The sequence below is a fragment of the Ruditapes philippinarum genome, unplaced genomic scaffold (assembly GCF_026571515.1).
Source record: "Ruditapes philippinarum isolate M1 unplaced genomic scaffold, ASM2657151v2 ctg6877_1_1_1_1, whole genome shotgun sequence".
Classification (NCBI taxonomy): Eukaryota; Metazoa; Mollusca; class Bivalvia; order Venerida; family Veneridae; genus Ruditapes; species Ruditapes philippinarum.
In genome coordinates, this window is record NW_026867243.1 from 2,811 (window position 1) to 71,066 (window position 68,256).

The 68,256-nt window shown below is 31.9% G+C and overlaps 4 protein-coding genes across 4 annotated transcripts; 1 reads left to right on the forward strand and 3 right to left on the reverse strand.

Annotated features, from left to right (window-relative positions):
• Positions 1-16,279: 16,279 nt before the first annotated feature.
• On the reverse strand, positions 16,280-22,807 carry LOC132735396 (uncharacterized). The gene is made up of 6 exons (XM_060722337.1): positions 22,719-22,807; positions 22,053-22,286; positions 21,638-21,764; positions 21,071-21,280; positions 19,766-19,941; positions 16,280-19,176 (listed from the first exon to the last, which is right to left on the reverse strand). Exons 1-6 carry the CDS (start codon positions 22,797-22,799, stop codon positions 18,151-18,153), a joined length of 1,854 nt encoding a protein of 617 aa, XP_060578320.1. The 5' UTR covers positions 22,800-22,807; the 3' UTR covers positions 16,280-18,150.
• A 379-nt stretch (positions 22,808-23,186) lies between these two features.
• LOC132735397 (uncharacterized) lies at positions 23,187-26,981 on the reverse strand. Its single transcript, XM_060722338.1, has 4 exons — positions 25,047-26,981; positions 24,108-24,385; positions 23,502-23,677; positions 23,187-23,196 (listed from the first exon to the last, which is right to left on the reverse strand). The coding sequence occupies exons 1-4, from the start codon at positions 25,090-25,092 to the stop codon at positions 23,187-23,189; spliced, it is 510 nt and encodes a 169-aa protein (XP_060578321.1). The 5' UTR covers positions 25,093-26,981.
• A 3,782-nt stretch (positions 26,982-30,763) lies between these two features.
• LOC132735399 (uncharacterized) lies at positions 30,764-45,466 on the forward strand. Its single transcript, XM_060722339.1, has 13 exons — positions 30,764-31,226; positions 34,727-34,897; positions 35,663-35,722; positions 36,157-36,225; positions 36,393-36,482; positions 37,278-37,554; positions 38,375-38,657; positions 39,048-39,284; positions 39,532-39,608; positions 40,662-40,766; positions 42,437-42,648; positions 43,356-43,520; positions 44,151-45,466. The coding sequence occupies exons 1-13, from the start codon at positions 31,021-31,023 to the stop codon at positions 44,401-44,403; spliced, it is 2,205 nt and encodes a 734-aa protein (XP_060578322.1). The 5' UTR covers positions 30,764-31,020; the 3' UTR covers positions 44,404-45,466.
• Positions 45,467-45,696: 230 nt separating this feature from the next.
• LOC132735400 (uncharacterized) lies at positions 45,697-50,730 on the reverse strand. The gene is made up of 4 exons (XM_060722340.1): positions 50,591-50,730; positions 49,449-49,760; positions 48,957-49,202; positions 45,697-48,656 (listed from the first exon to the last, which is right to left on the reverse strand). The coding sequence occupies exons 1-4, from the start codon at positions 50,591-50,593 to the stop codon at positions 48,393-48,395; spliced, it is 825 nt and encodes a 274-aa protein (XP_060578323.1). The 5' UTR covers positions 50,594-50,730; the 3' UTR covers positions 45,697-48,392.
• Positions 50,731-68,256: the final 17,526 nt, after the last annotated feature.

Consider the following 68,256-nt stretch of genomic DNA (forward strand, 5'->3'; position numbering starts at 1 on the left):
CTTCCATTTTGTACCAATATTTCATTCATAAGCATTTTAAAATATTAAATGCAAAATACTTATTATTACAAATTCAAGTATTTTTTTCCTAGTCCAGTAATTTAGACGTTTACAGGCTTGGGTTATAAGTTTTTTGGCGTCAAGCCTGTTGGCTTTGCCCCAAGAAGCAAAAATATCTCCAAAAAGCGACGTCAATATTTATAAGGACTAATTTTTTTTTCCAAAAGTCCCCAACCAAAACCCTATGGTTGCACAGGGCACGAGTATCGGACCGGGGAAGAAAAAATATGACCGCGATAGATAATTAAAACCTGTGTTTCATCTTTAAAAAATCAAAAAACCGAAAAAAATTGTAAATTATACCCCCCTTTAAAAACATACTATAAGTTAAGAGGAAGGCCAGAAAACTCCCAGATTCGAGCCTGCAAGCTAAAGGGATTCACTTCCCGGGCCGTTTGAAAACAATTTTGTCTCAGACAATTAAAAAACTCTCTTACTCCACTTTCATGTTGATTAAAAGCTCCAAATGGACCGACCCCAAGTATAGTTTAGCCCTTCCCGTTCATGAATATCTATCGGCGGGAAACAAACGCATTCGTGCTAAAATCCTTGGTAGACAAATTGCGGCACAACAATTCGGTACGTAAACATAGACTAGCTACATGTTTGCCCAGCCGATTACGGGTCATAATCATATTGACACTTGGCGCAATAACTCCCTTAATGTATATGTATTTTATAAATTAACTTATTAATGTATTTTCATTTTATTGTAAATAGGCCATCAAAAAGGCTGTATGAATCGGATAGTGGCCACTGATGAGAATGAGACAGACACAGAGAGTAGGCCACCCACAAGTTATTGACCAAGCAACAAACGCCCAAAGAGTCACAAAGCCTACTTTTCATCTCCGCCTCGCTTATTCTTGCACAGGCATCTGCGAGAGGCAGCAGTGATGTGCCAAAAGTGCTTCTTCCAATACAAGTGTTGCTTCTGATACACCCTTCCGTGGGCAGAATTATTTGTGGCTCCTCCATTGCCTTTCAGATAAGTATAAACTTTCTCGGAAGCTTATACAATATAATTTTTCTTTACAGTACATACTTATTAAATGTTATATTTCTCAAAACAAGTCAGTAAAATGTTATAACAAGGGCTGGATTGAGTGACTAACAGCCAAAAACTTGGAAAGTTTCACCTTTTGTGACGCCCCTAAGTTAAAAAAAATATTCAAAAGAAATTGATGATTACTTGTTTAGTCTTTATCATGATGTTTAATTTGTGCGCATATTCTTGCCTGACCCCACTACTGTTATTCTCCAAGTTACGGTCCCTGGAAGAGTCAAGAATGTTTATTTTCACAAAATGACTTGCGGTCATTGCCTAGGCTCAAAAATAGTTAAGTCATTCATGATTTCTTATTCATTTTCACATTTTGTGACCTTGCATACTCAACAATCCTTTTGAGATTTTTAGCGTTAATTAAGGAAAAATTTAAAATACTGGATTTTTTTCATTTGAGCCGGGTCATGACAAAAACCAACACATAATGGGTTTGCAGGACCAGCATGGATCCAGACCAGCTTGCGCAGTCGCATCAGGGATCCATGCTGTTTCGCTATCAGTTTTCTCTACTTTTTGTTTTTTAAATAGGGGTTTTGTAAGCGAAACAGCATGGATCCTGATCAGACTGCATGGAGTGCGCAGGCTGGTCTGGATCCATGCTGATCACAAACGCATTATATTTGGTTTTGTCGTGACATGGCTCATTTGTAATTCACAATAGCTCTAAAAGTATAAGGCCCTAGAATTATTATGAATCCTTTTTTTTCAGCTGCTGTTACACAGATTCTCCGAGTCGTTGGAGACAATGCGAGAGAAGAATCGTGGAAATTAAGACGATGGTGCAGGCGAATGCTGGTTAAGGTCAGCAGCAGATGACCAACCGCTGCAACTTCCGAAAGATATCTCATTCCCTATTCGTTATCCTGAGCAGATAGAAGCATTGGATGAGCTTCTGGGAATCAGAAAATGCTCTCATCTGTGGTAAGCATAGTGTTAGTCATGTATGTTGCTCCATAGTAACTGAAAAAAAAAGTATACCTATAAATCCACTGGCCTAAAAGCGAAATAACATAATGGTCTGCTGGTGAGCACTTGATGATAATGTATAATCATTCTGCCTATATTTATGTTGGAAAATATTGCACAGTGGACAAACACTTTGCTGCCATTAATTTTCAGAATTAAAAAACTGGCATGTTTTAATTTTTTGATTCAATATTTACGACAGTTTATGTTATTTATATATGCTATAATAGCCATGAGCACAAGACATGGGCAGTTGGGCCTCGTTTTCAACATTAATTATTAAAATTAGGACAAGACAGTCGATTCATTAATCAAAAATGCTTGGCAGCTTTCAAAATACCAGGAAAATGACTAGTACCCACAAAATCCAGGAATTGAGCTGTTATTATATTAATCAAAATTATTCTGTTGATATTGAATAAACTCTTGTATAAAAAACAAAAAAAAAAACAATCGGCACAGCCACATAATGTGCTCCCCATTAATCGAAACACTCATGTTAATCATACCGTGCTTCATTTTTACTTTCCTCTAAAAAGTCAGGGGGCAAACATAAAGGCACAAGTTCACTAAGGTGTTGTCCTAGGCTGTAAATATATGAGAAAAGATCTTTTAATTGTCAATCCAAAACAGTTTTTCTTGGCAGATCATGTTTTTGAGGTCCAGTTGACAATTATTTGTCATTTGGTGAGTTGCAGCCCATCACTTAGTAGTGTTAAAATAAACATTAAAAAAAGTTTATGTTCTGCTTTATTTAAGGTGCGGTTCCTCTCAATGTTTTGGTATGGCAGATGTACGGGAAACTGTTGACCGCTTGATGAAAGAAAAACCATGTTCAAATGAAACTGGCAAGAATGTACAATATGAAGTGGCTGAAGGGGAAGAAAAAGTTTGTGGGCCTCTAGATACTGAATGTATTGTATAAAGTAAGTGATATTTTACAAATTTGCAAAGTGGGTGTCTTCAAAATAGATATATTATCCAAAGAGGTCTTGTTATTGTGTCTTCGGGTATTGCTTTAATAAGGAAAATGCTTGACTTAGCTTTTATTGGGAAATTAATAAGAGAGAATATTTTACATTTGCTGTGTTGGCTTTTTGATCCCATGCATTGTGTTGTGATGCATAAATATAACAGAAATTCACCTTCCTGTAAAGCAAGTTATTTGCTTACCTTAACATTCTTTACTGATAACCCGATAAGATGAATCTCAGCTTACAACTGACTGCAGCGATATCACAGAAATATTGTTAAAAGCTATGAAAACCAGGAAACAAACATCTATATTTGGTAAAACATACCAGAATTAGTTTATATTCCAATTTATACTGCTCAAAATGCTACAAGGTGGCTTATGACCTTTGAATGGTTTCAATACCTTCATTTCACTTCATTTCATTCTTTAAGGATAAGAATTGCTTGTTTTGTAGAATGTGTCCAAAGGAACTTGCCGACAAAGGCTGCAACGACGGGGGGGAGGAAGGATGTTGAAATAGAGGTTTCAAAGTGGCTTGCTGGGGCGCGGACCGCGATGGGGGAAGGAAAGCAAGAAACAAAGTGTCAGAGACCTTACCTGAAGAAAATGAAGCGAAGTGACTAGACATGTTTTTAATTTAAAAATGCAAATTTATAGAGGATATTTGTTTGTTTGTGTGTAAGATGAAATTTATATCATCAAGAGAGCTTTAAAAACAGTATTTTCATGAGTGGCTATGCGCTCGTGAGAACACTGTTTTTTAAAGTTCCTTCAATGATATAAAATTACATCTTACACAACAAACAATAAAGTGTCTTTTTATTTTATGCTAATGAAATTTCCTCAACGTTAATATTAAATCTGTTTTCCCCACTGTTAACATCAATTTTAGTTGAATTTAAGTCCAATTTCTCATAAATACAGGAAGTCTTGGGCTGAAAAATAAGTTTGACAATCAAACTTTGAATAGCCATGATATTATTTATTGAATTCAAAAAAATTGAATGATGATAAAATCTTTAAAAAAAGTACTCTCCTATCATAGAAAAGTTTGAAATTTTAATCATTTCACTGTGAAATTATCAAATATATTTTCACGGGATACATCAGTAATACACTCAAAAGCATAAAATAAATGACTTTTATTTTACATTTTCAAACCTTTACTTCATCTGCATATAAGTTATTCCACTGATTGAAAGTCAATATGTATCTAGGTATTTTTAAAATGTGATAAGGGTCAGAACTACATTAAGCGGCTCATTTGTTTATCTTGTTATACTTTTTGTTGCTAATTTAAATGTTTGAGGTCATCAGCATAGCATGTCTTTCTTGTAAATGCAAAATTCTTGCTCTAGTCAAATTTTGCCTTCTAGTCAGTATATTCTGCTGCTATGTTATGTTTGTTGTTGACATTTAATATATGCTGTTTTTCTGTTGTCTATATGCTGTTGTTTTTTTTTCCATTAAACATTGTTACTGCACGGAGGAAGGAAGTCTAGTACTGGTGTAACTCTCCAGAAACGATGGTTAGGAAACTACCCGCCTATATGACGTAAAAGGCGTAAAATGAAACAAACAAACAAAAAACATTGTTACTATTTAAATCAAGACATTAAATGCTTGGGGAATGTTTTTGATACTGATCAATACAATTATAACATCTTGTCAAAACTTGACACTAACAGGGAACACATGTATTGATATGGTATTAACCTTTAAAATAAAGTTGAAATACTTTACAATGATGATTCTTGTAATCTTTATTGTTGTTATTGTTGAAACTTTGATAATATTGGAGAAATTACTGAAACCAACTATTTTTACTGACAATTTTTTTTAATGAATTTCTTCACAACAAATTTGATCTTTGTGTAATATCACATTTTAATTATTATTGATTTTTACAAACTTGTACAAACTATTTTTTACTTTTCATCAGCTGCATATTTTGTTACCATGTCTATAAACAGTATTTCAATGTGCCAAGATTTTGTGTATTATATTTGTTACTATTCATTAGCTGCATATTTTGTTTACACGTCTATTAACAGAATTACAACCGTGCCAACCTTTTGTGTATCATATTTGTTACTTTAGCTGCATATTTTGTTAACACGTCTATATAAACAGTATTACAACCGTGCCAACCTTTTTTGTATTACTTTTTTGTTACTTTTCATTAGCTGCATATTTTGTTGACAATTACAACAGTGCCAACCTTTTGTGTATTATATTTGTTACTTTTCAATAGCTGCATATTTTGTCCACACGTCTATAAACAGTATTACAACCGTGCCAAGGTTTTGTTAATTATATTAATTTTTTTTCATCAGCTGCATAATATTTTGTTTACACATCTATGAACAGTATTACAACCGTGCCATGGTTTTGTTAATTATATTAATTTTTTTTCATCAGCTGCATAATATTTTGTTTACAAATCTATGAACAGTATTACAACTGTGACAAGGTTTTGTTTTATTATATTTGTTACTTTTCACGAGCTGCATAACATTTTTTTCTTCAGCACTATCATACCAAAGTGTAATATATGGTTGTAATGAACAACTTTTTATATTAATTGATGTAGATCTATATCATTTGAAAATGAAAGTAATTGGTAGATAGAAATTTGTAATGAATTACAATAAATGTATAATACTTTTTCTATGAATTATGTAGAAAGTTAAAAAGACATTTGGGGTCATACTGTTGATTCATTGAAATTTAAACATTATACACATATATTTCTTGGAGTTCCAAAGACCTTCTGTAAAGTTTTACCAGTGTCTAGCATAAGTTTCATTTTTCCTTATAGTGATCTGTAAGGTATCTAATGTTATAAAACTGCATTTTTAATTATTTTGTTCGTACATGATAAACAGTTTTCCATTACATGTTGCTTATTTAGTGTACCAAAGTAATATTTACTACATAGGACTTTTTGAATAATAATTAATATTTCTGTATTTTTGAATTAAAAACTATGTAGTCAAAATGAAATTCTGTGGATTTACAAATATGTACAGTTTACTCGGATTTTTATATTGTACACTTTTCTAAGTTTATTTACATAAGTAAAGGTTTCTTTGTTGACATCAGGCGTCCACAGAATGTATTGAGAATCTGTATATATATGATATACACTTACCATAAGTGAGATTACTAAATAAAGTTACATTGTTAAAGCATATACATTGTGTATTGTTTTCTTGCATGATCATAAAGGCTTTGTGCCATAATCTGTCTGTTCCAGGAAACAGAATGAGTTAAAACATCACTTGAATATTTAACGCAAGTACAAGAATCCTGCTCTGTAGCAAGCGGTTGCTATCTAAACGTTCAGCAAACTTATAACTGAAGTAATTGAAAATAGATCTACCCCGGAATTCAAAATCTACCTATAATGGAAGTATCTGGGCTGCCCATTTGAAAACCCATATTTAGTACAAGGGCTGCCCATATGGGGCCCATGTGGGGCCCATATTGTGTACATGGGCTGCCCAGATGGGGCCCATGTGAATCCATATTGAGTATAAGGGCTGCCCAATGGACCCATTTGGAAAACCCGGTTGCACTTCCTATATGGGGCCCATATGGGCAGCCCAAATGGGACCCATATAGGTGCCCATATGGGCCCCACATGGGTCCCATATAGAATGCTATCTGGGATTACTTTATCTATCGTTTTTTCCTTCAAATCAATTGTATACTCGTTTCAGAGTTCACCATAAAACTTCAAAATATGATTTTGCATCATTTACTAAAAGTTCATTAAAAAAAGAGATGTTTATTTTCAAAGAAAAATAATGATTTTTACGAAATGATACGACGCAGTTGAAAATAAAAATATGATACGACGCAGTTTTATTTTCATTGCAGGCTGCATATTGGTTCAGCTATTAATTTATATGCTAGGTATGCTAATAACGTCCAAGTTTACAACTTAAGTCAAAAGCAGAGGTCACTCATTGGTTCCACGAAAATCGAAAATGTAATAAAAATTCTATTAAGGCTTCATTTTTCGGTCGCATTTGTAGTTCCTGTCATAAGCAACTACATGTACAAATTCCGAAAAGCTGTATCAAATGCAATATACATTGAATAACGTGATCGCACACCCACATGACAACGTGTTCTAGTGTTGCCTTATCATGCTTATAAACTTGTTCCCGTGAGTTCGAAATTGGGGTGGTTACTTTTTTCATTTACAGAATTTTGATACAAAATTCAATATTCCTGGATAACCTCTCCTGGACCCTGTGTCAATCAGGAATGACCTTTTTTTTGGAAAAAAAAAAGGAATTTCAAATTTTGTAAATGTCTCTTGCTATCTGAAGAGAAGTATGCCTACCTTTGTTACTTATAATTAGCAACAATTTCCGTCAATTCCGTTTATTATTTATGTCTTTTATGTGCCGATTTTATTGTATTCATTTTGTTAATAATCGGTGAAAACAGATGAGCTTTATTATTTGAAACTGAACATTAAATATTTAAAATTATGTTTTAAATGGTTAAGCTATGATATATTTTTTACAGGTAGGTATGCGTTCCGTTCAGTCATTTTATGTTCAGCATCGCGGAACTTTACTGCCACTTTTATCGTATTGCATTTCATTATCGCCGATGAGAACAGGTCTACGGAATGTATTTTCTACTTTTGCACTAAAGTATCATTCTTCTCCATTAAAAAAACTTTAAATTTTCAAAATCGAGTTTTAAATGATAAAACTACAAATTATTTTGTAAGGAAGGTGTCCGTTTTGCAAAATAAACAGACAAGCCACACAAACACGGACATTCAGTAATTATTTATTGCATACGTTTCGGCTATATGCCTTCATCAGTGCAAAACATATTTTTTATCCGTTTTGCAAAGGTATTTCACGCTTTGCACAAAGATGTATGCACGACAGGATGTTTCAATAGTATTGAAGAAGTTTTCACTATATTGAAGAGAAAATTTAGGTCAGATTATCGCATCAAATTTTCCACATACTAGAGACATGGCATCTAAACATACCTTCAGACTAAAGTGTAATTTTTGTTTGAAGATGAATTGTCTGAAAAATTAAACAAAACTTTTTCAGAAAATGACTTCAAAGAGGATAACACCCTGTTTACATTGAACATTTCTCTGCTATTCGTACCGAAATATCAAAGTAAAAAGTAATCTTAGAGATAAAGGAAATATTTCACTTCAATAAGAAATTTAAATGTTATTGTCTTTATAATTAATTCAAATATTTATAATCTTAATACTTCACGCCAGAAGTCAAAAAAAAAACTAAAACTGCTTATTTGTACAGCTGACATTAACAAATTGTTGGAAAAAAATCAGACAGATTTTCGACCGAAGCCGAGCTGTTTATGTTTAATGAATTCAAATCACTTAAAATGAACTGCTATGAATTCGAAAACCACCAGGGACTTTTGATTCGTTGGTGTGGAAACCTATCAAGCTAGTTTCAAAATGTCAATGGTTCTCTGCAGGTGCAACATGTTGCCTGAAATAATGCACAAAGGCGCATCTGAGGTCTTCGCCCCCAGTAAAGCTAATGTGTAGAGTGAAAGTTTGAAAGCAAACCTAAAAAAGTCATTACCCAGAACATGCAGAACCACAGTTTACTTAGAGCGTAGGTAGCCAAAAGAAATTCAGGTTCATAGACTTCTATTTTTTTTTTTGGCCAAAAAATAGGGATAATATTGAACATACAGGAAAATATATGAAATTATTTCAAAACATTATGATAAATTAAGTAACATGTTCATGTTTAACTGAAAAGTAGCTTCCGCAATGTAAACTTTCAAATTAAATGTTACATTGGATATGACACAATGTATTCTAAATAATCAAAAGCAACAGAACATCGCTATACACCGCAAATAATCTGGGTTTTTTATCTACCGCAAGTGATTATTCCATAAAATAGACATATATTGCCAAAATTATCCCTGATGAAAAGACTGCCAAAAATACAACTGCGTCGTATCATATTTTATTTTCAACTGCGTCGTATCATTTCGTAAAAATCATTATTTTCTTGGAAAATAAACATCTTTTTTTAATGAACTTTTAGTAAATGATGCAAAATTATATTTCGAAGTTAATTGTAAACTCTGAAATGAGTATAAAATTTATTTGAAGGAAAAAAGATAGATAAAGCAATATGAACTGCGTCGTATCCATACATTTTCATAAAAATTCTGCTCCGCTTCGAGTTGCAAGTTCGCTATAATTTTTGTTTTACAAAATAGTTGTGCAAGCAACATATACCGAACGAAGCGGAAAATAGTGTAGCGTGTTAATACATATATCTGGTTTTCAGTCATTCCCAACAAAAATAGTTATAAACAAAAACATACGTTTTTCGTTCCAAGATGGCGGCGTTTGTTTACATTTTGTAGGATACGACGCAGTTTTGATTCCCAGCCCTGAGCCTGACGTCTAATAGCTTTATTCAAAAGCCTATGTTCTGTTCTTTCAATTGCATGGTCTATCATTAACAAAAACTTTCAAACAATGTACTTATCAATTAAAAATAAAATATAAATATCAATCTATTTCGCTCATCGGCCATACTGGTTAAGTAAAGCGTTTTACAGATTGATTCCAATTTTTTAAACGAAAAAATATATTCGAACACACTGACGGTGCATGGGCAATTATTTCGTTAGAAACTTCTGGACTCATTTAAACGCTTGCATTTGAACTAGCCAATCAGATTTCGCGCACTGTATGGCGGCCATTTGTATATCGGCTGTACAAGGTATTTAATTAAATGAGAGGATTTAATCATGACTTTTCGGATGTGACAGTTCAATTATTTTGTTAAAAGGTATTTATTTTTTAGTTTTGTTCATAATTAGGTCAAAATTAATGTAAATACACGCTGTTTTAATTGTTTAAATGCATTAGATCTAAATCGATGTCTAATGTCATTTTTTTTGCTACACGATTTTGCAAAGATCTGTTAAGACCTAACGTAACATGGAAAATGAAAAATGTAAAATATCAGATTATTGAATGATAAATATGAAATAGGTTACGTATAGGTCTTATAATTAGGACTAGGAATTCCCCCAGTTTTTCATAAATCTACTTTCGTTTTTAATTATTAAGGTGATTCCGCTTTGTCAGCCATGTTTGTTTTCACAAAGTCTGTCCAAAGTGAAAGTAGGCCAAAATTCATATAACAACAAAGCTCTTATTTTAAAATGATGAACCATTTGAAAGTACACTTCCAGGTTTATATTTTAAGGACAATTATAAACAAAAATAAAAATGATAACAATAAGAATATTTACCTTGAATGTGCTACATTTCTGAAGACCAAAAACATTCTGTTGCAAAGTTTTATGCACATTTCATGAATGGCAAAATCCTTTTTTAAGTCTGTTTTAGTGCCTACAAAAGCTATTTTTTGCAGCAAATACAAAAATCTTTCAAAACTTAACTCCAAATAAATCCATATCTCATGTCCTTCTAAGCACATGGCCTCCATTATTTTTTGTAAAAAAGTAGTGCAAGAAAACAATCATCATTTATAGCCTTATGAACTACAATTAAAATGAAAACACAATCAAACTTTAAAATCTAACCTTTTTTATGTGTAACAGTGAAATGTGTCTGTTTGTCATGTACACAAGAGATAGATAAATTATGTTTTTTTCATGGTACTACTTTTTTACACATGTCATGGTGGCCATGTTTTTTCAAGGTCAGATAAACAGTTTAACTACTTTCCTAAGGTTTATATTTGTCAAAGTTTTTTGTATTTTCTGCAAAAAGTAGCTTTTGTAGGCACTAAAACAGACTTTAAAAAAGATTTTGCCATTCATGAAATGTGCATAAAACTTAGCAACAGAATGTTTTTGGTCTTCAGAAATGTAGCACATTCAAGGTAATTTTTCTTATTGTTATCATTTTTATTTTTGTTTAAAATAGTCTTTAAAACATAGAACTGGATGTGTACTTGCAAATGGCTCATCATATAACAATGTGAGCTTTGTTGTTATATGAATTTTGGCCTACTTTCACTTTGGACCCACATAGTGAAAACAAACATGGCACTAACAAAGTTTGCACTCTTACCCTATGCTACGACCGGATGTAAACAATACGTTCGCACAGGGCATGCGCGGTGGTTAAATCCCACCCATTTTATTCGATTAAATTCTAGAACAACCACTACTTTCGGTTTCAATTTTGCTGACAAGGAACAGTTTGAATCAACGTAAGCGTTAATTTTAATTGCAATGTCGAAAACTTTGCACTACACGGCGCAATTTTCATTACATATCCGGTATTATCACCATCATAATAGTTTTTATTCCAGTCGGTCAAAATGACGGTACACATTTACATGTAAACAAACAGATTTAACTTCTTAGACAATTTAAAGACGTTTTCGGTAGTTTTCTGTGCGCATCGTTATGCGCTTCCAAGAAAGATAATCACGGATAATTACTCTTCAAATGAAGGTCAAGTTGAATAGTATTCGGATAAGTGTTTAAATTTCGGCTATAAGCAAATAATGAGTAAATAATACAGAATAGATATTTCTAAATGTTCAAAAGGAGATCGGTTCAAAAGAATAAGAGGTCGTTTAGACAACATCACATAAAGGATTTCTCCAAGCATAAGTACGACAGCATTGATGATAATTCTGCGCGCGTTACCCCAGCCACTTGTGGTATAGTAACGAAAGTGCATCGCGACTTGATTACTGGCAGACAACTGGGCAAAGAAGTTTAAAATGATATATTTTAAAAGTGTTGAATAAAAAAACAAAATTAATATCTAAGAAATGCTCCGAATTTCATTATTTTCTTTGTAAATTTCTGAATACTTGCTTACTGTTCGGGTATGTTAGTCGAGTGAAAAAAAAATAATATGGCCCTAGATATGTTTTAGAAAGATAATCAGTATCATTTACTTAATATAACATCAAAAGAAAAAGAAATTTTTATTACAACATGTTTTTGTTGTATATTTGACAATACATTTAGTATAACACTGATATTTCTTAAGAAAGTGTGGTAATTTTGACAGTTGGCATATGCGGTAACCATGGAAACTGCCCGTTTACAAAACAAAAAACTAACACGTCAACATATATATTTTATTTCTATTTTTGAATCCACCATCAAATGTTACTTGATATATCAATAATGTGGAAAATTCTATGAAAGAAATTTCTTGATAGCTTTAATTTTTTACAGAATTCATGTTTATTTTTCTCATTTTTTGTTTAGTTAAAAAGCATAAAAAAACTCATTTTTAAAAGAATTATGTTCCAATTATCGTTTGTTTTATACAGAACTCTTAGATAAAGCAAGCTTTGTGTAAACTTATGTTTATTGTGAGTGTAATAAGCTATTTTATACATTATTATAACACAGTTTGGCTATTTTGACAATTTTGAGATATACGGTTACCATGGAAACTGCCATTTTTCAAAAAATCCAACACGCCAACATATATTTTTCTTTTTCTTTTTGAATTTGTCATTAAATTTTACACAACATACAAAAAAATTAGAAAATCGTATGAAATACTTTTTTCAATATCTCTAATTATTCTCAGAATTCATGTTTATTTTTCTCATATTTTGATCGGTTGAGGAACATGGAAAACTCATTTTTTAAAGAAATATGTTCAGATTATCATTTGTTTCATACAGAATCATTAGATAAGGTTATCTTTGCATGAAACAATGCTTGTTGTGTATTTTAAGCTATCTTATACATTTTCTATTCGTTATAACACAGTTAGGCTATTTTGACAGTTTTTAGATATACGGTTACCATGGAAACTGCCATTTATAAGAAATCCAACACGTCAACATATATTTTTCTTTTTATTTTTAAATTCGTCATTAAATTTTACTCATCATACAAAAAATTTAGAAAATTCTATGAAAGGATTAATTTTTCATAAAACTGTAGAAAATGTCTTTAAATAAGGAATGGACACACGGTAAACTCTGTTGCAACGTAAAGTATATTCATAAACCTGTTTGAGAAAAATTGTCTCCGTGTTCAAATAAATTTCAAAAACGGGGAAAAAAGCAGTCTTTTACCGATACCCTGCAACAGAATCTTATTATTCTGACGAATTAAATTGACTTTATAACGCTTGTATACAATTATTGATTGATCGATTTTCATTATATTTATTTTGTAATACCTATCATTCAGTATGCAATCAAACAAAACCAAGTTTTCCTACATTCAAGGAAACTGTAAGTTAGGACGAGCTTTCAAAACGAACAGGTAGCAATTTCCAACACGCTTACCGAAACTCAAACATGGCGGCTCAACGTGGCTCATTTGCATAATTTATTCATAAACGCAGGAGCATAGAACTTTGTTAGTGCATGGCTGACAAAGCAGAATCACCTTAACTTTTTGTAATTTGTGTTGGCACATTAGTTATTTCTGTTTCATGAAGTAATCATTTCGTTTCAGTATAAAATATGTAACATAACGGCTACAAGATTTAAAAGATACTTACATCAATTTCTTCAAATTTTAAGAAAAATCTTATCCGGGACTAACCTCCGCCATACTGATATTTTCCTCAATTTAACAGCGCATGCGCGATTCATAAAGGCCTCAAAACACTAAATATTGTCCTTCACTAAGGTCAATCTCCGACGCAGTGATCTCCCCTTGTAAACAAGATAAGATCTCTGCCATCACAACATTTTCGTCAAGATTTTTGACGATATGAATTTTTTTCAATTTTTATATTTATTTTAAAAAGTAAACACGGTTTTGCTAATGTTTTAAGACTATAATGTATTAGATGTAAACTAAAATAAAAAATAATTTCAAAAACTTTAATATTATCAATCTTATGAGAATTTTTTTTAATAATGCACCGTTTCATTCCAAAACAATGGCCGCTTTTAAAAAGAAAGTATTAAAGAAATTAATACTTTCGATTCTACTCTCACCCATATGGCAAAACAGGTTGAATGTTTGAGCCATGCATTGTCTGGGAAAGACGTAAATTATTGTTAATTTGCCTGTTGGCTACGGCAAAAGTCTCATCTATCAGGTTTTTCAAAGTCTTGTTGCTAATTAATTGGTATCTTTAACATAAAAACTGATAAACATTGATTGATAATAATAGCCCCTGACAATAGGAGTCCTTTGATGTCCTTTACCCATTTTTAAAAGTGGGCCCAATTGACCTGTGCCAAGTTGGAATAGGGCCTAGCTGACACCGGGGCCGAGTATGTTTTGAGGCAAAACAAATTCTATTGTTTGTTGGTGTCAGAGAGTGGTTTCGTCGAACTACTAGTTCGGGAACTGATTTTACATATATAATAAAACAGGTAGTGGTTTCGGCAAACTTAATTTATATAGTGCAAACAATATCTGTTGTATAATATACACGCCAATTTTTTTCGTGGTTTATCACACATTTCAATAAATGAATGAATGAATGAGAGAATTAATTGATCAACTTCATGATGGATTTTGTAATAGGAGGTTAATAAAATAGTAGGAAAAATGAGAAAGGTTCATAACTCTAGCATTTTTATTTAAGTTTTAATTCCTCTGTACTGTAAACTCTTGATTTTATTTTAAAAACTGTATATATTTTAGGTTTAATCTGAATGGATTGACTCCAAATTTCACATATAAAAATGTCTTAGATATGGTCACATGTACATTGTACTGTGGTGCAAAATATTAGACATATGAGGCTTTCTTGATACTGATACAGAAATATATTTATATCCTAATTGATCTTTTTCATAGTTTTGTTGTCCTTTAATGGGTCCATTATTTAATTAGTTGAGCATTGCTGTCCCCTGTGACAGATCTTGTTTCTCATGTTACTGTGCAAACTCTGAAAATATCTGTAAAATGCCTCAATTTTGCTCTAGGTGACTCAAATTATTCTGTAAAAATTACATTTTATCATTATTCAACAGAATCACCTCATAGAACATACAATGTGCCTTGAGAACCCGTCTTACATAGGCCAGTGCTCTATCTATCGAGACTAGCAGCCTGGCTTAAAATATGTACTTGTATCACTAAATACACCCTTTTGAAACGTTTTATTGTGATTTGAAATTTCATTATTTGATTTTTCTATTAAAATTGGAATTTTAAAGGCAATGAAATTTGTAATAGTAATGTGTTAGATGTAAACTAAATGCTGAAATAAAATCTAATAAGTTTTTCAAATGATAGCTAGCTGATGCTGCTCAAGACTGTATATATCTATCATTTAAAACCTCTGTAGTTCAATAGCAGAATACTCTACATGGACTATGCAGAGAGATCTAGGTTCAAATCCTGGCAGAGGTTATCAACTCAGATTATACAGCTTGGTTGAAGTGTCAATAATTTCTTATTGTGTACATATTCTGAGAAATCTTATAAAAAAAATCTTACAAGGCAAACACATCTAGTATGAGTGTATTCTTTTCGGTTTGTGCATAATTAATTTAAGTGTTTTTCACTAGATTGTAAAAACCTTAAAATGAATTTGGAAAGTTAATGTCACAAGTTTTTATTTCCATTGTTGTATATTATATATGGAGATTATTTCTTAAAGATATACTATGGGAATCTTTCATTAAAATATCTTTAATCAAATATTAACTCTTAAGATACCGGGTATATCAAATACTTATTGTATTTAACATGACAAAATAAAGAATTCCTGAATGATTTCTTTCACACCTAAATGGCATGTACACCATCAGTTGATTGTAAAAAAAATCAGTTTTCATAGCAATAGTACATGCTACACTATGATTTTCTATTATTGTAATCAGTGTTGACTATTTAAACATTATGCTTAGTAATAGTACAGCATATAAACTTCTTGACTTTTTGTTTTCATTCACTTATATAAAAGAATAATTCAGATTGCCAAGATATCTAAAGTAAAAAGTAGAGATGCAGATGAAATATCTGAAGACATATTTGTTCAAGAATTTGATAAATTACATGAAGATCCGGCTGCATATCCAGTTACATTAATGTTTATGCATTTGTTTTACACAGGTCGGGCTGCTGCCTATCTAAGACACCTCTTTGGGCCTGGTGACATAACCATATCCTGTTATGCCTTGCTATATTATAGACATATATAATTTTAGTCTGTTTGTAGGGGAAAAAATTAAATAACTGGTAGTTGAAATCGATATGGATAGAAAAGTAACAAAAAGTGAACTTTATGTATCTTTTACTAGTTGTTGCATATGATTGCAAGTTTATAATTTTATAAAAGTGAACATTTTTACAATAATTCTGTTCATTCCTTGTATATACAAACTGCAAGGTAACAGATTTGAATTAATAAATGTTAACTCTTCAAAATTTACTGCTTAAAAGTAGAACCAATAATTAGTTAAACAAAATCTGTAAAGCAGTAGTTTTAACAAATATGTTTTTCAAACAACATACCAAAGTGTGACCTTCACATACATATTCCCATGGTTCTGACTTGTATTCACACTGGAAAATCACCATGTTACATGTGAAATTAATTATTCTACCCTTACCCTTCTAAATGTACATGTATGTTTTCTGTTTAAATTTTAGTGAACTGACCAAGAGATACCGAGGTCTTATTTACTCATAGAAAAATAATTAAGAGATTTATGGTGATTTATTTTGAATTTCTACATAGTATTTTTTACCACCTTTCACTTTAATACCAATAAAATTAAATAGTTTCTTCGCTTTTTAAAAGCAATTCAAATTTTCACTTTCCTTAGCATTGGACCTTAAAGATATACTATGCTCAAAAATATTAAGAATTGATATACAGTCTCTTTGTAAATATAGAATAAACATGTTTTGGTTTCACACAAAGTAGATATGTTATGTTTTAAATTCAACACACTAACGGTGGTCACAATATGTCATTAAAAAAACTGGCAGTTTTTTTAAAGAAATTACCAACTTTAAATGGTTGATAATTGTGAATGTATCTTACTAAATATAGTTTATTCATTCTTTTATTCAAATTAGACATATTCAATAAAAATTTCATAGACATCAATAAATTTCTGTGTTAAAAATATTTTTCTCAAAGATGAGCATAGTTTATCTTTAAGTTTTGAAACAATCTGGGTTTAATTTAACCCTTTCCCAAATGCATCCTTCTTGATCCTGTATGTTGTAACTGAGATTGTATACCACACTTTAAGTAAAATTATATATATATGCACATTATTATGATAATAAATTTTTTTTCAAAATCAAATAATATGTAAAAATATGTACCGCAAATATATCTGCACATATGTAATCATTAAAATATATGCACTCAATTTTTATTTGAAAACTTACTTGGAATTTATAGAAAATAAATTTCTAATTACCTCCCTTCATTTACACGAACTGTTAAATTCGGTAATATCTTTACAAATAATGCTTTTCGGAACATACAAAATTGATAAATCTTAATTTGGGCATTATATTTATGATATAAAATCATAAAAAAATTGTGTTACAGGATCTTAAAATGCATTTGCCACCAGTGCAGATCCAGATCAGCCTGCACATCTTTCTATTCTGATCTGGATCTCAACGTTTCGCTTTACTGACAGTCAGAGATTCTTCTATGAATACACCAATAAAATTCCTAATAAACGTCCCTCCTTTAATAATGTCCCACCCCAAGGTACTTTAATATGGTAAAAAATATCTCATCAGAGCTGAACTAATGAGTAGTCATTTTAATTTAATACTTCAATGTTTGAATATCAGGAGAAGTTTGCTCCTTCGGAAGCATAAATCAAAACAAAATTCCATGAAAATTGCAGACTCAGCTACATAAAATCTATTTCCAATGATTTTTGGATTTAGACAAAAATTTGTTTCAATTAAAGCCCCCTTTTGGAAACTGTTTAGCCCTTGGGTGAGCTTCAAAGAATCTTACAGTAAAAATGAACAGTGGAGATCCTGATCAGACTTCACAAATGTGCAGGCTGACCTGGAACTGCAATGGTCATAGATGCATTCAAACACATGTCAATGTGGGAAAGGTGAAATGCATAATGGCAGACTAAAAACAATCACGCTTTTGGCCTTAGTCGTCTCCCTCAAGCGCATTATCAACATTTCCAGTTTGGCCATAAAACAGTCTTTCAATGACTTGATTCATTCTATGCTTCAAATCTTTTTGGTCAATTTTTTTTAACGGAGAACTGAGTATATTTGGAAGACCCTGGCAAGTTCTACCAGAAATATTACTGAATGGTCTAAGTTCTCTCAGGGACTTGGCGATAAGTTCTTCATCTTTGGCAGCTCTTGGTGTGTGATGTCTACTGGATGTTTTTTTTAGGGCAACAGAGGAGTCAATTTTATCACATATATCAACTACAATATCTGCTGCCTTTGTACAACGCATTATGGCCTTGTCTGTTTTGTTGGCACCCAGAGATCGAATCAAGTCCTTTTGGTTTCTTACAGAGTTCTCTTGAACAAGATCACTTTCGATATTGCATCCAATACCCCCTCTTAAGTTGGTAAATGCTCCTTCCAGCACCCGTATTCTGTCCATTGGGCTTAACATGTACTCACACTTCAGTATAAAGTCAACACATTCTTCAAAGTATTTGGAGAGTCTTGAGTGTGAGAAGAAGAACTGTAGTGAGAACATTAGGCTTGGTACTAGACGGACCATGTCTTCTTCCTTAGCAATGTCATCCATATTGAGCAAATTTACTACCCAGTGGCATAAGTTAGAACTGTAGTTATACACACTGTCTGTTTCATCGCACGATTTCCTTAAATCACAGGAATCCTTCAAATAACCATAGTGGTCCATAAATTTTTCCAATATCTCGTGCATTTGAACTCTTCGTTCACAGACGGACTTCTTGATTATGGGGACATTCTTAGTTGGCGCAGATGAAGAATTCTCCATTCCAAAATATTCTATGAACTGCTCTGTGACCATTCTTTTCCCGACTAACATTATGAAATCATGGTGGGACTTAAAGGCCCCTTTGACTTTGCCGTTGACATCTGTACGCTGTAACTTTGATTTATAATGATACAGGGTTCCAGGCTGACGGAGGGTTTTGGTACTATAAAGCTCCTTGTAGCATTTCTGTAAAAGGATGTAAGTATATCTATCATTAATAAACTGACATTTCTCCTGCAAGGAGAGAAATGTTTGACTGAAATTAAATTAATTTTTGGTTTTAACGTCACACCGACACAATTTTAAGTCATTCAAGCATTTTTGTTGGAGGAAGAACCTGGGTTCCCCTCAGTTAATTATTTCAGCGCAAAAGGGCACTGGGGTAGAACGACCGACCTTCCGTGAGCAATAAGTTCTTATGAGTCCCAATCCTCCATAAGAAATTGGTATAACCATTCCAGATAGAGAATCGTTTGATAGTGATGTACAACCCATTGACCTCAGTGACAGGTTACAATGATTTCCAGTCAAAAACTTGACCAAGAAGGCAGGTCTTTATGTGTTTGTATTTTTATGCAATATACAGTAAAAGTCTGCTTTAAAAACCACTTACATACGGACATTTAAATAGAATCTGTCTAAAAAAAAACTCTTTTTTCATTCTGTTTACTACTTTGAGACTGAAAAATTTTAAGTAATGATTTTGAGATTATCAGATATTGAAAGTGGTCTCAATAGGGGGGTTAACTGTAGTCTAAATTACCGAATGTATTACCTCAAGAAAATCTTGTTTAGTATGCCATAGCTCTATGACAAATGGATGAAGATCTTCAAATCGCTTCTTGGGAGTAGTTGCCAAAGTTCGAAGGTTTTTGGCTTCTTCGAGTCTTACTCTGGTCAATTGGTCTCCACCTACAGGTACTCTGTATTTATGCAGGGTGTCCTCAGAACCTGAGTAAAAATATTTATACATGTATATCATCCTTTGTCATAATTTTATAGAATTCCAAAGTCTGTGAATTAAACTAATCATGCCAAAACAATATTACAATGTATATCTTATGAAAGGATTGTACTGATTTTTAACAAATCATAAATTACTAAAATAGTCATGTACTTGAATGTGCTAAAATATCTTAATCAATTCATCCTTTTTCACTGTATTTAGATACTCATGTTGTATAAATGGTGGAAAAAAGATTTATCCCTTTATTCAAAGCAAGAACCTTAAAAAAAAATTTATAACTTATATTTATTGTATCTTACCTCTGTTCAATAGTTAACAAACTTTTAACCATCCTATATTCAAAAAGAAACAGGAAAATAACAAGTAACAATAAACAATAACAAGTAACAAAAACATAACAATATTGGACAAAATGTAATGATATGGTAGGGTCTAGAAAGAAAAGGTTTTCATGGTAATTTTTTAAGAATATTAAAATCTATGTATTCAGGTTTAGAATCTTGTGTCAAATTATCAAATGGAACTAATGGTAATCCCTTGTCATATTGGTATTGGTACCAGGCTAGGAAATAAAACAAGTTCTACATTTTTACATTATCTATTGACGAATTATCCCTCACAATGGATCTAAAATAAATTTGTATAAATAAAAAAAAGAATATTTCAAAATAGCATACTTAACTAAGCATTTACTTTAGCATTTTCATGAAATTTGGGCCTGGGCATCATATGTGAATATGATTAAGCCAAGAAAGAATAAAACATGAACATCAACAAATGAACTTTAAACAGACTTTTAACTTCATAATTCTAAAATGCGATTAATCATTTCAATGTATGTCATAGATAATTAGATTGGATTAGATTAGACATCAATTTGTCAATTGGCAGTTTAATCTTGAGATTTCTTTCTTAAGGAAAATAGATAAACAACTGTTAACATTACATTTATAGACAAAAATGCATCCGTCCATGGTAATAATGTTGCCATTATTAAGAATATATGTTCATTCAAAAACAATATGGTTTACCATATTTCTTCTAATCTCTGTGACATACTTCCTGAAACTCATGAAATATAGCAAGCAATGTGTAAACATAAATTATACTAACCAAAAGCTGTAACAAACAAATCACTTATAAAGGTTTCATATCCATCCAAAATATCAACGCAATCTTCATGTTTTGCCACATTCTTCATCAATATTGGCAGCTGGAACACTTCTGACTTCTGACTCATCTGTACTTGATATGGATGATAAATGTGAGCAGGCAGAACACTTTTCATCCAAGAGAACTCCTTCAGTTCTGCAAGAATTCTCCCTGTAAGGTAGTAATGCTTTTTCAAAATCCAGTGTAATTGTATTTTAAAAAAGGTACATGTATGAGAGACAATAAATATATTATACATTACAAGAGGTTAGACACAACATTGTAAGTTATAGTTTACAATAATGTAAAAGAGGTTAAAAAGAAAAGTTTGAAAAGTAATAATCACATAATGGTTTTTTGTTGGACATACCATTGTTACAGTAGTGTATCAGAATCTTATTAATTCTGATCAATTTTTTTCAGTTTTGTTGAAAAAACTACAGAAAAACCCATGATAAAAAAAGTGTGGGTCAATCAAGATCTGATGAGTAATGCTTAAAAAAGTTAATATCAATTATGTTAACCAACCTAACACCACACAGTAACTGTTAACCATTGTCTGTCTGTAGTGTCCAGATAAGAAGAACATATATGGGTATAGAGTATGTAGTGGACGGCTAACTCTCGCAGTATTGAAAACACCCGGTTTGGCTACCTGTGAATGTAACATGTATACATCAACAATGACTTTGTTAGAAAACATCAAAGTTTGGGAATGAAAAATTAATTCATTGCATTCAGTTCAAATCTTTGAAACTAACTACATGTATACTCAACAAATCTTTGATAACATGTAGATAATATACTTTTAACACTAGGGAAACAGAGCTATTAAAGAGAGGTGTTAAAATATAAAGATGTATTAATTTCAATGCTGTTTTCCTGGTATAAGCTATTAAAATCAATATCTGTTATATGAAAAATATAAAGATAAATTACATACTCGACTAAAGATAGCATTTGACGCAAACAGATGAAGATCTGTATTTGACTTCTCCAAGGACTTGTGGCCAGTTCTGATGTAAATGTCCAAATTGTCACCAGTTACTTTGAACAGTGGGTTAGTTTGTAGCTTACTGACAATAGCAGTGTCCATCATAGCACCGGCTTCATCAAGTAAGCGGAGTTTTGTTGAGACAGACAAGGTTAATCCCATGCGGTTAAGTCTTGTGATAGCCTGCAATAAATGACATTTTGATCTTAAACAGTGGAACTGTCTAACAAATGTATATCAGCTTTCTACAAGTAATAGTAACAAGGAAATCATTTTACAATAGAAGCATATTCTCTTTTTGATTATTGATATATCTTGATATTGGTACCTGTTAAAGGTAAATCCTATCTGATATTTTTTACTGACTTTCACAATGAGGCTTCACAATGGAGTGGTCAAATTTCTAATTAATTATCTTATTGTTATAAACTTGTTTTCAAAATGGAATGAAAATGAAATCAGCATGCCTTTGCTATTGCACTTTGGGCAAATTATAAAACTGTGGATTAAAGGACTACATTATTTAAAAAATTATTAGTTGCCTACTTGAACCATTAAAAAGTAAGTATTGAGATCCATTGCTTACAAGCTATACACAGAAGGGTTTTGACTTACTGAATCATCTGTATGTCCCTTAATGGTTACAATTGTTGTTAACCTATGCCATGCAGACAACTTATCAGATCTGGCATGCATTAAAACTGCATATGGGTGCAATTTTTTCTTCCCTTGCTTCTTTTCCACCAGTGACAATCATAGAAAATATATCCAGCAGAAAAGGGATCTACAAACAGAAAAAAATGAAATAACTCAAGTCACATCTATGTATCAATCAGGCACCAATAATGATAATCTGTAAGTGTTATTTATCAGCAGCATACTACATTTTCAAAAAAAAAGAAAAGAGATTTACCATGCCCAAATCTGACATCAGAAAATACTGATAATTGATAACACAGTACCTTTGTAAATATACATTAAACATGTTTTGAGTTTATAGAAAGTAGATATGTTATCTTTCAAATTCAACACCCTTTAGGTGGGCACAATGGAATATATAGTATCATTAAAAAAAAGACCAACTTAACTTGACCTGTAATAAGGAACGAAGCTTCTGATACATATTTTATTTATTCTTTTATTCAAATTAGACATATTAGGTAAGAATTTTATAGATTTCAATACATTTCTGTTCTAAAATATCTTATTCAAGGATGAGCATAGTATATCTTAATAAATTTTATAATACATTTCCTGAGGACAAGAATTCTTATATAAAAAATGGCTCCTGAAAAGTATACAGAATACACAAGTAATCTAATTTTAATAACAAGGTTAAAAAACACCTTTTTTCAATTTAATTTGAAATAATTCATATTTAAATCTCAAAACATTTACCTCTCAGACATCTCACGCATGATTTCATCCAAGAGAGTATCACCATAGTGATACAGGTTGGCAACACTTCTGTACCGAGAAAGGACACTGGTAAATGCAACATTCCTTGCAGAAAGGGTTGTGCACTCCATGTTGATCTCTTTCAAAAGACGAACTTGTACAGCTTTTCTTAGAACCTTAAATTTGTTTATGTTATTTTGTAATGAAATGCATTTATACTTAATAAATATATACCTTGTAAGGTATATCACAATCAAATTATTTGGCAACATTTTGCATACAGATAAGTTAATGTTAGTAAACTTTTATTTATTTGTAGTATTTTGGGGTTTGCAAAATGAGTTTTGTGTATTATATCTACAAATCCTTCCTTAAGACTAATCTGGTTCATTTTCTGTATTGATCTTACCTAATTTCAAAAGCATACAATTGTAATATGTTTTAATAAAACATATATAATAAATTTTAGGAATTGTATTCATTAATTTTATCTACATGTAAAATTCAGTATGGCAGGTCTCATGCAGCTTATTACTTTTTAAACGATACCACAGATTTATGGTTATTAAGACCGTTGATGATACTCAGAAATAAAAATGTACTTACAGAATTGGATGTGATAGTATCTAGAATTGCTGTTATCACATTTTCATCACAGACATCATCCTGTTCCAGTAGATGTTTCTTGAGAAGTTTAAAACCAGATTTCTCAGTCTTCTCAGTCATCTTAGGAGTGGGTGGAATAGACATGAAGCTGTAATTGTGCTCACATGAAGGTGGAGGTGAAGGCATGTCTACTGTGTGTACAGACATTGGTTGTAATGGCACTTCAGGTTGGGAGAGTTCTAGAGATTTCCTAGCAGCTGAAAGTCTCTTTTTTGGCGCTGCAAAATTAAAAGAATGTTTATTAATTGATAAAGTAAATGCACTAAACAGCTACGAAAACAGAATATAATAATATCACTCCATTTAGAATGAACAAATGGTAGCATGTGTTAGCATCATAGTTTACTATATGTAATCCAGTGTGGAAATGACAGTAGAGCAAATAATGTGGAAAGGATTCAGCGGTGAAGCGGTTGTAGCGGTTTGTCTACTCAAATAAATAAATATTATTTCATTACCGTAAAATACATTTAAGTGCAGTGATTTTTTCCCTGTAGCCTGTCCCTATTTTACAGCCGAATAAAGGGTGTTTCCCCTAGCTAAAAATATGTATATTTTTCCCTTAAAAAGCTAATATTTTCCCCCGTAATGCCCTGTGTACTTCAATAACAGCATCTGACTTATTATATCAGCAAGAATCCCTAAAGCCTCTGCTATGTACCGTGCATGATTAATTTGAATTGAAATTAAAATTTTTATAAAATGTCAGTTGTTGGAATTTGATTTCCCCCTTTATATTTTCCCCTTCAGAAAGCCACAGGTTGTTTTGAAAATTGGAAAAAAAATTACTGAAGTGATGACTCGGAATTCCAGTGATCTTGAGAATATAATTTAGTGTTTACGGGTAAAAAACTGTAATGGATAAAACTGAATTCCTACCTGAATCAGGTTTTGCCAGCTTTGGCGTAAGAGGACTTGCTGCCATGCGTTTAAAACGACATGAGTAGTCACCATAGCACTGTTCGTCTGCAGTCTCCAACAACTTGACAAACTCGAAGGTGTTTACAATTTTGACGTTACATGACCTACATATGTCTTCTTCTTCTTCCAATATACTGGCCACCTTCAACTAACTGAAGTTTACTGCCAGGTTAATGCGCAAAGACGGAAAGAAAGAGTAAAAATAGTGAGAAATATGTACAGTGCAGGTTAAAAACGGACAAGAGTGTGGTTTAGATATAGAGTTGGGACAGATGAGTACGGAATGACTCAACTGTACCGGCTGACGTAGTGTCTGGAGGTAGGCTGTTCCAGTCTTTGATGGTACGTGGGAAGAAAGATTGTTGACGGTATTGTGTACGGCAGTAGGGTATCTTGAAGGTTAGGTTGTGTGAATTTCTTGTAGATGTGGAGTTGGAGGGTATGAGTTGTGAATTGTCTAGTGAACTATTCGCCTCTACAACTGCACTAAAATTCTTCTTTAACAAAAACGATATTTTTTCAAGAATATCTTTAGACTTTACACCAGAAGTCAAGTTATAATGACGTTGTTTAGAGCAAATAAAACAATTTTTTAACAACTTTTTTGGAGTATCCGCCATTTTGACACAATCATGTGATAAGAGCATCATCACGTGATTTTTGTGGTGGCAGTGGTTAAAGTAGCAAAGCGTGACGTAACCGCTGTGAGGAGTTTGCACTAAGGTAGCACACCACAGTAATGTAAGCCACAGCTTCGAATGGCCAGGATTTCTTGGATATAGTGAATATTCTGGATTTAAATGACTGGTTGTCTTTAAAATGCATTTTCAGCATAAAATTTGTTTTTGTGACATCTAATATGATCACTGGCAAATTCGAAAACATGGCCAGAAATCACATGCTGTTGATTATGAATGTCAAGGCCGCCATTTTTTGTAAACATTGCTTTTATACAGCATGCACGGTAAAAAGAAGTCATTTTACAGGGGGTACAAACTTTTAGCAGTAGCAAAAAATCTACAAGGTTGAGGACTAGTTTCTTTGTGATATTTTGCATGTATAGGGAGTTGCTAAAGCAGAGACGGTGTTCCTTTAGCCTGTATATTTGCAGATATTTTTTGCCAGAGGGTCGAAATGTGTTGTTTTGGGTCTCGGGCCACTGTAGATTTTGGGCTTCAACGGAATGAATTGCAAATTTTTTGACTGCCTGCCTATTGCAGATGGGATAATTTCTTTGTAGATTTGCAATCTTATGTCATATATGTTCTCAACAAAATGTGTTTTCTTTTTCCAGGTTGTGTAGTTTGGTATCAGAATTATTAGACGTATTGCTTGTAGGACATTGACGGCAGGAACTTGAAATTAACTGTGGAGTGCTACCTTAGCAGTAAAATGTATTTTCCCTCTATGGCTATATATATTTCTAATTTTCTAAATGATGAGGCAAAAATAGCATGAAAACTTTGGACTTATAAATAATAGATTTTGTTTTGATTGTTTTTCTATATGAACTAAAAAAACTCAATGGTAAAATGTATTATATAATGATTTACATAAAATTATATAGCGTTTCCGTAAATTTATGTGTTCTTAATGCAATAAAATTAAGTATGATAATGGCCTCAGCATTTTGTTTTGGTGTAAAAAAATACAATGTATATTTTACTTTGTTATAAAATAAATCTTATAAAAATGTGATACTGTTGTTTTACCGGTTCCGAATAGTTGGTTTAAAAAATGTACCTGCTAGCTAGTTAATATTTGATTCGACTTCAAACCTAACAATTATCGGAAAATACATTTTGTATATTATCTTTCTTTTATTAGTAAGAATACTGCTTGATTGAATCTGGTTGGTTTCACATTTCCGAAGCAAGGTCCGGTGCACATAACGTTACAAATACCATTTGTAATATTACCTACGTAGAATTTGACTATTTTTGCGAGCTAATACTTAAACTAAGTAAGTACACAGCCAAAATTTTTAAGTCTGATTTATTATTTTAATATTCATTCTGGGTATACTGGTATCGAAGCAGTATCCGTCGGCTAGTATCCCGAAACAACCAATTTTCAATCACAACCTAAATTCAAACACATTCTTAATTATGTGGCACTGATGTCATGCCTGACTAAATTGCATAAAGTCACATGTTGTTTTAACTTCAAAACTTGAAGAAATGCCCCACTTGATTAATTGTCAGATGTTTTCAGAAAAACAATAAGAAACTGTTTGTTTTAAGTTACACAATATAAATTGTCCAACTTTCACTATATCAATATAGTCACTTGTTTAAAATAGCGGTAAAAATTTTCTAAGCAAGGTAAATTTTTTTATAAAGAATTGGCTGAAGAGTTTTACTATTTACCTCAGTCCTAGGTGTATATAAAACATTTATTTATATGATGTACCACTAAATATTCATCAGACCTTACATGGGGGTCCTTATTAATAAAATCTTATATTGTTATCAAATTTTTTCATGTGATGATTGTAGAATAATTGTTTTGTAAGCGATATGAGCTGGCAGATCTAGACAAGTTTCCATATTTGCTAATATTATAAAGTGGGGAAGGTAAAATGGCTGTAAAGATTAGATGCATTTATCATTTTGCACCCCAAATAGCGTACTAAGAAGTGACACTGTTAATTGCCTTTTATACACATTAACAGTAGTCATACCAATGCATTGTGCTGTACATATGTTATAACATTAAGTGTAAGTTTTTAAAATCTTGAAAAAAAAACTGTTGAAAATCGTTGAATAGACTATTGTGAAATTTTCTACAATTTTTAGTGGCCCTGATTTATCTTTAACAAATTTTCCATGGTGATTACCCTGCTGTTTGAATTTAGGTTAAAATATTCCTGGGAGTAACCGGAGTGGGTCATATAGTTTTTATTGATTTTCTAAGAAAGATCAAGACTTGTTGAAAATGTACCAACCTGAAAATGAATAAGTGTTAATAGATGCATTAATAGCTAAAATAAATTTAAAGTATAATTTCCCCTTCCATTTATTATTGGCTAAAAACAGCTTAACTGATTGAATATTGGTTGTCCCGGGATAGTATCCGACAATACGGTTATTTTCGTTTACTGAAACTCTTCAAAACTGAAGGTGAGTTTTTTTCAGAACAATATTATTCAAGGAAACGTTCGACAGAATTTCTTCAGTCTAAAATAAACATTAAACATAATCGTTCTCACCTTTATATTTTACAAACAGGTGTGTTTACATTTTTCGCATGAGGGATTTCACGTGCTACTTTTGCGCATGCGCAAAGGATAACTCCATTAGGCACAAATTAAGACAAGTTTGCCCCCTTTGCCAGCGAATACAGACGACATTTCAAAAGTCGCTAATAATCATTCATAATAGTCAATAAATATAAGCTAGAGTTATGTGTTGTTGACATTTTTAATTAACAAATCTTGAAATAAAAGCAAAAATGACAGAAATAGGAAACCCGCGGCAATTTTCTTCGAACCAAGGGAGGCAACACTTTTTTTTATAGTCTATATTCTAACAGTAGGTTGTTTCCCGTATAGAAGGCTATTTTTATTATGGGGCACCTTATGGGGTGTTTAGAATAATTTTACAGAATTTCTTTTATATATTTTCGTACTTGAAATTAATGTGTTATGGATTCATGAATGCAATAACACTCGCGGTACAAGCATACGATATGTCCGTGAAATGTAAAAAGTCTAGTTTTGACCAATGACCGTGATAAAAAAATTAATGATTAACACGTTTTCTTTTTTTCTTCTTTTTCTTTTGTTTTGTTTTATATAAAATTTATTTGTACAAATGTTCACATCAAAAATGTTTGTATTCAAATAGACATTAAAATACGTACAGTTGTTTTACCGGTTCCGACACAGACTTTCAACTTTCGCTGTCTGCATACAAATTAACAAATTGTTTCAAGACCAAATGTACTTGCTAGTAGTAGATATTTGATTCCACTTCAAACCTTTTTTTCTGATAAGAACACCGCTTCATTTATTCTGATTGTTTTCACGAGTTCCGGAGGTTTACCAGTTCCGGTGCACATAACAAACCATTTGTAATATTTCCAACAAACCATTTGTAATATTACCTACGAAGAGTACAAGAATAAGTACATCTACCTGCCTTTGAACAATCTTATCATTAAATTGCGTATACACGGCAGTTTTACTAAACTTACATGGTTCAGTTATGGCCGAGGGGAGTTCAATACTACCAGAAAACGACGGCAATGTGTTTTGAAAAAAATAACATGAACTCAGACTCTGCGCTGTGTAAGATAAACTCTTGCGAACAAAATACAAGTACATTGCTGTAAATAAATTAGTTTGAACAAAATACAAACAATTGCTAAACGAAAGTGATTGACTTATAATGTACTGTTTGAACCACATATGATCGACCATTGATTAGCTTTAACCATCGTGTGAACACAATCTTCGTACTTCTGTTCTTGCACGTAATATATGACAACTGTCCTTACGATATGCGATCTTTAAAAGTCAACCTTTCACCCTTAATTAAGTTTATGATGCACCGATCGTTGTAAAAACTTATTTACATATGCCAAAATAATATTCACTAGTTGCAGATTTTAAACGGTGCAAAATACACCGGAAAACGCTTCTTGGAGCATCGCTGAACGAAAATTTGTTCTTCGGAGTATCCCCCCTCAAGCCCTAGGACCTGCCCAGTTGGCCGTACGTATCACAAAATCGTGACATGGTCAAGATAAAAAATAAGTTTTTGTTTTGCGATTGTGCTCGAACAATATTTATTCCAGTCCCATTAGTGATAAATACTTTCTATAGATAATCTTATTATTTACTGTTTATTTTATCTGGGACAGAACGATCTTCTGTCCCAGATTTTATCCATAGAACAGATATGTTAACAAAAATTTTTAGATCAAATAATAACTGTTAACACTGACATAGAAATCGATATTTTTTTGTTCTTTCTTCTGCATGTTATCTTATCATTTAGTTTTCAGAGGTTAAATGTATATTAATTACACTACACGTAGATGTGCTTTCCATGAATAAGAGCATAGCGTATCTTAAAGACTCGATCCTACTATTTTAAACAGTTAGTGCTTTTTAAATAAATGATTATGCTTTTACTAGCTTTTTAAATAAATGATTATGCTTTTACTTCAAAATATGTTTATTTCAACAAAGTTGTTGGCACACTTTTTTTACACACTCTTTCATTAATTCCATTATCAAATAACATTTTATTTCTGATGAGAACACATGGAAAAGTGTCCATTGACAGAAATCCTGTCATTAAAAATACATGCTTCGGAACTACATGTAGTTAAATAGGGTCTCCTAGTTTAAACAGGTATTAATATCTTTATGTTATATTTTTGCAAATATTTTTGGATGAAGTTGTAAGGCAGATAACAACTTTTCCTTCAATATATAAACTGTGTCCCTTTCTTTCAGTTTACATAATATTATAATATGTACAGTACCGATATACCAATACCAATAAGATTTGCTAGATGAAATTTAGCATTTTTGCCTAAATCAGACGTTAATTATAAATAAGAAGCCGACATAGAATGATGATTTAATTATTTATTTGTTAATGTCAATAAACTACAAAACCAGTGAATATTTTCTATATTCATTGTCGGTTAAAGAGGCATACCCTAAAATCGTTAGACTTTTCTTTGCAACTATTAAATTTTGGCTATTTGTATGTAAATAAAGAAAATATTGATAACTTAAAGAAGAACATGTGTTGAAAAACGCCTAATTTTGACATAAAAGGTCATTTTTTTAAACGGTCTATAATAAATCGCTTCCACCCATAAATACTACAACAACAACTCCGTCAGATTTAACGAATGATACGGAAACATACGAGCATGCGCGCAGCGAGTCCGTTTCAAAATCAGAAACAAGATGGCGACGCCAATGAAAGTACCACGATTATCGGCCGGACGACCAAAGGTTTCAAGTTCAACAAAAAAACGACGAAAGAAAGCAACTCAAATCTCAATTAATCGTTCAAGAATTGTTATAGGAGAACAGATAGACCGTTGGAATGCCTTAAAAACAGACATAGATGCTAAAACGAACGCAGAGGTAGCGAAAGTATTGTTGGACAAGTATTGAAGTAAGTTAACTTTTGAACATGTTGAAGTGTCTTAATATGAAAAAGGCAAAGCCTCAAAGCGAGCTCGATGTACTTTTAACGTGAAATAGTATGAAATAATCGCTCATTTTTATTTCAAATGCAGTGACGAGTGCGTGTGACGTTACACGTACTGTGTTAGATATGGCTCCGCCCCTGTCGTTAAATGAATAACGAGTTTTAAAAAACGTTGATAAAACTTTGTTTATTTTATTTCACTCTATAATTTTTCAAGCGAAATAAAGATTATTAAAAGTGAAATAAACGTAAAACTTAAAATGTTTGCGACATTAAGGTATGAGACCCCTAATGAGCACTATAAGGAACTATAAAATTGACAACATAGGTCAGTTATATACCTTTAAAGACACAAGAATGCAAAATTTAAACAAAGTTTACCGTATGTTTTACGAGTTATGAAGATTTTTCTAAAGTAAAACTTGGCTAATAGAAGGGCTCTTTTTCAGCAATGAGAAACTCTAATTATTCTATTATATAATAATTATGTAATAATGTTTTCCTATAGAAAATATTTTAGAAACAAATAATAGCATTCAGCTAACAAATGACCCAGCAAAATTATTGTTTCTACTCAAAATGTTTAAAATATGTAAATATGTATATAAATGTTACCCTACCCCACCCATTTAAGTAGTTGTTTGATCATTTTTCTACTTGGAGGGCCTAATTCAAAATATCCCTAAAATTTTCTCAAATCAGGGGCTGTTTTCAAAGTTTGCATAAATTTTCTTAAAAGAATATTGGAGGCGCTTGTCAAATATAAAATATTTTTACCGTCTAGTTTTTATTTTATTAGACTTTGAAAATATCAGGTACCATATTTGATAATAAATTTGGCACAATTTAGCCAAAAGATACCAATAATAATTTTATAATTAAAATGAAACACTTTTTTCTTATCAAGAGTGATCTGAGAGACACAAAAAATGTTCAAAGAAAAAAAAGAAAGAAAAAAAAAGTTGCCTCTTCTGGGGCTTGAACCCGCGCCCCTCAGTTTCAATGCGGTTGACAGTAGTTCTAGTCTATTTGAGTACTCTTCAAAGTGGAGGTAATGCATTAGGTGCTGTTTGGCGCTACAATGTGACGTCACGTAAACAATACTTTAAACGTCTGTACAGCGTTAACGACTGAATAAAAGATATTGGTGTTCGGATTCATTTTCTTAGTTAGACCATTTTATTTCATTCTCGATAGTTTTCACAACAAAATTCGACAAAAAATTGTTTTAATTTATCAGATTTTTCAAACAAAATGGCGCCTTCAATTTTCTTCGATATTTCACAGCTTCCGTTATTCTGGTTTCCTGTCTAATTATGGTTCCCATAGACGCGCGCGGGTGACCAGTCTACACATCCGTTTTCAGTCAGAATTCCTCAGTTTTTATCGTTATCTTTAAATTCGAAAGGTTGCGATGTGTCAAATTCGTTACTTTGGACGAAAGTTTTCAAAACCATCACTTAGCAGGTACTCGCGTTACCGTAAAGCTCGCTTTGCGAGCAGGCCCTTCGGGCCAGCTCGTCGAGCTCGCTATTAAGAGGATGCGATCCTTTTAGTCTATTTTAAGCTAGTATAGTATATTTTCTACAAAGTAAAATGTATTGTGCAAAGTAAAATCTACTTAAAAGCCACACGTATCAGCAGCTCAATAATGAGGCTCCAACGGGGAAATTTTTGTGTAGTTTTGTTATTCACAGATTGCTCACAAAGTGCTCAAGGGCGAGCTTTTGTCATCACTCTGCGTCCGTCGTGTGTCGTGTGGCCTTCAAAAAATGGTGTCAAACTTTTCAAACAACATCTCCTAAACCGCATGGCCAATTGCAACCAAACTTCACAGGAATGTTCCTTTGGTGGTCACCTTTGAAAATTGGGTACGAAAATCACTCATGTGGTAATACATACATGGTTTTTATCGTTAATAACAAAAATACACTTGTCAATATGGAAGCATCCATAACTGTTGTATTTACCCATTTCTTTTGAGGAAATTTTCAATGTTATTTTGTGAATTTATCAGTCATGAATTGGGAAATTTGTTGTTAATTTTCTGTTTGGGAGTCAATTGTGCCGTTTTCCCGCATAAGTTATATATAGAAAAAAAAACTGGCCTCTGTGCCTAGACTTACCAATGATTAAGACAACAGTGTAAGTTGTTGCGCAAATGTTAAATTGTTTAATTGAGTATCAGCATATCTATAAAAAAACATTATTGAACCATTAAATATCATTAGCAGGATTTTTAGATAGTGTATCAACTGCGGGTTGTTTAGACTATCTATAAATTTACACCACACATTCATGATATTGTCTGTAAACAAGATGAAACACATACGACCTGATCAGGTCACCTAGCAGTAGCTCACAATATTATAAGAAAGTCAGATGTTTTGATTATTCAAATTAAGAAGTTACCAGACTTGCAGATCCAAACTTCTGGCAAAAGTTCTAGCAATACATGAGTCACATATAATTAGCCAATATACACTTATAAGTTGGCCATTCATATAGATACAATCAATCCTTAGTTATTATGTCTCCCCCACCTCGGGGGGAGACATATTGTTTTTGCCCTGTCCGTCCGTCAGTCCGTCCGTCCGTCAGTCCGTCAGTCCGTCCATTCTTCGTTTCCGGACGATAACTAGAGTTCCTTTTGACCTACAGCCCTCAAACTTCATAGGATGATTGGTCTTATAGAGCTGATGATCCCTATTGTTTTTGGGGTCAGTAGGTCAAAGGTCAAGGTCACACTGACCATTGGTCAATTTCTCGTTTCCGGATGATAACTAGAGTTCCTTTAGACCTACAGACCTCAAACTTCATAGGATGATTGGTCTTATTGAGCAGATGATCCCTATTGTTTTTGGGGTCAGTAGTTCAAAGGTCAAGGTCACAGTGACCGTTGGTCAATTTCTCGTTTCCGGATGATAACTAGAGTTCCTTTTGACCTACAGCCCTCAAACTTCATAGGATGATTGGTCTTATAGAGCAGATGATCCCTATTGTTTTTGGGGTCAGTAGGTCAAAGGTCAAGGTCACAGTGACCGTTGGTCAATTTCTCATTTCCGGATGATAACTAGAGTTCCTTTTGACCTACAACCCTCAAACTTCATAGGAAGCATCTTCTCATACAACCTTAACAATAGAAACCATCCATAGACAGCCTTCATTGAAGTGACTACCGGGTATTTACATTATCTTATCTCCATTTCCATTCCTGTTTCCATTCACAGTTATTCTCAGCAGTGGGGAGACATGCGCTTTTTTACAAAAGCATCCTCTAGTTAATTAATGCTTTCTGTGTATAATCTGCCTTACAATTGAATTTTAAATTACTTTCCAATTACCATTAGACTTACTTCACAATATGGAAGTTGGTACATTTTCATCATACATCTTATGCATCATTTTAGTGCTATTTTACATATACAAATCAATACTGTGGGTAACTTCTTTCAGGTATTATGGACCAGGACCAGTGGCAGGAGGTAGCATTGAACAACAACCAGGGCCATCAAAGGTTGAAACTGCATATAGAAAGAAAATGGCTCTACCTAGCTATACATCAACACCAGCAGCATCACATAGACTTCAGCTGCTGAAAGAACAGCAATATGAATCATCAGCTGAGTAAGTTAACAGTAAAATAACTCGTGTTGTATTCACAGTTGTATGTTTTGTCATCCTTGTCTGTCAGTCACATAGTCTGCCCCCTTCAACTGACAAGACTGTGAAAATTGGGAGCATAAGTGCCCTAAGAACAAATGTCCAGTTCAAATTTGAATTTTATTTGTATTTGTTTTCAAAGTCACAAGAAGTTAGAACTGCATAGTCTGTTATTATCTATATACTGTGAAAAAATCAAGTGTAATTATTACTTAAATAAATAAGGGCAGTTAGGCAAATTTGTTGCAAATTATGATTTTAAAAGACTGTTTGTGAATTTGTTTACAAAAGTGAAATAAGAAATTATATGGCAGTGTTGCATCTAGAATTTCAAAATAATGGGGGATTGTCCCCTACTAAATTCAAGAATATGGGGGATTTGAAAAAAATGTTGGGGACATACATTTACCTTACAATATGACATACCAAAAAATCATTTATTTTATGTTCAGGCATTTTTTGACAGCTATCGTCTGCTCAAAAATGAAATAGAAAAAATAAAATATTGACAAATATTACAAAACACATGCGAGATGATCCAGTCGGCTGCTACACGCGATTAAGTTGGTATTTTAGTCATAACCGCAAGTGAATACAAACATGGCTGAAGCGTTCAAGATACAATGCTTGTTGTGCATAAAATATGCGCAAATCACGCAGCCTAGATGCAACACTGACATTATGGTAAACTAAGCAGAAAAATATAGTTGGTGTTTTTTTTTCTTGTAGATCTTCAATATCTGGTGTTGAGCCCTTGGCATCAAGTAGTCATGCAAGTGCATCTGACAGGTAAATAATTTATAAACTTGAATTTATTCCATGTTTAAATCAAAAGTATGACAGGTTTTTGACTTATATCTGCATTTTCGTTTACCTTTACCACAGAAAGTGATTAGCCTTTGCCCACAGTATATAGTGTGGCCAACCAACACATGTATGAAGTATCATCAGGCTTTGTATTTTATTCTGACTAACTTATATTTTCATCATGACTAATGGACAGTTCCAAAAATGGAACAAGGTTTAGTTAAATTTTGTTGAAAATGTAAACACAGTTTGTTTCTTTACAGAACTGACTACCAAACTTACTAATGTGAAATACATAAATCATTATCTGATTTAACACTTTCAGCTAAAATATATATATATATAAAGCAGTTTTATAAAACATGTTTCTTTTCAGATTGTTATAATTTAAAAACAAATGATAAAATATTTTCCAGTCCAAGACATTATTCTCCAGAGAAGAAGGTACCACCTGGATATAGCACAAGTTTCATGGATCCCTTTGAGTAAGCATTTCTAGAAACTGTTTCATATTCAAGTATTTGATATGATAATTATAACTTATTATGACATGTAAAAATTCAGTAATCATTTCAAAGTTGAAAGGAAATATCCCAGAAGCCATGCTCATTAGTGTCTATGATAAAATTTCTAATTTCATTCTTAATTTTAGACTTAGCATAGATGTTTATGAGGAGTCCAACAGTGAGCCAGAAATAGACGAAGATGAAGATTATGAACCTAGCTTTGACATATTCATTGGGTAAAATATTTAACTCTATACAGTGACTAAAACTTTGATATTTAAAGGCCCATTAATTCTTCAAAACGCTTTCTTTTCTTTTTCAAAATCTTTAATTTTTTTGTAAATTGTAAAAAGTTTCCAGATATAATTACAATTTTTTTTTGCTCATTGGCAGTCGGTGTAGTTAAAGAGAGTTGGTATTTTGTATTGAAGTCAAAATACTTATGTGTTTACATTTTGCTGTACTTTACAACAAATCACTGTAATTTCAGCACTCCTTTCTGCAGTCATTTAACATATTGGACGTTTCTTAAGAGTTATTGAATTTGGAGACATAATTTTATATTAATGTGCCTTTGAGTTTTATAACAGTTTATAAATCATTGTAAGAAATATATCCAATTTTCTATATTTTATTGTCTTGGTGTGAAAATTAGTAAATAAATGAAGTTGAGATTTTAGAATCAAAAGTAATGTTTACATCTGTTCCCAGGCAAAGGCTTAAGGCATTGAACATGAATATTTGTTTGTTTGAAACACATTTATATGGTGACCAAGTGGTGTAAGAGTGTATATGGAATCAATATTCAATAATTTCCTACACACGAAATGTTTTAAATTTGAACCCCATATTCAATGTCTGAAAGTTTGGAGCTTTTAGATAAATGTGTTTATACAGGACCTGAATGTCATTAAAAATTATGTATAAATTTACATATATATTCATATTACAATATTAGGTGAGACAGAGTTGACAAAAGAAAAGTTATTTTAAAATTTATAAAGGGTTACAAGAGAACATTTTCATTCCAGACCAGTAAATGAAAATATTTCTGAAGCTTCCTTTGCTGAAGAATTTTTTTCTGAGGAGAAGGAAGATGATGTTGAAGAGGAACCAGATGTTGAAGGTGTGAAAAGAATGCAGACATCAGATGAAGCGGCAAAGTTGTCAGACGAACAGATGTTTCTGTGCAGTGGAGAGGCTTTACTGACATTGTCCCGTATGTCTGTGAAGGATACATGTAATTCTTGTAGCAAGCCAGTGGACTTTCAGAAAAAAATCAGAGGCTCAGCTGTTTATTTCAAATGGGTCTGTTTTCTATTTTAGTTAGAAAGAGTTTAAAAACTGAAATTTACATATTGTGTATTTTTTATCATATTGATAACGCTGCATGTAAAGAATATTTATAATGAGCTGTTATAACAATTTTGTCATTTCTGGTCTAAACAGGAGCAGAACAGCAAGTAAAATGCATGTAGATCTGTTCAAATTATAGGCTTGCGGCAAATAGTTATGATAAAAGTAAAGTCTTGTTATGTTTAGAAAATTATTTTTTATTACTACATAGAGGATATTTGTTTTGCATGTAAGATCAAATAAATTTCACTGAGTGGACACCAGTTGTAATATTTTCACGAGTGGCAGCCACTCCTGAAAATATAATAGGTGGTTTTCATGAGTGAAATGTATTTCAATCTTATGTGCAAAACAAACAAATATTCTATTTATTTCATGCCTTTTTAGAGATTGAAAGTCATTTTGACTCGTTTTTACTTAACGTCATGTGTTCTTTTTCCTGGGATCATCACATCATGACATCACCATACCAATGTTGAAATATAGTTCTGTAAAATTTCTTGAATTTTGTTAAATTTTAAACACAATATGCAGTTATTTACTTGCTTCTCCTAAAGAAGCAAAATAAACATAAGAGAGAATTTATTCCTGTTAAAAATTCCTTTTAGTTATGAAATACTATTTTCATCCGCATTCAGATATTGTCTGGCTACAGTGAAAATTATCAAATATGATTTCACTGTCTACTGCAAAGCATGTAATAAATGCAGGCATTCTTCTTAGTAAAATAACTAGTCTTCAACAGCATATAAATGTAACAGATTTTTTTCAGGTTTGTGAAGATGGACATGTCAGTTTTAGTTGGTGTTCCCAGCCATTGTTAAGAGGAGGGGTTCACAGTGGAGACTTGATGGTATCTTCTGCAGTGCTTTTTTCTGGCAATAATTTTCAGAAAATTTCACTGTTTGCCAAGTTCCTGAATCTTGCAATGGTCAGTTCAAGCTCCTATTCAAGGTTCCAGACAACCTACTTGGTTCCAGCTGTTGAGACATTTTGGTCTAGTCATGTAGAAAATATTCTTGAGACAAAGAGAGGAGAGGAAATTGTGATTTTAGGTACATATAAATATCAGCTATATTTTGTTTTAACAGTTTTTAGAAATAATGTGTTATCTGTATGGTAGGAAATAAATTGATACATGTACAGTTATAAAAGGAGTCCCATGTCACCAAAGATACACTGAATGATCATAGCAAATATATGTGATGACTGACATATTTCTTTTTGTCTATGATAAATTATTAAGTTTTGATCTGCATTTACTCATATTTACTTTACAGTCAAATCTTCATTTCAAAGCCACTATAGAATTAACCAGAAGTGATCTTTGTCGACCATTACTTTACATCAGTAATTTGGGCACAGAGAACTGTTAGACAGTATTACACACAGATTAGACTGTTTTTACTTTTCTGTTTTAAAATACCTCAGTCTATATTTTTCAGGTGATGGAAGAATGGACTCGCCTGGACACTGTGCACAGTATTGCACATACACAGTCATGGATAATAACACAAAACAAATATTGTCAGTTGTGACTGTGGACAAGAGGGAGACAGGCAAGTCAAGTGTTCGGATGGAAAAGGAGGCATTTGTCAGAACACTTCATCACCTGGATACAGAAAATGTGAAAGTGGGTGAAGTTGTTACAGATGCCCATACATCAATAGCGGCTTACCTGAGTATGTTTTTTGTTATTCTTTTTTATCAATATGTGACATTCATTTTATCAGAATTTATATTAATAATTGAACATTTCCAGAAATCTGGAAAGAGATATTTTAAATGCTTATCCTGTCTATCCGGTTTTAATTTTATGTAGTTGGAAGATATTTATGTAAAACTGTAAACTATTGAAGAACATAATTGCACAAATTATTTTATTAGAATTTAGGTATCCCTGTTTAATTGGCACTTTACTTTTTTCAGGAAATGAATATCCCCAAATTCAACATTCATTTGATATATGGCATGTGGCCAAGAATCTCGCAAAAAAGATAATGAAGGTAGGTCATTCTGCTTGCTGCATTTATAGCGTGATGTTCTGACAAGAGTATCATTAATCTATTGTTAAAGAAGAAATATTGCAACTGAAGAATAAATATTTAGAGCGCAAATACTTATAGTGAAGTTATATAGTTTTTGAAAAAAAATCGGATATTGAGATAAAATTCTCCAAAACTTGTTACAATACAACTGTTAGGTATATCAATAGTATATCAATTTGTTCTCATTTCGCATTACAATATCATTAAAATCGGATTTTGTCTGTATATTAATATTATTATTATTATGTATATAGAGGATATTGAATGAGTGTAAGTTCAATACTGAATTTATTGAACAAGTTGAATAAAATTATATTATGCAAGCCTCTGGCGAGCATAATATTATTTTATTCAACGAGTGAGATAAATTCAGTAATGAACTTATACGAATTTAATATTCTATTTATCACATACCCAAAATAAAGACCGTTTAAAGTGAAATAAGAGCCATTGCGTCTTTACACTATGTTTGTATAATGCTAATGATGCCACGTCAAAATATATGCACGGCCGTGCAATACCATATTTACGGAGTCGCAAAATCGGCATGGGTGTGTGAAAATAATTTCATACCTATAAATAGAGCCAATGAATGTACACCATTTGCATCATTTGATCTCTCTCCAAATACAAACTATTATTGAATCCAGTTTTATTGATTTAGCCCTGTTCTTATATTTTACTAGTCCATAAAAATCATATCAAATCACTAGCTTATCATACTTTGAGTAAATAACTTATGTCAGATTGAAAGAAAAAATAGAAGTGTATGATAACAAGGTCAATATACATTGTCCTGTACAAATTGATTCTATTTGGCTTATACACAACTATAATATCTATATTAGACTAGACAAACACCTCATACTATATAGCTTTAACAGCTGTGAACTAATGACAGCAAATAAATTCAATATTGTACTCAACCATATACAATATTCCCTCAATATACATGTATACTAGTGTATTATTGTATATATATGTATATATAATATATGTTTGTACATCTAGGCTGGACAGCAGAAACAATGTGGTGGTCTAAAGGGCTGGTGTAGACACATTGTCAACCACTTTTACCATACTTGTGATAGTGCCAGAGACGTTGAAGAGTTCACAGTAAGCACATATATATTATTATATGATCCTGCATTTTAACAAATACTTCATTGGATTATTCTGATGTGTATTTTCTTCAAAAATAAATGAAATGTTCAGTTTTATATCGTTATAAAAAAAATTAAATTATATGGCTGTGTATATTATTATAGAAATAGTGGTTAAATAACTAACAGCTGTTGCTTGACCATAACCATCGTAGCAATTCGCAACCATTTATACTTGGCAGTACAACCCATGAAAAATATTTTAACTCGAAATATACATTATTTATGCCTCCTTCAAAGTAGTGGGGGTATATTGCTTTGCATTTGTCTGTCGGTTGGTCTCTTGTTCTGTAGACCAAATGGTTTCTGAGTGATAACTAAAAAATGCTTAGGACTAGAAACTTCAAACTTGATAAAATTATGATGCTTGTTCATGGTCAGTAGATAAGCCCTATTGATTTTGGGGTCAATGGGTCAAAGTCACATAGACCCTGTGGGTCACACCAGTTTCCGAGTGATAACTAAAGAAAGCTTATGCCTAGGAACTTTAAACTTGGTATGATGATTGTTCATGACCAGAAGATGACCCCTGTTGATTTTAGGGTCAAGGGTTCATAGGTCACATTGACCTTGTAGGAAAAACAGTTTCTGAGTGATAACTAAAGAACGCTTAGGCCTAGGAACTTCAAACTTGGTATGATGATTGTTCATGACAAGCACAAGACCCCTATTGATTTTGGGGTCAAGGGGTCAAAGGTCAAGGTTGCATTGACCTTGTATTTCAAAATGGTTTTCTATCAGTAACTGGACAACCCCTGGTCCTTCGACCTTCAAGCTTTACAGATTTATTGCTTTTGGTCATAAGATGACCTCAATAGATTTTTTGGCATTAAGGGGTCAGAGGTCAAGATCACATTGACTTATAGGTAACAACCCTTTCTGAACAATATCCCAACTCATGGGCCCTTTACCTTCAAACTTTACAGGTGCATTGGTCTTGGCCAGTAGAAACCCCTATTTATTTAGGGTCAAAGGTCAATGTCATATTGTAATTGACCTTGTATGTAAAGACTGTTTCTGGCCAATAACTCAACAACTCAAGTTGCCTTGGTTGATATTTTTTAACTAAAAATGCTTTTGGTATACACATTTGAAGGTCTTATGTAATATAACAACTTTGCTGTCATTAATGAGGCCTACATGATTCATTAAATTTATGCATATATTATTTGGTAAGATTTGAAATAGCTTTGTTATAAATTGCTGCACACAACCTTTGCGGTAACAATTACCTAGTGACTCGTCATGACCAGTAATAACCCTTATTGATTTTTTGGTCACAAGATCAAAAGTCTGTCATAATAAACTGATCACATGACTAATTGGCTGCCGATAGGCATACATTTTTTACAAACATAATATGTTATCTTGTCAATATTAGACCAATATTAGCAGCAATCCTGCAGATACATGTTAATATGCAACTTTTAGATGTACAAATTTTATTTTGCATTATTAATAACAAATCACCATACCTGGTCGGAGACAATTAGCTTGTAACACTTACAGAATGTAATATGCCCTTAAATTTTATTTTAAACTTTTCTTATTCCACAGATTCAGCATATTGATAGGGTTTTCATTGTGTTCTTACTATAACTATAATATTTTTTTCTTATATAGGGAATATGGTTTGGATTGTTGCACCACATAGTCAACGAACATGAATGGAACTTTGGTTGTGGGAGTAACATTACAAAGTGTGTACATGGTCCATTGACTGAACCAAGAGAGGTAGAATGGCTAAGTAAAGGCAGTCCAGCACACAATGCTCTACGTCAGATTGTAGCCGACAAGAGATTTCTTAAGCAGATACCTTACTTTCTGAATGCTCGGTAAAATGTTAATTGCATTCTACATTTTGTAAAAAGAATTTTTATTGATAATTGAATGCATTTCAGATATATTTTTTGGCCTAAAGAAGTCATGAGCATTTACATTATATGTATGTTTTGCATAAAAAATATTACGTGTGTAGTAGACATGTTTGTGACTTTCACTTGTGACACTTAGACCGCCTCCGTGGTCGAGGGGTTAGAGTCGATGACTTCTAATCCAGTTACCTCTCTGGCGTGGGTTCGATCCCCGGGAGATGCTTTGGTAGTTTAGCGCAGAGGAAGGTTGTCAAGTACTGGTGTTACTCTCCAGGAACGATGGTTAGGAAACTACCCGCCTATATGACTGTTGGGAAAAGGCGTAAAATGAAACAAACAAACAAAACTTGTGACACTTACCTAAATCACCATTTGTTTTAGTATTTATAATTAGAATATAAAGCTTACAGAAAATGTGCTTCTACAGCTATCTTGTTTATTGAAAACATACTATTTTCTTCATAGTCTTTCATAATTATTTATAGAACTTTACTAACTGCTCATTGGAACAAAAATGTTTTATTTGTAAGTATACTACCAATGGCATTCATTTGAAATGTTTTGTGTTAAACAGGGTAAAAAAAAGAAGAAGAAAAAAACATACCAAAAAACAACAACATTTATTTGCTATGTATATTTTAAATAGAAAAAAAAATGAAATTTTTCAGAAGTACTGCTGAATTGGAAGGTTTCAACAATCTTATACTGATGTATGCAGGAAAAAGATTTTCATACATTCCACCTGTATACAGAGCAAGAAATCTTATAGCTGCCATTGACCATAACAGCCACCTTGAAAGACCTTCAGTTATTAATAAAGATGGAACTGAGAGGTATGCAACACAAATAATTTTTTGGGACAATATAGTATTTCAAGTCAATGGTAATTGGCACCGTTGTCTTTCTTGGTACTTTTTTTACTAATGAGGGGAGGGTTTACTGACTTACAATATCTTTAATACTTTCCTATGATAGATAGCAATGTTTTTGAACCTTGCTTTTTGACCATTGTTTTATACCAAAACAAACAAAAGTTTATGGTGGGGGTCGGATGGTTTATGGTTAGTTCTTTAGTTGGTATCCATGGTTTCTGGACGATAACTTTAGTTTGGAACAAGTTATTTTAATGAAGATTGGTAGTAAGCAAAATTAAATGGAAACCCCAGTTTGCATTGCATTTCAACGTCTTGGGTCAAGAGTCACTAAATTGAAATAGAAAAATTGTTTTCGGACAATAACTAGAGTAAGGAATGATAGCTGTATTTTTAGGTCACCTTAACAGGTGAGCTATAATGATAGAATAATGACTTTCTTTCACTGTCTATTGTTATTTACAAAAACAATGTTTAGAGCTTAGATACACACTGTTTATTATACATGTTCTATTGTTACTTATTATTTGTAAAATAATAACCTAAGTCCCTTGATTTCGCTCAGTTGACATTTTTGTGTTGCCTTTTCAGAGTACATAAAATTTTCAACAAGAAAAGTTCAAGATGGCTGATAAGACCAGTAAAGGAACAGAAAAAATATGACTATAGAAAGGGATTGATGGAGTTGGTTTTGAGGATGAGGATGGAAGAGAAAGGGTCAATGTTTAAACCTGTGGTATTAAAAGCTGATGACCCAAGACGAATTTCATCAACAATCTCACAAGTTGCTCCTCCTCCAACAGATCAATTAAAAAAAGAGCAGGTGTCACGATTCACGAAATAATAAAAGGACCAAATATATACTAGTATTTATTATGTAATAAAACTAGAGAAGTTGAAACAACATTTATAAATAGGATTAGCTTTGAAACGACAGATAAACATACACCAGACAGTGGCTCTTATAGTTTCTCATCACTGCTATGATATATTTCTAATACTGACAGAATAGTTTAGAAATGGAGACTTGCTCCAGTATGTATTTTGGGAGAATTTTCAGAATTTCCAGATATTTTATTGTATCAAAATTATAGCTGTTGGTATAAAATTTTTTCTGTTCATCAATATATTTATACATGTATTATTTTGTTTTTATCAATGACAGCTCTAATTTCATTGAATAAACTGGTCAAATTTGTGGAAATACCTTGTTAACACTCTTGGTGCAACTGTTTCAGTGCAAAATTCCTTAGAAATGGTTAGAACACTTCAGGCTCCAATTCAAATATGGGTCATCTAGGGTGAAAATCGAGGTCACACAACCCAACAATAACTGTACTGTAATGCTCACTGAGGATATCATTTTGGTCCAAACATCCAGGAAATTTGCCAGAAAGGTTGTTTTGATGATTTCTAGGGCAAGGTCTAATTCAGGTTATCTGGGATCATAAACTAAAAACTAGGTCAGACAGACCCAAATAATGGAGAAACTTGCTAATGCTGTAAAGGATACTGCATAGTTCCAAATATCCTGGAAATTAGTCAGGGAGGTTGTTAAGATGGATTCTATGTCATGCTTGAATATGGGTTATTTTGGGTCATAAACTAGGTCACACACCAATTTATAAAAAAGAATATTGTTTTTTTTTGCATTCTAGAGGTAATATTTTCATCAGAGAATTTCCTGAGCAGTTGTTTTGATGATTTCTAGCACAACCTTGAACATATGTCATCCATGGTCAAAATCTAGTTCATACAGACAAAAAAATATTCTATGACTTGATAAATAATGCTCATAATTAGAGTGAACCACATTACCTCTTATGCTTGAAAGTAATTGAAATGTTAATTAATTTGTTGTCAAGGTAACAAAATATTCTACCATAGCATGCCATAAATATTGTATGTTGTTTTATGAAAAATAAATACCAAGATAAGATAATTTATTTTTATTTATTTACTCATAAAAAAGACTAAACAAGTCGACACTATAAATGTGGTGATCTTCAAAAATCATAAGCCATTATTCAGCTATATCATTTTATTACATGTTTCTCAGCTACTATTCAGATGGATTGTTTTTATTTCATAGTGAAAATGTCCATTTCTATGATTTCACTGAAGCCTATATTTTAATGTTGTTGAAAAAGATATACCTCGAAACGAATGGAAATTTTTCCAAATTACCTTTCATAATAAATAAAATATATTTAGGAGAAGCAAATAAGTTCAGATTGTTACAAATATCCATTTTTTTATAGAAACATGTACTTTGTGATGATATTTTTGAATTATGTCTTGAAGCAAAGTACATACTGTGACCTGTCAAAAGGATTGAAAACACTACAAAAGCATGGAGTAAATAGAAAATATATAAATCAAAGCACAGAAGGCGCTGAATTTGTTTGGGTGTCAGAATGTCAGAAAGGTGAAGGCTGTGAGATTATAAACCAATTTGTTTTTGTATACTGCCACCAGTGCTTTCCAGCGTTTTAACTGTAGTAAATTGGCTATAAGACTAATTGCAACACTGATATTCAATTCAATGTTAATTTGACTTGAACAATTTGAAAAAAAAATGAGTTGCCTTAACTGGGATTTGAACTCCAGACCTCTCGCTTCCTAAGCGAGCGCCACGGTGAAGTTATATGTTAACGGCCTGAAGAAAACCATATTATTCTAAATTAGGGTTTGTAACCCTTCTTATTTCGACGCTAACTGTTATTTAACACAGATGTAAATAATCATGGAGCTTACTATAAACATGTATATCTATAAAGAATAAAACAATATTAGAAATCTTCGACCATTCGGGAACTATTTTGCTTGAAAATTAATGCGCCTGTCATTTGACCATCTTTACGCAGTGATCTCCCCTGAATTTTTCGGCGTTAGTACACATATAAAGGGAAGTAACCGCTTCAAAAAAGCGGACTACTTTCGGCATTTGCAATTAACAGCATCAGGGTCTGAAATTTCGCTACCATTATTTATTTGGTCTGACGACCCAAACAAATAAAAACAAAATATGTTTAAATAACAAACATCAGCTTTTGTAATCGACAATTGCCACTTGTGGAATAATCCATATGGTGTTCACTTTGTTAAAATTTGTCTGTGTATGCAAACAAGTGTTCTCTGTGACAGAATATATTTTCAAACATCTCTTCAAAGTCTCTAAATATTTGTCCACGAGCAGTTGTCATTTTTATGAAGATGCTATATCTACAAAAGTCCTAGACCAACCACTGACCTTGGTGAAAATTTACTTATTTCTTACATGTAGCATTTTAGGCGCTAGGTTAACCAGATTGATAAAACCTGTTTATATTAGTAGTGGAAAGCGAAAGATACCATCCCCTGGTTTAGGCAAAATTAACTATAGAAACATCAAGAAATGTATTCATACAGAAGTAATCATTGAACTTCAATGGGCACATTGAAAAGTAGGGTATAGTCCCTTGAAAAATAATGTGTGAAGGGATCACTTCTCTGTCGTCTGTCTGTCCATCCCTCACAAAACTTGCCCTTGAAAAAAAGGTGTTTTTTTGGGTTGCCAGCTACACAGAACTTTGTCTGGACTACTCGGAAACTACTGGTGCAATTTCATCACAAGATTAGGGGAATGATCAATACCATGTCTAGTTGTGCATCTCATCAACATTTTTCAGTTTACCGGATTGATTGGTACCTCAAATTCTTGCACATATTATTCAGGTTTTTAGGTCAATTAATTTTTTGCTGAGTTATGGCTAACATTAGGCGACACATGTGATCACTGATCGCTCTTGTTCTTATATGTATGTAGTAAAAACTTAAAAAAATCTTTTTATAAAAATAACCCAAAGAGCTAGAGCTTAGTTATTTGGCATTAAACATTTTCTAGTTGGTGTATACCACGTTAGGTCAAATATAATCCTTTGGGTCAAACTTGGCCCCGCCAATGGGGGGGTCATTGATTTTCCATATAAGTATATAGTTAAAACAAACCAAAAATCTTCTCATAAAAACCCCAAGATATTTAGCGTTAAACATCTTCCAGTTGGTGTATACCAAGTTTGGTCAAATATAAGCCCTTGAGTAAAAACTGGTCCCGCCTCAGGAGGGTCATTGATTTTCCTTATATGTATGTAGTAAAAAAACAAACAAAAAATCTTATTAAAAAATCCAAAGAACTAGAGCTATTTAGCATGAAACCTGAGTAGTCCGGGTAAGTTTTGTGACGGATGGACAGGCAGACGTCTGAAAAGTGATCCATACATGTCACCACTGCTCTATAAAGCTGACAAAAAAGCATACAATATATCCTTGACCAATGTAACAGTTTTCATATATACTGAAACAAAAAAGAAACTTCCTCCAAGTTTGAATAAAGATATGTAAGTAAAGTTTGACAATCCTTTTGAAACTCAATTTTTACGTTGAATAACCATATCGGGCTTTTATACGGGGATTAGCTGACCGATTTTGCAAACAAAACGAGTTTTACAAACTACTACATGTATATATGAGCCGCGTCATGACAAAACCAACATAATGGCTTTGCAACCAGCATGGATCCAGACCAGCCTGCGCATCCAAACAGTCTGATAAGGATCCATGTTGTTCGCTTACAAACCCTATTACAAGTAGAGAAATTGATAGCGAACAGCATGGATCCTGATCAGACTGCGCGGATGCGCATGCTGGTCTGGATCCATGCTGGTCACAAACGCACTATGTTGGTTTTGTCGTGACGCGGCTCATATGTGTGTACATCTAAGTGGTACCCTTGAACAACTGGCACATACTTTGCGAAAGTTTCTTTTTTGGTTCAGTATATGTGCAACTAATTTAACTTAAACGTGATGCTTTGAATCCTGTGTATTGTGCATATGGGTCAGGGTAGCGGTCCCTAATTGTCCACACACAACATGATGGGATTACCATCCGAACACCTTCCCCTAGTCGCCCATGCCTCCACAATGTAAACTGCCGGTATGCTGCATGTCTATTTGCTTTACAAAGGTCGCGTTCATCCGGATAGACCAATATCTCCCTACGATACAGGCGCGCCAAAGAAAGGACTCCTTCATCTAAGATGTACTGTTCCATGTCCTGAAACAAATATTGCTGTTTCATTTCACAATATCAAAATGTCAGTTTGGAAATTAAATAAATTTTATGATATGGTTTACAAAAAGTTATATAGATAGTAATTTGTTTTAGAGAAAATAAATGTAGTAAACCCTGTCTTTGCAGCGTCTTGGAACTACCAAAGATGTATATGTAACCACTCTAATGTTTATTTACATCCAGTATGTGCATAAAACCATTTATAAACATGTAACTTTATTTGTTCATCTAGAATTTTTTTTTCATAATGTTTATCAGTTACTTTTGAAATTAGTTACTTACTGGCAATTGACTTAAACAATACTCTGGAGTGTATCCACAACACACCCTTTCTTCCACTGTTGGCATGTCCCTGCACTTACTACAACAGCACCATGAAGGACTAGGACTTCCTGGTTGGGGATGAAATCCTGCAGGTTGGGCTGGCTCTATCCTGTCCAGAATGTCTAAAATAAGACCTGGCTGGCGGTCTACTGCCATACAAAGAATTTCCTTTGCTGCATCTCCTCCCAAACTTTCCACGAGTCCCTGAAGTATTAATTACATGTAAAAGCAGAGTATTTAACCAAAAATAAAATCAGTACCCGTAAATTACTTTTCCATTATATATATATATTATTATTATATAATCATCAGGAATTATCTTTTTTCATAGCATTTTCAGTCTTCAATGTAAATTAATACAAAGATTCCAAGAACTGTTTCTCACTGTTAAATGAAATCTCAGTGAAGATTTTCCTGAAGAAAAACAATTTCTTTTTATTCTTTTCATACCTTCACTCTCTCTTTCCTCTCATCTTCCGTTTCAGCTGGCCTCACAACACCACGCCCTGCTTGACTTTCTGCACCTCGACCTCTTGCACCTTGACCTGCACCTCGCCCTCTTGCAACTTGACCTGTACCTGACCCTTGAGCAACTTGACCCCTTCCACCAATAGATCCTCTTCTTCTACCTCTCCTTCCACCACGTCCCCCCCTCCTTCCAACTCGTCCACCTCCCCTTCCACGACCTGTTCCTCTAACGCCACCTCCAAATACACCCCTGAGACTATGACCTGATGCACTGCTTGTATTGGACTCTGTATCCTATTAAAAAAGTCAAAACTGTTTTTATACATTTCAAACTATCATAATTATTTTAAAGTAATAGCAGTTTAACAAAATATAACCACTGCACAGCTGGATTTATCCTAGTATTTCAGATACGCCAAAAAAAGCTGTTGAAATTGTTTAAAATAGATCTACTTCTTTGTTAATGTAATGAAAAATGATTTTAGGATTATTTATATGATGGGGATCTGCATATTTATCATATGTAGTGCCTGTAATAGTCCTATAAATATGATGTTGCTTTGATATATTATTACTTCTTGGCAAGGCTTGACCAACATAAACTATAACAAGCTGGGGCTGCCACAAGCTGGTAATGTCTGATATATTGGTCAGTGCCTGTAATAACTTTTGGAAAACTACACAAACACTATATTTTTCTTTAAATATAAGTGTCCCACTAAAAACTATTTTTTGTTTTGCTTAAAATAACCCGATATTTTTTATTCAGAAATAGAATCTACATGTATGTGTAAATGCGAGATTTTTTCTTCAGAAAATACTTTTCATCGAATAGAGTACGTATATTACAAGTTTGACTAACTGTTCGATTTGCGAAATACTTTGATGCCTCTTATATTATTAAGTATTTGACGAAATGGCAGATTTAAAAAACAACATCCAGCTCCCATTAACAAACGTAAACAATATCCCCTTAGGAGCCTCAAGTCGTATAGTTTATATATTATTAACGCTCAAAGAATATTTATACAAATTATTTGTATGGTAAACGATGTGCAGATACCATCTGCTGCCCAGTTTAGAAGTTTTAAAGCTTGTACACAACGCAAATCAAATTTTCTTACCATTTTACTGAGTCAAATGTTTACTGTTGCTGAATCTTCCGATTACAAAACGGAAATGTACGGAAATATCCGTAATTTATCGAGTATAAAACGCTGACGAATAAAATCTAAATTTTTCACGAATGATGATGATAAAACGGAAATGGTATTTCATTGATATCTTTGTTAATATATGGAATATTTGGCTGAAAAGTTCAGGTATTGTGAGTATTTTTAAAGTCATTCGTCCTGTTTATGTTTGGTTTTAATTAAAAAACCCAAAATAATAGGGTATGCCTCTTTAAATATACAAGTAGGTTTGTTTATATTTATACCTTCGAAATTTGACCATGAATTCTCCAAACAGATTTTTTAAATAATATATAGTATTTTCTGATATTAACAATATTTTGCTTGTATTTCTTACTTATGCATTGTGCAATTATTTAAAAACATTTTAAAACAGTATATTACTTTCCTCCACCACACAGTCTTTAACTTAAAGGCTAAAACAATTATATTTATTACACACAATTTGATGAAATTTTTGCACAAGAAGCCGATATGATAAGGAAAAAGGTTTGTTAGAGAAATGTATATGTCTGCTGTTCGTGCAAACAGATAAACGAAAATGTGAATATAATATGCTGTCGTTATGCTAAACAGAATGATACAGAGCATAATCAACGAAGGGAAAACTTAATATAATTCAAAAATAAAAACATGCCATAATTTTTTATGTAGTATATGCAGGTACATATGACTAATACTCGAATTTTGAAAACCATAATATATTACCAAAAGGCGTGCACACTATTGCAATGTTACAGGATAACGCTCAACATAACATATATATTTTTTAAATATCATATTAAATACAATATTATTTCCAGCATATTTCAAGACATTAAAAAAGTTATACAGGTACTCATCAATAAGTTAAGAGTTTTTAAAAATACAAGAATTCAATTAATCAGTTTTTCCATGAAACGAGCACAATACCGGTATTTCGATAAAAATGCGTTAACCTTAACATGATTTTATTTATGTATTTTTCTAGACAAGGAAAGTTGTTATACTATGTCATAATTATAATTCATAATTAATCTTGATAAAATAAACATGCTTTTTGTGCTAAATTAACGATAAGAATTATGTCTAATTATTCCAACTATATTTAAGATGAAAAAATCTTCTATTATACGATTGTGCTTTTGGTATTTTCATGTTCCGAACAAATTCAGCATTTATGTAATGGCAGATTTAACCGAAGTATGACCTCTCAACAACTGCGATTTGTAGCAGCCCAGACTGTTTCGGTTGAAATGGAAAATATATCAAGGAATAGAACATATGTGTTATGTAAAATGTATAAGTGTGTGTACTAACACAAGGTAATATAACAATGAATAACAGTGACGATTCGAATTAATAAGCAAAACATTAAAATGAAAAATGGCTATTGAAACTTCAAGGAAGAAGTTATCGAGAGGTTATTGAGTTGTGCTTGGGAATTCGTTAATTAAACAGGTATTTATATAGTTTTGTTTACATTGATTATAACATTTCCCTCTTTGTATTTGTATTATCATCACAGAATTGTTACCTTTATTTCATAAGAATTTAATTAAGATTCTTAAATATTGTTTCAGCTTAGGCGCCTCTCTTGCATTGACATGCAAATGTGTGCCATGCATTTTAATAAAAAATTGTAACGATAATTTAAATTGTTGTATTTCAATTGCTCTAACCTTATTATTATTACAATTTTACATTTATTGCACTATACACAAACAATTTTAAAACTTAAACAAACATAATAACTTTAAGCATGTTATAAGACTTTATAGATTATTTCTAATATATCCATATGATATGTATTGTTAATGTTTGTTTGTCTTGCATATAATGATCCTTTATTGATGTTTTGACTGGTTCCAATTTGTTTGAATAAAAAATAACATTCTAAATCTATTATCAATCCTTGCAATAAATCAAATAGATAAAATTATATCTACTTGAAAACCCCGTTATGCTTAAAATGTAAGTCACATGTATTTGTAAGACCTTTATCACACACAAATCAGAGGTAAAAAAATGAATATTTCAGATTGAGTATGTGATACATACACATTTTGTCAGTCCTAAAGTGAGTGATAAGTTTCCAAAAAAATACATTCAGTCATGTGTTTCATTTGTGTCAAGCAATTTGATTGTTTAAAACTTTTGAATAAATGTATGACTTATATCATTATATTAAAGAAAGCAAAGAATATGATGAGGAAAAATGCAATGAAATTGTTCATTTTATTTTTCAGATTTAAGAAGAAAGAAAATTTTTAAAGTGGTTTGACATTAAACAAATCAATACGATGATACTGGATATTAACATAAAAAGGCGTCAAATAAGGAGTAACCATGAAATACGGATGAAAAACAAGTGATGCATCGGAACAAACGCGAACATTTTTCGAATGTGCAATGAGGACATCTGGCATAATCATTGAAGTTGCTGAAGTGATTTTGATGTTCTCAATTCATCATGTTTCAACTACAGATTTTTGTTCAAAGAATTAAACTTATTATTTGATTTTGCTAAAATATAATTCCGGGAAATGTATAAATATGTCTTATCAGTGCTTTGAGTTGTGTGTAATATAATATTGCGCAATATTACAATATTTGATAAGTATGAATTTCTGAGACATATTGTGCCATAAACTTCTGTTTGTTCATAATCTTTGGTATTAAATACATAAAGGCACGTCATGCCTCAAAAATGTTGTGCTGTTAGTTTTATTTATGTTTGATTTCTTGTTACTGTTTCAGTTTCATAAAAAATATTACTCACTCATTGTCCATATAGAACAATTTTGTGATATTTTGGGACATATTGTGCCTTTAACCTTTTTACAATTTTGATACTAGCTTTTAAAATCCAATATCTTTCTTTCATAAACATCTTTTCTTTATATGTTTGATATGTTTCAATGTTCAAATTGATTTTTTGTTTTTGTTTCTGATTTTCGATATCATTTAGGAAATTAGATATGAGATCAGAATTCTCCATAAAAAACTTATTTGTTATTTCTATTACATTCGATGAATGTTCAGTAATACCAACTTTGTCTTTTTTGTGTTTGTTTCAGTAGCAATGCATGCAATTTTATGGAAAAAAAATGAAACTTTAATCTCTTTCTATGCTATGCATAAATTTTATTGCAAGTTAAATGATTTTTTTTTTATCTTTGAAAAAAAAATAAACACAGAAAAACACACAAACAACATGAAAAACGATCTATGAAAACATATCATTGAACATACCTTTGAATATATCTAGGACTAAAATTGTATGTATAAACAAAGCAGCCTGGTTTAAAACGGCCGAGCATTTTTAAGATACTTTTGTTGTTAGATAAAATTAATAGTTTAGTTTCATTTTCAGTTATGTATCCGTTTTTTTAAATTAATTTTAACTTGTGTTACATAATAGTTATCATAAAGTTAGAAATGTATATCTTATTATTTCATTTTTAAAACGCATTTATTCTTTTTAATGAAATACCTGAAGATAGTGTAGAACTTCTCACAATTTGTGTAATAAATCAACTTAACATTTAACTTTCATTATTTCAGCGTAATGCGTAATGAATGGACTATTAGTGCTAGCATTTCTTAGGTGAGTGTATTTATTGACTTCTAGCGAAAATGATTAATGTGAAATCGACTGTCAGTAAAATCGACATTATTTTACAACTAAAGAGATTGTACGATTAGCCTAGAATGAAAGCTTATTAGTTTAGCAACCTCTTTGAGTAAAGATACTTTAGAACATTGAATAATCACTTTTGGAACATACAGTTATCTGTTACATGTCTGCATAATCTTGAATATTATTTCAAAATTATTAACAGTTGAAGATGTGTCATATTACCATAAAATCGTTTGAAATAAAACGTTGGTTGAGTGAGATCTGTCTTCTTTCTGAACCGGGTTATATAATTATGATATTTACTCATCATTAAAACAATAGATTTTCATGACACAAAAAATCACTCCATCTCATATATTATTAATATTGATATACCGCATTTTTATTACATTTTAACCATTTGATGTTTTTATCACATTTCAATTCACTTTATATTACATCACTAACATAATTTATCTTATTTTATCTTTATTAATTCATTTTATTTATTTATTTATTATTAATTTATTTATGCATTTATATTTATTCATTTATTTATTTACTAGTATTCATATTGTTATTTATGTATTTACTTATATTTACTTATTTATTCATCACTTTATTTATTCATTTGTTTATTTATGAATAATTAAAAAAAGTAAAAATCTTCCTATCATAAAATTCTTTATTAACTGCTTTACATGTATTTTACGAGTAAATTACCTGTTCATTTTGTTAAAAGTTAGAAAGAAAAGGAGCTTATCTTTCAGATATTTGTCACTTCAAATAATTTTACGATGCTCATACTGTATAAATGGGTAATTTGGAAACAAATCCCGGTAAATATAACAATTATATTGTTAGAGCGCAATATGTTTTCTGATATTTATTTTAAGACTTCTAAGCATAGTTACTGTAGTAAAATGAGAAAAATAGTATAACATTATACCATTATACTAAAACTAACTGACTGATTTTTTCTCATTTTAATATCATCATTATTATTATTATTATTTGTTTATTTTTGTTATCATTATTATTTTATTTATCTAAATAGATATTTTATTTTTGCGCTAGTATTTTTTTTCCAAAAAAGGTGATAATTGATGTTTATAATGATTAAATTTTAGGTGAATGGATAAGTATTTTATATAAATAGATAGCTGATTGACAATAATATGTAACTACTAACTTAAAAAAATATAATATCAATATCAGTTTTAAATAGCTTTTAACTATTTTCTTCTTACTTTTGTTGTTTACTTACTACATATTTTCATTGTAACAATATGATGTATGATGGAAAATGTTAAATAAAGTAACGAATTGTCACAAAAATAAAACAAATGTTTGAGTTATATTACTACTCTCCATTTTGTCTTTGATCATATCCTCTTCAATAAAACAGGGCAAACCATATATCATGCAACATTTTCATCTCAATAAATAACAATCAAAGGCAAAGATCATACTAACGTATGAGGAATGCGATGAAAAATGTATCATGTATATTCATTTAATTGAACAGTATTAGTCCATATGCCCGCACTATACTAATTACGGAGATTGAACTGCATTAATGACAGTAGTACTTATCCTTTTGAAAGTATAAGAAATACATTCTTCTATGTATACGTATATGTGTTCATCAAATAACTCCGAACAACGATTTCCAACATTATCCTTCGAAAAAAAGATAAAGGGATATCATCTGCACACGGACAGGTACAATGCGTTTGAGGTTTAAAAGATAGGGGAATTATTCTCCTAAGTCTGCCAACACTCTATCTCTCTTTCTGTATGTAAATTTGTTGCTGAAAAAGTGCCTTTAGGTAGACCCCCGGAAAAGGACATCTGGAATTTCCTTTTTTATTCTGGAACGCACTAATTGTTATTGCCAAATTAATGTCTACTGATATAGGTTCTTGGAATGAAGCAAGTTTGCAAGTGCTTTTTCTTCTCAACTGGTCCTTGCCATTGTGATTTAATATCCTGTTTGAAGCAACTTCACCTGAATCAAATAGAACAAAAGTTTCAATAGTTTATGATAATCATACTTTCAATGCTTGCATTTTGTACTAATGTCATCAATGCACATATTTAGTGTTTGAAATTATTTTTTGTCCAATAGGATTGCAGTATTTCAAATGAATCGTAACACATTTACTTTGGTAAATTGGCAAACTGACTAGTTAAGTAAATCGACTTTTATAAAAATATTAAATTTAAATCACTAGCTTGTTAAAATTAATAAGTATGTATTTACACATTTAAATTGGTTGTGCCTGACCAATTTGATTTTTTAAATTGTACCAATAAACTTTAACCAAAACTTATTGTTGACAATTAATGAATACATGCATTAATTTTCCTACTTAAGGCATAATTTTCTTAATAAAAAATTACTGACCTGTTTCTATTAGCGGTAAAGGTAACTTAACTTTAATAATTAAGGTGCAAGTTACAAAGAGACTTATTTTGTTTATAGAACCAAGAATTTCTTTGAAACTATTCTAATTATTTCAACAATTATTTTGTTTTACCTGATGTCTGTTTAAGTATTCTGCTTTGTTAACTTACTCCGGGGAACGTCTCTGGGGTGTGTACTACATGTGACCTTTAAGAAAAAAAATCATAGTTCATTATTTAAAATATGGAAATAAGTTATGATAATTGTATTTAATATCATCTCTTCAAGACTTAATTGTAATTAAAAAAATATAAAGCAACAGTCAATATTGTATTAATTAAACTAATTGCTATTCAGGTGACAAAATTTACATTTAAAAATTATTTTTCAAGGGTAAATAGAATGTAAAATATTATTTTTCAGAATAAAGTTGATAGAAATAATTGCTAGCAGACCTGATATAATACTTGTTTTTTGCATAATGTATCCAAAAGTTATTACCTGATTTTTTATGATTCTGATTTTCATCTTCTTGTCCAAGGTCATAATGCAGCAATCAAATTTCATTTACAACTGTCAGCATATCCCATAATCCAGAATATTGTCATTTACATAAACAAGACTGTAGTCTTGATTTTTTTCTTTAAAAAGTTCAAAAATATACACCCAAACATTTTATACAAAATATTATCTTGAAAATTGCTTATAATATATCTCCACAATTCCTTAATTAACAATAAGATCCTTTGTAATACATGAGCACTAATTTCTTATCTTGCTGAACCAAATGCCTCAGATTTCAAATTTTACAACTGTCCATCATGCCTAATGTTAAACAGGGTTATTCCAAAAATCAAAGCATCCATCATTTTATTTTCACAATCATATAAACATATGAGAAAATAAATGTATAATGTAGAATTTCAAATTCATAATATTTTTTTTTTAAATAACTTTGCAATTGTCCTTCTATTATTACTTTATATAAAATCTATAAAGTTGTTCCCCCACAAAAAATCAAATGGAAGAGTCTCGAATATAGCAGAATTTATGGTGGGAAAACAGGTGGTTTCCATTATCAGACTGGTCAGTGGTATAAAATCGGTCAGTGGTGTAAAATCATTGCAGAGTGGTAAAGGCAATGTTTATTTATTTATCCTATTAGTATCCTATGTATAAGAAGTTATTTACAGGTCACTTTATTACAAACTAGATTTCAAACACAATTAACTTTACAGAGCGAAGAAAAACTCATAACGTCTGCAAATTTACAAATAAACTTGGGAGTCTTGAATAAGTACCAGCTTTTTTTTTATTTTATACTTACAAAAAAACCAGCAAATACAGGCATAATTGTGAACTACATATTTGATATAATTTCAAACTAAATGATCAGATACAATGTACATGTATATTTAAATTTAGATAGTGTTCTTAGTTCAATGTTGCTTATATAATTAAAAAAAATAAATCCTAAGTGTAAATAATGTCCATCCAGTCTGTACAATTGCATCAAGGATACTAAAGTATTTCAATAAGAACAATTTTTCTAGACTGTTTTGAAAAAGACTAAGTGTTAATATTCTACATCTGTACCATTGATGATTGAAAATACAGTTGTATTTTTGGACTAGCACAAAATATCTGCTCAATATTTTCTAAGTATCAGAATTACATGTGTACATCTAAAACACAGGTCTTGTCTCAAAAATACACCTGAAAAATTGTTAAAATACACCTGTATTTCTTAGGCAAAATGTCAGATTCAGCAAACACAGGTCTCTAAGACCTGTATTTCTAAAAAAAACAGGTGTTTTTCAGTCGTTTTACAGTTTCAATACAGGAGTTTTTTTCGTACGGGTATATAGCTTTCTTGATTTTTATTCTGTATATTATCTAAAATCACTTTTAAGGTTTATAAATCCGTAAACATTACTTAACATAATACCCCTTTGAGATACCCGAGATGAGCCTGTGTCACCCTTTGCTAACTTAAAAGTATATAACCTATCCATATATAACCATATAATTCTTTGAAGATTTTTCTCAGCTAGGAAGCCAGGTATGCTGTAGTCCCAAGTCACTTGTTTAACTTCCCTCAAGTAAGTTATAAACCTCATAACTGATAAAATTCTAACTATAATATACTTAAATATCACCTATGTATTTTATATAAATTTACAAAATCCCAATTTGCATACTTTTGTATATCTTTTGGGACCTGTACAATTTCAATTGATTGTAATTTTAATTTTCCTACAATATCAATTTTATGCTTCATTTAAAGGTCAGTTCATTAAAAACAGCTTAATACAAGATCCCTATGAAAAGTAATGTAATTGATAACTCAATCCAAATAAACTTTATTAATTAGATGACTTAAAAAAGAAGATTTCAATAATTGTCCATGAAAAATATAAATGTTATAGTAAATTCCATGTGGACCCCAACTATTAAAGAAAGCAGTGCCACATAAAATGTTGATACACCGGGTAATTTTACCTTAAACTTAACCTCTTAGGAAATGATACAGAATTTTTTTATATAACATAAATCTATTATATTAATTAACAAACATATCTAATTGACTAAAATAAGGTAGTCCTAACAAATTTCATTACAAAATATGAGAATTATGGCAAATCTCCTAAGATGCCTAAATGTCCAAGATAATGCACTAAATCACTACAAAATATGAAAATTTTACCTAATTATAAGAGCCTTGGAAATTAAACAAAGCTATAAGAGGAACATTAATCTATCATATTAATTAACAAACGTATCTAATTGACTAAAGTAAGGAAGTCCCACCAAATTTCATTACAAAATATAAGAGTTATTGCAAATTTCCTAAGATACCTTACTGTCTTAAGATAGAACACCAATTCACTACAAAATGGGGATTTTTACCTTATTATAACAGCCTAGGAAATGAAACAGAATTATAAGTGCAACATAAATCTATTATATTAATTAACAAGCATATCTAATTGATTAAAATAAGAATATCTCAATAAATTACATTGAATATTCAAAAAATTATGGCTTATTTCCTATGATGTATAACTATACAAGCTTACACACTAATTCATTAAAAATGGGAGTAATATTACCTGATTATAACCTCATGGTAAATGAATCAAAGTTAGTTAAGCAACATAGTATTATTATATTAAGTAATACCTACATCAAATTGACTTATATAAGAAAATCCCAACAAATTTCATTGAAAATTAAGAAATAATGGCTAATTTTCTATAATGCCTTATTAATAACTTTACCACACTAAATCATTGAAAATTTGGGTAAGTTTACCTAGTTATAACCTTCTGGTCACTGAAACAAAGTAAGTAAAGCCAAATAATGTTATACTATCAAGTAACAACTACATCTAATTGACTAAAGAATTGATAAGAAAACCCAATTGAATTATATTGACAATGAAGAAAGATAGGGACAATTTACCCTATTTGTTCAAGCAAATACATTACATCTTTAAAAATGGGGGTAATTTTACCTTATTATAACCTCCTAGGAAATGAAACCAAGTTAGTAAGGCAACATATTACTATAATATTGAGTAACAATTACATCTGTTTGATTGATATGGAAAAAAATCCACCAAATTTCATTGAAAAATAAAAAAGGTATGGCAAATGTCCTATAATGCAGACAGAGGTGTTCAGATCCACTATCAGTAAGGAAGTGTTCCCTTCCCCGTCAGGGGACCATTACTGGCATGGTATATGGAATCACAAAAAAAGATACTGTAAAACTGATATTTTCATTTCTACAGCTCAGATCTGTTCACTTTTGAGGGGAGGAGATGTGCAAGCGGACTGATAGCTTAGCCGGTAGTCAGCTTCGACACTGTATTCAAGGGGTCCCTGGCTCAAGTCCCAGTCAGGCTGCATATTTTTCTCACCCTTTGACATTTGACTCCCAACAGTTAGTAATAAAACAATGTGAAAACTGTATCACATACACAAAATAAAGACCCTTTAAAGTGAAATAAGAGTAGTTTTTCATTTACGCGCCTATAGTATAACGCTAACATTTAGCGCGTCTTTACACAGTGTTTGTATAACGCTAATGACGTCACGTCAATTATATGCACGGATGTGCAATACCATATTTACGGAGTGGCAAAATCGGCACCGGTGTGTGATAAAGCATATTCTAACACGACCCGCATTTTTCCCTATTGAACATAGAAGAACCGAAAGTGTGTATTATTATGCAATAGAGTCACTGTTTGACGTTCTATATTTAGACGTGTGACGTAATCATTGTACATGTGACGTAACCACTATGAAATCCGACGCGCTGACAATAAGTACGGAAACAAATCAGGCGCAATTTTGCTTAATAGCAGGTACGGCAGCATTTATTTGTTTATGTCGTGTTAGAATCGAAATAATATATCCAAATCGGTGATTTTATCGCTGGATAACATCACTGTTTGTCGTTCGTATGCGCAACATTATATCACTCGGGCTACGCCCTCGTGATATAATTCCTCGCATCCGAACTCCAAACAGTGATGTTATTGAGCTATAAAATCACAGTTTGGGATATATTATTTCTTAATTAATACATATTAAGCGCATGTCAATAAATTTTAATTTTAAGTGATATGAAAAATATTTTCTGTTGCGCTGTCTTTGTAAATCCAATAACTTTACATCACAACCAGTTTCCTTATTTTCCTCATTTTTTTCCTTTCGACTACAGTTTCAGACCTAGGATAAAATTGCGTTTCTTAATATTTATATATACTCATATATTGTAATGCCTTAGAAATTTTACCTTTTTTGTGATTTCACTGGATTTCAGTATTGTTTATTTCTACTTTCACTTTCGTTTTGAGAAGCTTTTACTGGCGACAACACAGTAAATCATACGGTGTCCTAATGAAACATACAGGACATCAACTTAAATCTACGTATTGTGCCAGCAATTCAATCATTCCTGATTCTGGAAGCTTTTCCTTTAATGTCACCATTTCCCATAATGTTATCCGTGGTAGAATCCTGTGTTTTTAATCTGTTTTCGTGACTTCTGTCAAAATAGTTAATTCCTTTATTTTACACTCAAGATTATACTGCAGTATAGTTCGATTGTTTATGATGCAGCCTCACTTAATATATAGATTTGCCTCATAAATCCATCTGAATTTAATTGTTAGCACTGTATATTTATGAAAATTTGCAATGCATTTTTCAATGTCGGCCATGTTGGACTATTACGTAGAGATTACGTAGTGAATGCAAGGGATAGTACTTTTTCCGATTGCGCATACAAAGGAACACGTTACCCTAACTATTTTACTTTCGATATTAGCGCATGATAGCTTATAAATATTTCTAAAAATCATTTGTTGAGGCTGTGACAAAAATTAATTTCGGTGCTAGGTTGAGTGCATTTCAGTTCTTACATAAACTCGTTTAAAATACATTTCTATTTACCATATATAATCAACATTTATCGCTAAACGATCTACATGTAGCCTGGGATATATCCCAGATGTAGCTAAAGTTGTTAAAAACTTAATATGATTACGATATTTTAATAAATGTTTAGAAACGTTTTCATTTTGCGTGCGTTGTAGCGTGCGTATATCGTTTAGCGTATTTCGTTTAGCGTATATCGTTTTCCCCATTGCCTCTAGTTTTTATTTCTTTAATTACCCCCCCCCCCCTTCCCCGGGTCTCCTGTCCCCTTCCCCTTTGTGGGCCTATTATTATTTTCTTTGAATTCCTAATCAGTTCCAAATTATTTATCATTTAATGATTAACCTGTCCGTGCTCTGTCTTTGCCCTGTCCTGTTTTTGTTCGGGGTCCGCCTGGGCTCCTTGCCGTTGGTTCTTGTTGCTGGTTCATATGGGGGTTGCGTTCATTGAACGCCGCCTTTCCTTGTTGATCTTGTTTATCATATTTTTTGCGTGCGTCTGCGTATTTCGTTTCGTTTTGCGTGCGTATAACGTGCGTTCGTATAGCGTGTAACGTGCGTGCGTTTTTTCCAGAACGTGCGTTCTGCGTGTAAACTGACACGTTCACCCTACTGTATTAAGATATTTTATCAAGTAAAATCACTGCTTTATTATTATGAATGCATAAAATTGTCCCAGAAAAAGGCACAAACCCTTCAGTAGTTATGGAGATAACAGCTTACAATCAAAACTTTACCATGAATTTCTAAGATAAAAAAGGGAAGAAATATCAGCCTAAATGCAAGGTAGTATTATGGATCTTGGTCAGTGACCTACAATTATGACCCTAAATGCATATGTGAAGTTTTAAATAAATATCTTTAATAGTTATTGAGATATGTAAAACTTGCATGTAAACATTAACCAAGAGACTAAGTAGAAAAAGGGAGATGAATCAGCCTAAATGCAAGATAGAATTATGGAACTTGGTCAGTGACCTCCAATTTTTACCCTTAGTACATGTGTAAAGTTTCAAGTAAATATCTTTGAAGACCTTTAACCTTTAACAAAAATATCTAAGTTTCAAAGGGGCAAATAATTCTGGAAATATTGCAGGCAGAGTTATGCAATTTTGCAATCTGATGTACATTGTTACTTTAAAAAAAGTAATGTAAATTTCAATTGAATATCTCTAGCAATAATTGAGATATTTGACTTTACAAAAAACTTTAACCAAAATCTCTAAGTTAAAAAGGGGCTTAATTCTGTAAATACTGTAGGCAGAGTTATCCCACTTGTCAATCTGATGTACATTGTTACTATGAATAAGTATTGTAAGTTTCAATTGAATATCTCAAGCAATAATTGAGATATTTTACTTTACAAAAAACTTTAACCAAAATTTCTAAATTAAAAAGGGGCTTAATACTGTAAATACTATAGGCAGAGTTATCCAACTTGTCAAACTGATGTACATTGTTACTATAAATAAGTATTGTAAGTTTCAATTGAATATCTCAAGCAATAATTGAGATATTTGACTTTACAAAAAAACTTTAACCAAAATTTCTAAGTTAAAACGGGGCATAATTCTGTCAATATTATAGGCAGAGTTATCCAACTTGTCAATCTGATGTACATTGTTACTATAAATAAGTATTGTAAGTTTCAATTGAATATCTCAAGCAATAATTGAGATATTTGACTTTACAAAAAACTTTAACCAAAATTTCTAGGTAAAAAAGGGGCATAATTCTGTCAATATTATAGGCAGAGTTATTCAACTTGTCAATGTGATGTACATTGTTACTATAAATAAGTATTGTAAGTTTCAATTGAATATCTCAAGCAATAATTGAGATATTTGACTTCACAAAAAACTTTAACCAACGCAGACGCCAACGCGGACACCGGTGCGACTACAATAGCTCTCATATTCTTCGAATAGTCGAGCTAAAAACTAAGTATTGTAGAATTTTGGTTATTTGACACAGCACTTCTGCTCACTAGTCTCTATATCTATGTTTAGTTTGAGTGATATTTCATTGAAAGTTAGGAAGATATACTCCAGACAACCATCTTTTTAAATTTGATGTATTATCAGAGATGACAAAAGGAAAAATTATGGTTCTTTGAAACTACACTTTCTTTCACTTGAACTTGGCTGTATAAAATTTTATCAAATTCCATCAGCTGTACAAGTAAATACATGTCGGCGCAGAAAACACCATTGATGAACGGTAAGTATTCATCTTCTTTTTTAACATATGCCAACTGTGTTTGATTTAATCAATGTTATGGATTCATAGTCAACATCCAAAGGAACATGCTAATAAATATCTGGTCTTAACGTGAATTTTGACTAAAAATAACCACACTATCCGATGAGTTGCGGCTTTTATTTTAAAGTCACAAAAACTTAATATATTTTCTCATGATAATTAATCCTTTTATCATACGATTCGTAAACGTCAACATTTCGTAACCGTACCATCAAACATGTTTTTTCTGTTTAAGTTATAGGGTATTTAAGTTTGAGTGTCATCAAAAATTTAGTTACGTCAACAACCGTTCTCCTCTTTTTTATGATAACATCGACAGCCATTCATCAACATGAATGAATAATGCTGAAAAGCCGTTCTCAAAACTTTTGTGCTACAGTAACTAGGAAAAAGAGTTTTTTGTTCATTTCATTTAAAATATTCTTTTATTCATGATACATTCTAATAGACATCTTGCTTACGAAATTCATCTACTTAAGAAATAATATATCCCAAACAGTGATTTTATCGCTCAATAACATCACTGTTTGTCGTTCGGATGAGAGGCATAAAATCACGAGAGCGTAGCCCGAGTGATATAATGATGCGCATCCGAACGACAAATTTACAGTGATGTTTTCAAGCGATAAAATCACCGATTTGGATATATTATATCGATTCTAACACGACATCAACAAATAAATGTTGCGTACCTGATATTAAGCAACATTGCACTTGATTTGTTTCCATACTTTCTTTCAGCGCGTCACATTTTTAGGGGTTACGTCACGTGTATAATGATTACGTCACATGTCTAAATAAAGAACGTCAAACAGTGGCTTTATAGCATAATAACACACACTTTCGGTTCTTCTATGTTAAATAGGGAAAGAATGCGGGTCGTGTTAGAATTTACAATAATTTCTAAATTTTCCACCATAATAAATGATTTATTTTACAGCATGTAAATTAATTTAGAGTATGATTAATAGTTAGTTAGTTTGTTAGTTATTAAGTTAATTAGTAAGTAAGTAAATTAGTTAATAAGTTAACTACTAGTAGTTAATTGGTTAGCTAGCTAGCTAGTTAGTTAGTTGGTTGTTTGGTTGGTTGGTTAGTGAGTGGGTGAGCAATTTAGTTAGTAAATTAGTTAGTTAGTTAGTAAGTTAGCTAGTTAGTGCCTTTGTTCTCTTGACGGGCTATTATTTGTTGAATCTTAGCTGAGAGACCTTTATCTCTTTTTACAGCACTGTTTTCGAATATAAAAAGGTATCAAGATCTATACATGCTTTAAAAATGTTTCTGAAATGTTAAATTCAAAGTAGGTTAAGGCAAATTTAACGCTAAATTAACGAATATTCAGTCTTATAAATAAAGGCATCCATCAAGTGTTATTTTAAATAATGGCATATAGTAGACATGTCCCATGCAGTGAATGGCTGTGTAACCCGAGATGTCTGCCATATAAAATGATTAATTCAAAGCATACAAAATAATTTTAAGAATGATTAAATGTAGGCGCGTCAATTAAAAAAGACTCGTTTTAACTGCAAATCGTTCTGTTTTTGAATATGTGATAAAAAGAATATTAAATTCGTGTAGATTCAATTCTAAATTTATTGAATTCGTTGAATAAATAGAGGATATTGAATGAGTGTAGGTTTAATACTAAATTTATGGATCGAGTTTAATAAAATCATATTATGCGAGCCTCTGTCGAGCATAATATTGTTTTATCACATACACCACCGCGCAGGAGTGTAGTAAAGTCATTTAATAAAAACGATATTACACTATAGTCTGTCCCATTAAAAATGGAAATGAACTTTTGCCTGGTGTGAATTAACAAAACGAGGTTGAATAATTAAACTATTTTTGTAAACTAAAAAAAGTCACCCTCGAGATTTTTCAGGATTTTACTCTAAAGTGTCTACTTTTCTTGTGAAAGCAAATTTTGATTTCTCTATGGAAAATCTCTGTTGTTGTTTTTTTCATAGCCATTGCCTTGAAGATGAACGGTCAAGGTCAAGTCATCTCAAGTACCAGAGGTGATTGGTTGACCTGTCGTGACTAACTCTGGAGGGTGGCGCTAACAAGAGCCGTTTTATGTCAACCGCCTGTTTGCAGCCGTCACGGAACTTGATGCTTTTCCGGTATTGTCTTTCCTCCACCGAACGAAGAACAGGACTTAGGAAGATCGGCATGAAAAAGACGTCCCCGATGAGACTACTAGAGTGGACCGGCATGGACGCTGAGATCTCGGACATATGGAATTTCCGGCGCCGAGCTAAAATAAACCGAAAAAACACAAACATACAAAATAATTTTAAGAATGATTAAATGTAGGCGCGTCAATTAAAAAAGACTCGTTTTAACTGCAAATCGTTCTCTTTTTGAATATGTGATAAAAAGAATATTAAATTCGTGTAGATTCAATTCTAAATTTATTGAATTCGTTGAATTAATAGAGGATATTGAATGAGTGTAGGTTTAATACTAAATTTATGGATCGAGTTTAATAAAATCATATTATGCGAGCCTCTGTCGAGCATAATATTGTTTTATCACATACACCACCGCGCAGGAGTGTAGTAAAGTCATTAATAAAAACGATATTACACTAAAGTCTGTCCCATTAAAAATGGAAATGAACTTTTGCCTGGTGTGAATTAACAAAACGAGGTTGAATAATTAAACTATTTTTGTAAACTAAAAAAAGTCACCCTCGAGATTTTTCAGGATTTTACTCTAAAGTGTCTACTTTTCTTGTGAAAGCAAATTTTGATTTCTCTATGGAAAATCTCTGTTGTTGTTTTTTTCATAGCCATTGCCTTGAAGATGAACGGGAGAAAGCACGTGTCATGTTTCTAAAATATACATGAGGTACTCGGGGTCGTTTCATAATTATTTTACAAAGCTGGATTTACAAGATGTAACAGTTTAGTTGCAATGCATGATGGAAATCTTTAAAAAATGAAAAACAAGCAATAACAGTCTATGCGAAAGTCAATTTTTTTTTCAGGCCACAAGGACCGAGACCCTTAGGTTTATTTCCGGCCCGGATGATATTTTTCCGGCCCAGACATTTCAAGCATTATTTTAAAATAACTCAGTTGAATGTAAAAATGATAGTCTTTCTTTAAATAAGTGTGACAATCATTAGTGTGACCATCATATAGAAACACAAGAAGATGCTGACCATATGAAATAACTTAAGCAGGGTTCTCACTAGAATTTTCGAAGTAGGAGTCCTGGGACTCCCAAGCACAAAAATGTAGGACTTCAAGATCACTTTGAATATGTTAAGCCATCTTTGCTGCACTTATGCAGTTGCTATTATGATGTATATGAGCAGAGTAAGGGGTTGGGGTCAGTTGGAGTTTGAACAGAGAAAAAGCTTATTCAGGAAAATGGTAATATGTCCGAACACTGTACCATAAAAGTGATTGAAAAGATTTGAAATATAATTTCAAAAACCCTTCATCATCAGACCATTATGCTCTTTTCTTCCAGATTCACTCCACTCCCCCCCCCCCCATAAGAAAATATTCATTGTATGTGACAAACATGTATACAGGTAAATACCTCCATTTCAACTAAAGTAAACAATATCTTTAGTAATTTTAATTCCTAAACTACATTTTAACTGTTATGACACACATTTTAACAAAACATATCTTCCTTTTGGTTACGATTTTTTTAATTATAAAAAAGCGGCATCGCGAAAATATGTGACAATTGAAAATTTGTCTGTTTCCTGCAGAAACATTCACAAATCTACCTGTTGTTGATTTTGATTATATTAAATTAAATATTTTTTCATTATTTTAAGATTGTTACTCATCGGCTATTTCAACAGGAATCGTATAACAAAATTTTCAAATTTGTATTTT

Bases quoted from the DNA above. Each gene is read 5' to 3' on its own strand.
- LOC132735399 (XM_060722339.1), top strand. From the start codon at position 31,021: ATGGCGACGCCAATGAAAGTACCACGATTATCGGCCGGACGACCAAAG. The intron at 36,483-37,277 runs GTAAAATATTTA...TTTTCATTCCAG, and splicing joins AGCTTTGACATATTCATTGG to ACCAGTAAATGAAAATATTT. The intron at 40,767-42,436 runs GTAAGCACATAT...TTTCTTATATAG, and splicing joins GAGACGTTGAAGAGTTCACA to GGAATATGGTTTGGATTGTT.
- LOC132735397 (XM_060722338.1), bottom strand. From the start codon at position 25,092: ATGGCAGCAAGTCCTCTTACGCCAAAGCTGGCAAAACCTGATTCAG. The intron at 24,386-25,046 runs GTAGGAATTCAG...TTAATTTTGCAG, and splicing joins GCTGGCAAAACCTGATTCAG to CGCCAAAAAAGAGACTTTCA. The intron at 23,678-24,107 runs GTAAGTACATTT...AACAAATTTAAG, and splicing joins ATACTATCACATCCAATTCT to GTTCTAAGAAAAGCTGTACA.
- LOC132735400 (XM_060722340.1), bottom strand. The intron at 49,203-49,448 runs GTATGAAAAGAA...TTAATACTTCAG, and splicing joins AGAGGAAAGAGAGAGTGAAG to GGACTCGTGGAAAGTTTGGG. The intron at 48,657-48,956 runs GTAAGTAACTAA...TATTTGTTTCAG, and splicing joins ATTGTTTAAGTCAATTGCCA to GACATGGAACAGTACATCTT.
- LOC132735396 (XM_060722337.1), bottom strand. From the start codon at position 22,799: ATGCATGCCAGATCTGATAAGTTGTCTGCATGGCATAGGTTAACAACA. The intron at 22,287-22,718 runs GTAAGTCAAAAC...CATTTATTGCAG, and splicing joins AGGGACATACAGATGATTCA to GCTATCACAAGACTTAACCG. The intron at 19,942-21,070 runs GTTAGTATAATT...ATTTTTACTCAG, and splicing joins TTTGTTTGTTACAGCTTTTG to GTTCTGAGGACACCCTGCAT.